The sequence below is a fragment of the Carassius auratus genome, chromosome 4 (assembly GCF_003368295.1).
Source record: "Carassius auratus strain Wakin chromosome 4, ASM336829v1, whole genome shotgun sequence".
NCBI lineage: Eukaryota > Metazoa > Chordata > Actinopteri > Cypriniformes > Cyprinidae > Carassius > Carassius auratus.
This window is the reverse complement of record NC_039246.1, coordinates 28,619,000-28,679,947: the sequence shown is the minus strand read 5'-3', so window position 1 is coordinate 28,679,947 and position 60,948 is coordinate 28,619,000. Positions and strand designations below refer to the sequence as shown.

At 36.6% G+C, this 60,948-nt stretch overlaps 2 protein-coding genes across 2 annotated transcripts; both read right to left on the bottom strand.

Annotated features, from left to right (window-relative positions):
* Positions 1-649: 649 nt before the first annotated feature.
* LOC113065466 (decorin) lies at positions 650-17,337 on the bottom strand. Its single transcript, XM_026236715.1, has 8 exons — positions 17,104-17,337; positions 11,155-11,407; positions 6,005-6,117; positions 4,846-5,059; positions 4,226-4,339; positions 4,039-4,132; positions 2,014-2,152; positions 650-1,929 (listed from the first exon to the last, which is right to left on the bottom strand). Exons 2-8 carry the CDS (start codon positions 11,390-11,392, stop codon positions 1,729-1,731), a joined length of 1,113 nt encoding a protein of 370 aa, XP_026092500.1. The 5' UTR covers positions 11,393-11,407; positions 17,104-17,337; the 3' UTR covers positions 650-1,728.
* Positions 17,338-34,851: 17,514 nt separating this feature from the next.
* On the bottom strand, positions 34,852-38,916 carry LOC113065458 (podocan-like protein 1). Its single transcript, XM_026236705.1, has 4 exons — positions 38,637-38,916; positions 38,295-38,376; positions 37,056-37,971; positions 34,852-36,515 (listed from the first exon to the last, which is right to left on the bottom strand). The coding sequence occupies exons 2-4, from the start codon at positions 38,359-38,361 to the stop codon at positions 35,414-35,416; spliced, it is 2,085 nt and encodes a 694-aa protein (XP_026092490.1). The 5' UTR covers positions 38,362-38,376; positions 38,637-38,916; the 3' UTR covers positions 34,852-35,413.
* Between the last annotated feature and the right edge of the window lie 22,032 nt (positions 38,917-60,948).

The window sequence follows — 60,948 nt, the reverse complement described above, 5'->3', positions numbered from 1 at the left end:
AATGATATAATATTTTTTCATCTCCACAAAAGCTACTATTAACGAATCCCTGTGTTTAAACAGACTCGTGACTATTTTTTAATTTTCATAAAGTCTGTATATGGTCGACTGGGAAAACCGCATTTGTCTGCAGTGGTGACCGAGATGACACAATTGCAACTATTATTTTCAAAAGCAGCTATTTCTGTACCAGAGAAACTAAATCCAGAGAAAGAATAACCGAAAACTGAGAAGAATTAAAGGAAATTAAACCACACAATTAAAATGACTGAATGTCTTATTGCGAAAAATTGTATTTTGTGTTTTTGGACACAATAAAACGGCCTCATGAAAGCCTCTGAAACCCTTTGTTCCTCAGATTGACTTTCCATGAAAGTGCTTTAACATTTTGTACTTCAACCTGAGCAATGGTTGTGTAATTCATCTAGGCCTAAGTGACACAAACACAGTTCTGTTTAGAACAGAACTAGCACCCAAACGTTACATTTTTACCGTAGCTCTTGAAGGCCTTCTGCGACTGTAGCATCCATCATAGAAATCTGTCCTGTGTGTTATTTTGAGGCATCATTCGGTTTCATTTACCTGAAAACCAACCCTGTGCCCGAACAAACCCGTTCAACCACCCAGTGAAAGTTCCCAGAAAGCAGGGTGAGAGACTTGACTGTTTATTTGGTTCGGAGCCCTCAAAATTGGCCAGAGAGATTGAAAGAGAGAGAAGAAAGGGATTACCTTTATTGCCGATATATTAAAGTCCAAACTACTGTAAGTGCTTGTGCTTCAAAGCATTGATAGGATTCTTTTATACAGCATTTATATACAGCGTCTATACAAGAGACATTCATGACTCTCATGAAAGCAGGAGGTGTCCATGTCTGCCGTGTCCCTCACGGTCCTTCCAGACTGAAACACAGACGACCAATAAACACGAAAACAGAGGAAAGAAACACATGTACAAGCTCGCATTTAACACGGCAGTCACCAGAGTAGAAAAAGCATGCGCAGCCTATAGGTTCGGGAGTTGCGTTCATGGTAAAGACAACATAGTTTATTCTACATCTCGAAGCGCTATGTTCACCTGGCTAGAGCTGACGGCATCTGAGGAAACTAATGAACACAAATGCCACCGAAGCATCTGAACTGAGACGGAGGGAATCTTGAACAGTTTTCTCCCATTTCAATTGATTACGAGAGAAACGGCATAACTCTTTTTTTTCTTTCTTTTTTTTTTACTTTTAACAGCACAATCTGAACTAGCGCTACACGGAAAGTAATAACTGAATACATTCTAGCATACAAGCTCTTGTTAATGGCACTGGCTGACGTGTGTTAACCCCTTGCTGCCCGCTCTGCAGGCCAGCGAAGAACATAGAAGAACATGGCTTAGGTCCAGGAGATCCAAAGTGACCTAGGTCATTTCATTATCTGGGTGATGTGCGCTATTGTTGGATATTCTAAGTGGTCATGGCTTGTCTTTCTTTATTTTTCAAAATCATACATTTTCTGTTCTCCTCTGCACTTAATATACAATACTGTACGTTCCATACAATACTGATATGCATTTGGTTATTTGAATATCTGTCCAGTAATCTGCATGTTGAAGATGGGATTGTAGTTTATTTGGGGGTTAACTAAGATATGAGATTTAGACTAAATTATGTGCTTGAAAGGATTAGGTCAGACAGGAAGGGGCGGGATGAAAACAGTGACTGAGCTGTCTGATTGGACGCTCTATTTCTTTCTGTAGTTGCCCAGTTGAATGGCCGAGCGGTCAAAGACGCAGCGGAAGGTGATGGGCTGGACCTCCCAATAGGGCACTGGATTACTGAACAGGCTGATGCCTGAGTACATGGCCTTCTTTGTATTATAGCCGGGTGGGCAGAAGTCCTCTGTTCCCACAGCAGCGATCTTGTTGGCGTGAAGGTAGATCACCTGGAATTGATTGAACGAGAGTGTGACCAAGTGTGACTTAAAGATGTGTGGAACTGGCGTGCCAACTTGTGTGAGATCTCTCACCTGAATATATTTGTGTTCTGGCAGGCCGGACGGGACTGAAGTCAGCATGTTATTGTCCAGGTGAAGTTCCCTCAGGTGAGGCATGTTGGCCAGAGAGCCGTTCTCCACCACGCTGATCTCATTGTGGCTCAGACCCAGCCTGAAAACGCACACCGTGGTATTAGATTTAACAAAAACAACATAAAAATGTGAAGTAAAACAAAAAACCTAAACAGAACTGTTTCTATTTTAATATGTTTTCAAATGCAATTTATTACTGATGATAAAGCTGAATTATCAGCAGTCATTACTCTAGTCTTCAGTGTCACATGAGCAGATCATTGTAATATTCTGATTTGTTGCTCAAGAAACATTTCTATTTTTATTGCATTGGTGCAATTTTAAAAAGCAATTGGTACAAGAACTCTTAGTAGTAATATACAACAGATCATCAAAAGTGCACTTTTTACAAACATTTCAGCATATTTTCAATTGTGTTAGTGCAATGCACACAATCACAAAATATCCTTTTCACTACACAAAATATGTGTTTCATGTATATAAATGTTTCATTCACAGTAACTGCCTTTCACAAAGCTTTTACTATGAAACTTTTCATTCATTCAGTTTAATACACTTGTGTATTATTTAATCTAACTCATCTTAATGGTTAATCAGTGAAACATTTGATTCATCTGTAGATATAAATATAGTAAATATTTAGTTTCTATAGAATGTGATTGCAATTTAAGGATAACTAAATGCACCAAATTATTCTTACACTAAAAGTGATTTCGGTGATAAAAGTGGTATCAATGTTGAAAACAGTTGTTCTGCTTATTATTTTTGTAAATACATTTCATTGATGAAACTGAAAAGAACGGGATTTATTTGGATCAGAAAATTTTTGTGACAATATTTGAATCATTAATTTAACTTTTGATCAATTTAATGCATCCTTGCTGAATAAAAGTATTAATTTCTTGAAATAAATAAAAGTATTTTAAGACTGCCAATGTTGTTTATTTATAAACAAATAAAAACATAGGCAGCCTTGAAATACTAAAACAAAACTGTGACAACTGACAACAAAACCTGTCATAAGGGTCAATTTAGTATGATTTATACATCAACTGTAAGCTGAATAAATAAGCTTTCTTTGATATATTTAATGACAATATTTGGCCGAGATACAACTATTTGAAAATCTGGAATCTGTAAAATATAATTTTGAGAAAATTACCTTTAAAGCTGTCCAAATGAAGTCCTTAGTAATGCATATTACTAATCAAAATTAAGTTTTGATATATTTACAGGAGGAAATTAACAAAATATCTTAATGGAACATGATTTTTTATTTAATGCCCTGATGATTTTAGGCTTAAAGAAAAAATATTTTGACCCATACAATTTATTGTTGGCTTTTGCTACAAATATACCTGTGCTATATATATATATATATATATATATATATATATATATATATATATATATATATATATATATATATATATATATATATATATATATATATATATATATATATAAAATGAACCTACATTCTCAGTGCTGTTTCACTAAATAAAGAAACATTTCTACATATATTATACATTTCCCTCATCAAATATAATCAGAATGATGAGCCCAACAGCAAAACAATCTTCCAGTGTTCTCATAAAGCAGTCTGTATTCGAGTCAATTCTCGGCTGTGATTCAGTCTCGGCATGTACACTGGAAAATCTCTGTAATATGAATGTTCTAATTTCTCTGTGCGATCCAAAGCAAACTGATCCATGCAATGATGTCATGGTGTTTGAGTCTCACATGGTCGTTCTCATGCAAATTCAAAACAAACCTAATGAAATCTGAATTATTACTTCCTTTGTAACAAACTCTTTCCCCTCTGAGTCAGATTTTGCTGAGGTTTTCAGCTATACAGAGACATATTTAGATGTTTCTGTTCAGACTCAAGTTTGGCATGAAAGAAAAAGGACTTTTTGTTTGCATAACAAATTCCAAATATATTAACAAGAAAGGTGCATTTACTTGGACAGGTTCTTGAGGCCCTTCAGACTGTCTGCAGTCACTTTGGTGATCTTGTTTCCATCCAAGTGAAGTTCAAAAAGAGAGCTGGGCAGGCCTGAACATTGTTGGAGACATTAATGAAAAAACTGATATTGTATTGATACAATTCACTGAAGTGAAATGGGCCTCAGGAGGGATGATTCTGTACCTTTGGGAATGGAAGTGATGTTGGTGTCAGCAATTCGGATGTAAGAAACCCTCTTCAGATCAGCAAAGGCACCATTATCAACTCCGGAGCTACTCAGAGGGTTAGAGCCCAGCTCTGGAATGGGACAGAGTCAAAATATGCACTGGTTCATTTTGCAATATTGTTACTCTGTTGATTTATTATTTATTATTAATGTACAATTTTCTTTGAGTGCAGAATAAAAATAAGATAAAATAAAAAATAATTGTGACTCAAACCAAAAAAAATTATCAATAACAAATACTACAGTGTTACCACAAAAACTAAAACAAATGCTAAAAACAAAAACATTTTTCATTTAACTGAAATAAAAAACAAGCAAATGTAAACTTGGAAAACCTGAAACAATATAAACAAAAACTTCAAAACTAACTAAAATAAAACAACCACATTTTTGTTTAGCTTTTTGGTACAATATATAATAAACACATGATTAATTACATTTATAAATGTTTATACATTTGAGTGCAGGTTTAAATAAATAAATAAATATTTAATAACGCAGCTAACCGAAAGTGCGCCAACCCAAAAAAGCCACTTTCACATATCGTCTTCTAATAAGCACTGACAAAAATTCCTACCCATAACGATGACATTGGCCATGCCGGCAAAGGAGGACTTCTTTATCTTGTTAATCTGGTTCTCGTGAATGCGCAGCTCCTGCAGGCTTTTCGGTATGTTAGCAGGAACATCCTTCAGGAGATTCTTGGACAGGTAGAGTCTCTCCAAATTGATCAGAGAAGAAAAGGCCTTGGCATGAATGATGGTGATCTTATTGTTGACCAGGATGAGTGTCTGAACAACAACAACAAAAAAGACATTCCTTTAGGAACTTTATGGCAGATGCAAGCTATTGGTATAATTCTTTAGTTATTAAATGCACAAATTAAATGTTTCAGTGATTGTGTTCACCTCTGACACTTGCTACAATCTATACCACATTCCAGTGCATACAAATCTTCATTTTTATGTTCTGATTGCATTTAGATCCAGGCGCTGTGTGGATGTTGGGCTTGGAAAGCGAGAAACAGCAAAGGGGCCTCGACGGGAGGCTGCATATTTATTAAAGTTCAGGAGGCTGGACAATGGATCCACTCCAAAAGTGAATCATTACACTTGTGCACCTGGGAATGACACATTTCTCACACTGAGAGCTGTTTTCTGGAGATGATGGATTGTTAACACGGAGGATTTCACATGAGTTTGCCTGAAGCTCTGTTTTGCAAAGTTTTTCTGACGATCTCAAGAGACTTTTTTGTAGTGCTTTTGAAAAAATTATAGCAGATATTTGCCTTCAAAGATCGCTGTGGTAGCAACGCATATTTCTAGCACCCAATTCCACATTTGGCAGACAAACAGCGTTGGAGTGTTTTCTCTGGAGAGTTTTGCTGTGCTGCTCAAGCATTTGTTTTTGGGAAAAGAATGACTTTTCTTTTATGTGGAATGAGGTTCGCAAATGGTTTTGATTTGGACTTTATGTTCTCTGCATTGAATTGACGCTTTCAAGGTCATAGCAAAAACAAAACGCTGTCACTTCCAGTTATCAGCAGCAAGCAGCCAATTGATCCCAAAACTTATATATCAAAGAGAAATAGGATTTGTCTCATGAGGGCTACTTGGATTTAAAGGGGGACTGAGAAATGTCATTGTTTCTATGATCCAATTTAGACAATTAAAGAAAAAGCGAGAGAGAGAAAAAAAGAGAGCAAAAGGGACAGAGTGAGTAATTGAATATCTCACTTGGAGACTCTTCAGGCCTTTGAAGTCGTTTTCTTTGATCTCTGAGATCTTGTTGTTCTGCAAATCCAGGAGAGTGGTCTGAAGTGAAATTTTTTCTGGAACGTTCTTCAAACCTGAGAGGCACAAAACCACAAGTAGTAAGAAAAATGACACAGAAGAAATGGGATATGAGCTGATCTGGGCTTTTATGGCTAGAATCTACTTTAAAATCAAATCAACACAACACACCCTGATATGAACAAAACAAACAACAAAACAAAACAAAACAAAAATCCTTGAAGAGTGTATATTGTGGTACTAAATACAGCAGCCACATTCCTAAAAAAAAAAAAAAAAGTTCAATTGCAGAGAGATTGTGAACTCTTGGTTTTTGATGAGCTCCATCCATCATTGTATAGACACATTTTTTATAGAAACATATCTATTAACTTTTATGAGCTACAATTCTACATGCGTAACTAAAAGAATCTCTTAAAAAAAAAAAGAAGGCTAAACAGGGATATAAACAGTTTTTACTGTAATTATCTTATTATAAATCATATCATCGCTTAAGAATTAATTTCTCTTCATCTTTATTCATCTTAAGTACAACTATAAGGCACTTAAAACACTGAAAACAACATCAAAATGAATAGTGAATCAACTCCTTACAAAACCAAGAGGGTTTTATAAGAACTCCATAGACTGAAAAAAAGTCTGAATGTACAGTTGGACACCGGACCAATCCATATCCAAAGTACAACACAGTGAAGAGTTATGATGATGGTTCACGAAAGTTTTAGTGTTTGGAAACAGTTCTGAAAACTAATCATAGAACACTCTTATGCCAGATATCTCACAGTTTTTCTTGGAAGGATTCTAAAAGCTGTACGATGCTGTCAATTGAAAAAGCTGACATAAGATTTCCACACAAAGGGAATTTGATTTCGCCAACATTGGATGACAGTGTGACAGAGGTTTAATTTAATGTGCTACAGACCAGGTTACATGAATGGAACATATAGTGAAATCAAAAACATATGGTAACACTTGATTTTAAGGACCAATTCTCACTATTAACTTGTTGCTTATTAGCATGCATGTTACAAGCATATTTATTAGTACTTATAAAGCAATTATTTATGCTTTATACTGAATGACCATATTTTTAGACCTCATACCTAAACTTAACAACTACCTTAACTAGAGAATTGCTCCTCCCATTTGTATGAATGTCTTTGCATATAACAAAAATATACAACCAAGTTGCACACTTTGAATAAAAACAGCACAAACACACTTTGTTTTTTCCATGCGAAACATTTCACAAAGTTTGCTTAGAAGATGTGCATCCTTAACAATGTAATTGTATATATTTTTAAGTGTCCAAAAGCTTTTTGGGGCCACTGTATATCATAGTGCTTGGTTCAAACATAAGAAAAACGTAGGAACAATGAGGTAAACACACATGCACATATATACACATAAATATATCTGCTCTAGCAACTCTAAAAGCTTTTTAGGCAGAACATTACACAGACATTGTTTGGTTTGGCTTTGCGGTGAGTTTCCTCATCACTGCATTTGTGTAAACAGTTTAAGCATATGTCCCTGTCAATTATATAACCACAGGACAGAGAACACAAAGATCACAGTTGGACGTATCACTGCTGCTGAGATATCTCTCATATGTTCCTTTGGTTTGGCTGTTTAGACTCATTTTCTAGTGGCTACACATCTCGAACAAAATCACGACAATCAATTTAGGTCAAAATTAGTTCATTATGGAATATATTATCAGCATGTAACCCAAAAAGCACTAACAACATACTCAAAACTATAGTTGTTTGAGTAAATAAGTTGGAATATCAACCCAAATGGTGATCAGATAATCATAAAGTGCAGTCCATTGACAACCAAGTGGAACGAACATTGAACTATTCAAAAAAGAAACTGTCCTCTGTGGTTAGAAATACTATTTAGCCACTGAAATCAGCAACTGAATCAAAATCAAGAGCGGAGAAAAACAAAGAAACATTATTAACAGGCTTCTTATACTGGTAAAAACATGGGACGCTGTTTAATTCAAAAGATATTCATTACAGAAATCACACTACAACTGTGGTCCATAACTCTCCAAAATGAATATTTTACACTTATCTCACTTGTAACACAAAAAATGCTAACCTCATATCAACTGGTACCTAAAAGAGGGAGTATCTCACACTTACAGCCCATTTGTTAGGAAGTAAAAACACAAGCGGGCCCTTAATCAAACTTTCTTAGACAAACCAATTCATATTTGCCATTAGTTGTTCTTGGGTTGTGGTGCTATTTCCAGACGGTTTTCCCTCCAGCTGCAGAGCTGTGTAAACTGGGTCGCATATTTCACTGAAAAGAGGTGAAGTTAGACGGAGAACAGGCCTGTCGGCACACCTATCCCCCCTCCCTCCATTCTTTCCCAGGTCTGCTTCATGCCAAAAGACCTGCGGAGCAGATGAGCACTGGAGGCCTCAAATATTCGCTCTTCTCTTATTTGTCCTCGTTCTCGCTCATTCCCTGGCCACTTTCACTGGGGATGAGTGTTAACATTGCGAAAGAATTACTGTTTTGTCATGTCAACAGTATTTCTTTCCAAACAGACATTCTGTCTATCAAACAGATCTCTAAGTAATTTCCTGTTTATAAAAAGACTAGGCTAACTGAGAAAACATGTATCAACTTTACATTACAGGATAAAGCATGCTGGGATATGCTTTAATAACCTTTGTTCACTCTATGTTCTGTAAATTTATAATGCCTGTTAATATTACATAATCATTTCCAATTTTAATATGACCCTCTGACTTAATCAAAAACCTGTAGTCAATTATAATTGAAGAATTAATCTATCTGTAAATTCCATATAATGTTTTTGGTTAGTTTCCAAATACAATATTGTACTGCATTGTTGTTGCTAATTTAAACATAATGGTCACACTTTATTTTAATGTCCAATTCTTACCATTAACAAACTATTAACTACAACTTTTTGCCTCAATAAACTCCTAATTTGCTGCTTATTAATAGTTAGTCAAGTTATTGGGTATTGGGTAGGATTAAGGGATCTAAAATATGGTCATGAAAAATATGTGCTTCATAAGTAAATATAAAAAGCCAATATGTTAATAATAGTCATGCTAATAAGCAACTAATTAATGTTGAGAATTCGTCCCTTAACTAAAGTGTTACCAACAGAACCACATTCACAGATTTGATGCTAAACATGTTTTGAAAAGATAAAAAGGGATCTTATGTAAGAGAAAGTAAACTTAGTGAAACATCAGGGTTAATGGCAGAACAATTAAGAAGGACTATGTTTTGTTTATGATGTTCTGTGTAGATCACAATGACCCAGCAGACAGGGCAGTTTTAGAGGAAAAGAAGCTGTAATCTTTTGGAAGTAACCCTATAAAAGAACAGACTTCACTTTTTCACTTATTAACAAACACGCCTGGGGATTCAATTAGGAAAATGAGGCAGCCGTCTGGAGGTTAGTGCCTCGTCTACGGAAGTAAGGGCATTCAACACCATATGAAAGCATTTAAAGTGGTTTTGAAACAGTGACATTGGTAATTCAATGATGACTCAACAATGGGCAGATCAAACAAAGAGAGAGGTTTTGTTCATGGCCGATTGGCCTTGGACAGTTTTATGTCATGAAATAATTGACATCAGGTGTAAACAATGGAAATGCAAAGGAGAACTATGAATAATATTTACCAGCATGAAAAAAACTGGTAACAACAAACTTTGATGTTGGCTTGACAAAGCCTTTTCTGAAAGTTTTACATTTATTTTACAAACTTAATGTCTGAAGGTTTTACAGTCAACAAATAGGATTATTGCAAGGGAGTTCTGGGTGGTGTACTGCAGCCACCGAAGCCAGCAAACCAACTGGGTCAGAGATTGTAGACTCTACCCGACTTAAAAAGCCTCTGCACCCATATAAAACCTTCTATAGATATGTTTCCATCACCCAGTTTTTATGCAGATTTTGAAATATCAGACAGATAGCTAACAAAATGTTGTTAGTCTGTGGTTTTTCTTTGGAAATTTGACTGGCAAATGCCATCAAGGTTGTTATTGTAATTGATCAGTGCTCACACCCAGCCAGAAACACTAGCTGCGTTTCCACTGTCGGGCCAAAAGCGGGTGTGCTAGTGCATGCCAGGGCCACACATTTCCACTGTTACTACCAGGGCTTGATAGTGCTTCGTCTAGGCTTCCTCAGAGCCAATGGCCTGGGGTTTTTAGGCCCAACAAAAACCTTGGGCCAAAGCGGGCCAGCTGGGGATAGAGGAGTGGTTATGAACAAAGGCGGAGTTTCTCTGCATCTAGAGAGTATCAGCGCCATGGATCATTTCATAAAGCTAACCGTGATAACACCAGCATTAAAGACTTTAAAAAAAAAAAAGTTGAGCTCAAAACTCACTTTCAGTCAGCAGCCAGTGTTTGAAATTACTTGATCCGATGTGGATTATAATCACTATACATGGCAGAAATATTTATAATCGATGCAAAAGACGTTAAACATTAATGTTGAAGAAATCAGACGTCAGCTTCTTATTCTCTATCTTAATTGTGTATTCTTGTCTCGTCTCAAGAGTTTAGCTCCGCGTAGCCTATGTCATCAAAATATAGCTAATAATGTTTTTTTGTTCTGGAGTGTGACGAGTGGGGTGGGGCAGAGAGCCGTGAAAACAGAGCAAGGCAGGTGGAGTGATTTGGAAAGGAGCGACACCTGCGCCACTCATCGATCACCTCCATTGGACTTGAGACCGGTGAGTGCCGCAGGTGTCACTCATTTCCAAATCACTCCACCGGCCTCGCTCCGTTCCCAAGGTTCTCGGCCCCACCCCACTCGTCACAAGGAGCTTTTATAAAAATATAGAAATGATAATTCTTTCTAAATGCATGTATATAGGTTTTTGTGACTTCAAATAAACAGACTCAACTGAATAACAGACTATATTCATAACATTTTCAATTAATTAATTATGATGCCCCGCCCGGCCCGTTTAAAGCACTGGCTTGCACTGGCCCGACAGTGATTCTTTAAAAAAAAAAGTGTTAAATAGGCCTATAGAGATTTCATCAAGCAGTCTAGTCTAGTGTCATGAAGTCGTTACCTAGATCAGAACACTGGGACACTCGCAGATGACACTGGCACCGGAACGGGCAGATATGCTCATCAGGTATCTCGGGTAGCATTGGAGGAGGCGTCTGAACAGGTGGTTTACGAACTGGAGGCATGGGAGAGCCTGAGCCCGGCTCGTCCTCCATCATGAAGTCCATGAAGCCAGACTGACGGAAGGGCAGAGCCCAGCATACGGACACCAAAAGCAGGGAGAGACAGGCCGATTTCATGTTGCTAATGGAGGCCTGGAGGGTAAAATGGAGAAGAGAAGGGGTTAAAGGTGAGAGGCGATATTCTGGGTGGCATCTCAGGACCTGTGATGTTGAAAGGTTAGAAGTCAAAAGACAGATGTTGAGCGCATGAATGTGACTGAGCAATGTGGGGGATAACTAGGCAAGGTCAAGGGTCAAATTTAGGCGTATATTAGATTTTAGACGTCTCTGGTTACTATTGTTGCAGCTTTCCTTGATCTCAGCTAAATACATTTTACTATATTTAATACAACAAGAAAACATTTTTTTAATGAGGAACAATACAGTACCTTAGTGGCTGCAATAAATTATTTAAAATGAGCTTTAAAACATAATTCTTAAAAGTGCTTCAAACATTTTCAAAAGATACAATAGATAGCAAACAATCATTAGAAATAAAAACTAAACATTAATAATATTAAATTCTATAAAATTTCTGAAATTAATCTGGAATATCCATGAGGGCCCCTTGAGGTCCCTGGACCCCAATTTGAAAACCCCTGCCATACAGCATTAAAATGATAACCTTGCACACTACATCTGTGAGAATTGATAGTTGATATTGGGTTTAAACTCCAAAACCGAACTCATTCATGTCCTCATTCAGAAAAAAAAAAAAAAAAAAAACGTCTTCTCTCAAATAGAGTGCACAAAGCTGTCCATGAGCCCATACATAAACATATCCCTGAAGAGCAGCTGGATGTCTCCGGACGACAAAGAAATTGTAAAGTAGGCACAGAAACTCCCAGAGCTCAGTTCAACTTTTCAGGGTCATCTCAGGCCCATGTAATCAACATACAGCATAATTACAGTAGTTCAAATCCTCCGGGCAGCCACGTCACTTGGACAGCGAATAACCACTGTGCCTCTGTTGTTAAAAACCCAGAGCTTGACCTTGACAAACTTCTGCAAAAGAGCTTTTCTTAATTCCTCAAGCAAAAGAAAACACTGATACATACATTCAATCTTAATGCAGATCTATATTACATCAACTTTGTGATATACTCCATTGAGGAACCGTAAAAGGTCTTCGCAATTTCCTACAGGAACAGAAAGTGTAGATACAACCATTTCTCTCAAAAGACTAAGAGGTTTTAGAAGAAAACAGAAAAATAGCAAGTGACCTTCAACATCCAATTTCTCGTCACTGTTGATTTGCATCACAGGAGAGCATGTTGAAACAATTTTCCGAGGTTCCTTTGGCTCAACCAGTATCCATGTTTCAAGAAAAACAATGAGAAATTGTAGTTTTATACAACGGCATTTCAAAACAACAACTTGCCGACCTCAATTTAGACATAGTGTTTAATTTAATACTACGTTTTCGGGCCTAGATACAACATCCATCAAATCAGACACCTTTAATTACCTTTGACCCAGTGGGAAATGAGACACTCTGAGCAAACACACTGCAGTATCACTTTGCCCTTTAACATTGAAGTATTTGGTAGATTTACAGTGCATTCAAGTTAGTTTTATGCTTGTGCGTTCCTGGGAATTGAACCCATGACCTTGCGCTCTATGGGTTGAGCCGCACAAACCGTTTTTTTTTTCTATATGTATTCCCAGCAGGAATGAAGCCACAGTAGGAGTTTAGAGCCTCAGGAGCTGGTCAGCAGTATGAAAAGCCCTCTGAGCATTACAGGCTGTCACCATGAGCGATTCTGTTTGCAGGGGGATCATGGGAAGCTGTTGCTGCATTTGAGTTGCGTCCTGTCAACAAACCACAGGCTGCTATGAGAGCCAAGCAAACAGACAAGACAGATTGACGGTGTCATGGCTTTGTTGGGAAAAAACAGGCAGGGTACAAAATATACATTCACCAATCACAAAACAGGAGTAAAAATTTGCTTTTGAATATATAAATTGATAACTTTATAAGGAATTGCAGCATAATACTTGTAGATTTTAGCTAAAACCACTCAAATGAATCACAATGTGTGAAAATGCAATATATTATAATGGGAGGTATTGGTTCTGGTCAAGTTTGGTTGTAGCACACATACATATTTTATGTGTTTGCATAGACACGGAGTTATAAATTATTAATATTTTATTATACTGACAGCCTCGAAACATTTTGCGAATGAACAACTTCAGAGACCTACAAATATTTATGAATTCTGTTAGATTCTCTGAATATTGAATTTATGCAATCAATAGTTTGATTAATTTAGCTCAGTCAATATGATACTTAATATGATACTTACAATACTTAAAAATGTTCAATGTCATCTGCATCATTATATAACTTTATTCTCTGTAATTTCTAATAATCTCTTTTATTTCAAATGATATATATATATATATATATATATATATATATATATATATATATATATATATATATATATATATATATATATATATATATATATATTACAAAATTACATAATTAACATAATTTATATGTTAAATTATATATATATATATATATATATATATATATATATATATATATATATATATATATATATATTAAAATATCATATCAAAGGGGAAAGCAGATGGAAACCAACTCAACAGGAGGGATGATGTGTTCCTCTAAGCAGGAACTAACTGACCAGTGTCATATGTCTCAATGTGACAACGATTATAGAACTGAGTTTAAATACATTTTTCACAGACACAGTTCTGTGCATAACTACTAGCTTCTTCCAGGTTGTTCCAGGCCTTCTTCTTCAATTTCTCTCTGTCTGCAGGTTGAGCACAAATCTGATCCAACTGAAGTGTTTCACAGAACCCAAAATCAGCACTAGCCTGTTTCTGGTCTTATAAATGTGGGCTTGTAATGATTAAGAGGAGACAGGAAAATTTCCACTTTTCCTCTCTTTCTCCAATAATGTCTACCTTTCTTTTCACTCTCCCTTCTTGTCTTTCAGGATCTTGAGGTCTGGGTTGTGTCACAGCAGGTCTGATTTGTCTCTGCAGTGAAAAAGGGAGGGTTGATATTTCTAGTTTTCTCTCCCTCCCTCAAACAACCAAATCTTGTCTTGTTGCAAATGTCCTTAAAACAAGATGAATTTAAAAACCAAAATACACTGGGACCTATAAAACATCTTATAAAAATATCTTCAGTAATATAGGTAGTGTAGACTATCAAAACACCTAACATAAATCTTTTATATACTCTACACATACACACACTAATTTTAAAGACTGCTCCACCACAGGTGGCTTATGTTACAGAAGTGTAACATTAGTTTGTTCTGTAATTATGGTTTTGTACTACATTATTCAGACTGCATTAACTGAGAAAGGTTGAAATATACAAAAAAAGCACTATAAGTGATTTATAGGATAATGTGACAGAAGATGAGGTCATGTGAGCAAACTTGCTGTTTATTTTACTTTTTAAGTAGTAGTAGAAAATGTACATGGATAAACATTCAAATTATCTGCTGCAGTTAATTGTATGCAATGTATGAATATCTAAAAAGTCAAAAATCAAGATATGTGTTTACTCATATTGTTATATTTTTTATATTATTGTTAAGTCTTGCTTTCTGGTAAAAAAAAAAAAAAAAGTATCAAAATTTAGTTTTTTCTTAAACCAAGAAAAGTTTACTGGCATTTGGAATTAAACATTCATTAAAATAATGTAAATACTGAAAACACAATGCAACTCTACTCATCTTACTTTCTACTCTGTTCACACACACACACACACACATTCATTGCTCCTTTCAGCAATGACTCACAGAAAGGTATTTACAGGCTACAGGACATTTAAAACGTGTGCTCCCTTCATTTTAAAACATACACATAGACCAGTCTTACCATTGCACCCCGAAACCTGCCTTTAATTTATAAAAGCCTTATTTCACTGAGCACTGAATTCCCCAAACACTGAGAGAATGTTTCAGAAATGTAATTATTTGCCCATTCCAATGTGTCGTGTATCAAAACAAAAGCACAAAAAGATATAATACCCAATGAGGACTTAATATTGAGCTTAACAAACTGCACTCCTGGACTACACGAGCACACAAGGGCTTCAATCACTCTGGCTTGTGCGGTCAGGCTGGTTCCAGACCACTAAACCAAACTCCAAAGCCACTGCCAGAGCACAATTAGACTTTCTCACAGAAACTCATCAAACATGGTTGTCTTCAAAAGGACCTACCCGAAAGCCACAAAAAGTTCTTCAGATGTTGAATAAGCAATTGATTGCTGAAGGCCGGCTGATTATTTTGGCCAAAAAATGAATGAATAAAGGTTTGAGCCCATGATCATGACTATAATGTATCTAAGACAATCCCAGTTGCTCACATTTACATTCAAGCACTCTTACACTCATCCTCTCACTTCGTTTTTCCAAGGCAACTGCCCATCTTTCCTCAGCAACTACTTTGACTTTGGTCCAAAGCTCCAGTTTCTTTTCCCCAAATGGTTAAATGGCAAAATAAAGAGAGGAAAAAGTAGGCAGTGACCAGCATGGCTACCATTTAATGACTCTCTCTTTCTAGCATCAAATAGTTGGAGCCAAATGGAGGCCTTCAGCTTCCGAAGAATACTTATTGCATGGCCCCAGGACAGTGTCTTTGAAGAGAGGAAGAGAGGGACGAGAGTTTCCTGTCATGGTACAAACTGTGTATGTGAGTTCTGTTTGCAATTATTGAACGCTGCAAATGAGACAAATAAGGAAAAAATCCCAACCCCAGATCGAACCTCTACTCCAACCCCCAGAAAAGAGAAATACATGACCCAATTAACCCAACTAAAATACCCTGATGAATGTGTCTTAACCCTCGGCTGCCTCCCCCACCCCTCCACTGAATGTTTTGAGTTAGCTGGGAATTTTGTGGTGGGATTACCAGGAAATGCCTTGTCAGACTTGCCTGCGATTGGAAGGAAGCTATATCATTAAATGATTAATGAGACATCCTTAAGAGTGCTGTCATTCTTCAGCTGATATGGCTCAAGGCACTTTGGCTTCCACGCCATGGGTACAGAGTTTAGGATGCGACTTGGAGCGAGTGGGGTCAAGCAGATGCAAAGTGTGCCCAGAGGACGAAATGTCTCTTTAGACAGGTCTATCCAAGAAGAGAAATCCTCTAGTGTTTTCAGGCCTTACATGAACTCTTTCTAAATGCCAAGTGGTGCACAAAAAAGGAAGAAAAACTGGGATTGAAAAGAATAAGCAGAGAGAATAAGGGCACTCGAAAAGTTAATGGCTTTTTCACAACAGTGAGTTTGTGTAGAAGGGTTTCAAAGAGCAAGGATACTTGTCACAATTTGGAAAAGTTCGGAAAAGGTCTTGTCCTCTCCAAATGAACAACAATGAAAATCAACTCTGCGATTTCTTTTTTTCTTTTCTGGCTTGAAATACAGAGGATAGTTTTCTCACAGAATGCAACTTTAATCCACATGCAAATCTATTAAACACAGGAGGCTTTAAAATAAATGCATTTGTATCGTCAACACACTCATGTATTCTCTCTTTTGCATTCAAGTTAATCTTTAAATTCAAGCAAATTCACTTAAACTTCCAATGCAAATTCCGCATTTCTGCTCCAAGCCTTAATGAACTGCAAAAACCACCAAACCACAGAATCCCGAAGGGTTATGGCCACATTTCATTAGTGAAAACCATCCGCCTCTCTTTGAGATGGTCAATCTGTTCTCTCAATCGAAATCCCTGCTCTTCATCACTCAGAAGAGGAAAGTGTAGGGTGAGTTGATCTTACCTGCACGTACAGGAGCTTGTAGAGCTGCAGACGAAGATCCTCAAATCCAGAGAGGGGCTGGAGCCGATGTGCAGCGCGGCAGGCCGAGGGCTAATCGCTGTGTGGACGCCTGCAGCCAAGATCAGGCAGGTGTGCTCTGTCACGGGGGAGGGGATGGAGAGAAGGACAGAGAAGGAGAGAGAGAGGACGAGTGGAGGGAGGGAGGGAGAGAAGGAGGGAGGGAGGGAAGAAAAGGAGAGAAGGAGGGGTTGATTTCTTCGTCCTTTTCAAATGAGACAATTGGAGAAGAAGAACTTCCCCCGGTCTGGAGCGGTCCAAATGCAGTTGGAACAAGAAAAACGAGGGGGGGAAAAGTTGGGAGACGAGAGGCTGCGACTATACAGGCATTGGCAAGTTCCCATACAGTGTCATCTGGTAGAGATAGGGAATTCTGGAGAGGACAAAAGCGGCTCGGCTCCCTCCCTTTTGTAATCTTTCGGCGGACTTCATGCTGCTTTTTTTGCGTGGTGGAAACATTCCCCTCCTTTCCACCCACCATGCTTTTGTTTCTTTTGAAACAAGAAACTTATTCGGTGACCCGTAACCTCAACCGCACACACACGTACAGCATTTCCAAATCCGTATTAGGCTTGTTTATTTGTACGGAGTAACAGGCATGGAAGAGTATTGAATGTGCAAATGGAGGTACCCAAAACGGGGAGGGAGGAGATGGCTTGAGTTCAGCTAGTTACTGAAATCAGAACCCAGTTTTTCTTCTCTCTCTATCCTTTTTTTTTTATTTCGGTTGTTCTACATTTGCCTGACTTTCTCTTCTTTTCTTTCTAAATTGAAAGACTGGGTTGGATTGGTACGATTCAATCCTCCTAAATCAGATTGGGCTTTTAGGATTTTCTGGCACACTTTTTGGAAATGGAAAAGATAAGCTGTCCATTTGAACAGGGGTGATTAGGATTTCTGTCTCAAGCCTCACTCACACTGATGTTATCACACCGCTGGATGTCCTGCATTACTGGTTATTTGAAAAGCTTTTGAAAATCTCATCGCAAATTAGATTTAATTCAAGTGCAAATAACATGCCATTCAACTGTGACAATGAATTAGATTTTTACTGCTACAAAAGAACATTTTGGAGAGGAATGTGTTATATGAAGCGCATCATGTTACAATAATTCATATAATGATAAATTATCTATTACTATGAATAACTATCGATGCAAAAAAATATCATTCAGAATTCAGAATGTATAAATTCAGCCTGATTCCTTTCATAACAATCCTAATTAATACTTAATTTATTTTACTTTATCTAATATATTATATATAAGTTAGTTGTCAAGTTTATGTGTGGTGTAGGATTAAGGGATAAAAAATATGGTCATGCAGAAAAAGGAATTAATATGTGCTTCATAGGTACTAATAAATGATTGAAATGCTAGTAACATGCATGCCAATAAGCAACAAGTTATTAGTGAGAATTGGTCCTTAAAATAACATAACTCAATTTACATATGAATACCTACAATCACTAATGAGATCATGCTGATAAATCATAAACATTAAAATTAGCCACATTATTGCAGTAATACAGGATATGGATCATGTGCGCTCCATTGTTTTATTGGAAGTATCTGGAAGTTTCATCTAAATCCAACTGTTTCAAGTCATTGGACATGCCAGTTGTTTCAAGTCACTGGGTAACTGTTACTCATGTAATAATTAATAACTCATTGCAAAGGATTATTTGGGCGGATACTGCTAGATACTCATCAGGACGCCTGAGTAAGGTCAAAAATCCCCTATGACTCTATCACAGTATCAGTTTTATGGTTTTAAAAAATTTCATCCTGAACTCATGGTTTCAGAATAACTTCTCACTGACTCCTGAGCCATCAGTCAGCTGTATAAGGTGACTTGGAGACTGCTTCTTTAGCATAAAGCTGGAGAGGACGAAATGGCGTCAGATCAGCGGAGGATGTAGACGATGACCTGTTCTTCATCTCCTCCCGCTATCTGCCCTGGGCTGAGGTCAGATTCAGAGAATCTGGCCAGTAAACCTGAGGCCACAGCCAAATGTCCACAATAAAACTCAAATACACTTGTGTGACCCACGCCCTCCTATTTACACTCTTCATATTCCATCTCGCCCTTTTCCTCTGGCTCAAAGCACATGAATCTACATCTAATATAGTCTGGATTTTATGTTCTTTTTTTACTTTGAGTAGTTTTGTTGAGTAGGTTTTCGAGTATAAAGATGTCACACCACCTGTTCATATTGCATTTGGTGAATTTGAGCAGCTGACACATGAATTTGCACCAAGCTTTTGGTTAGACACACTGTTTTTAATGTCGACAAGTGAAGTTCTGAGTGGCGTTTATCGTTTATGTTGCTATACTAACTATTCATTATTATACAGTTGCTAGTTGCATGTTATTTTTGTTGTTTAGCATCGTTTCTTTATTTTTTCCAATCAGAACAAACCTTTTTGATTTGGGTCACAACTCACCAGTTGAGAACCCCAGCTCTTAAACACATTCACCGATGGGAAGTTTTTGCTGGCAAAACCTGAACGAATGACTGTGAATTTCTATTCCATATGACGACTCTCACTTTATTTTCCTATGTCCCTCTTCAAACCTGATTTCTCTTCCTGATCAGTCATTTCCAAAATGGACGAATGGGATCAAAGCGGGTTCCAGCTGTTGCATGAGTTTGTCTTTGACACCACCAGTGCTCCCTAAAAGATAGTTGACACACAAGGGCCCCTGCTGGTGTCAGTGTCTGTTTAGCTGCATGTGCCTGCATACACAAGCTATAAACGCTAATGTGGAAACTATTACACTGAAAGTCAAAAGGAAGAGAGGAAGTTATTAGCTATGCTAGGAAAAAAACACATGACATAGAAGATGTAGATAATGAATGTGTCCATGTTTATGTAGTATATATGTAGTATATATATATGTTTATGTCATTTATTTATTTATTATGGAAAATGATTCAATATTACTTATCTGTGAGTGGCCAAAATTTGTGAATTTCTAAGATTAGTAGCAAATTTAAAGGCGAAACTAGAGTCCATCTGTTCAGAAGAGTTCAGAGTGATGGCTATCAGGTGTCTGTGTCTGTTTTATACAAGGAACAGGGTTTGTGGAAGTGAAAATTGTGGAAATCTTGAGTACCACAGGAAAAAAAAAAGTTGTTGCTGCTCATCGGGCTGGAAAAGGTTACAAAACCAGCTCTCTCCACAAATCCACAGTCAGACAGATTGTGTACAAATGGAGGAAATTCAAGACTACTGTTATCCTCTGCAGAAGTGCTCCACCGACAAAGATCACTCTAAAAGCAAGACATGTAATTGTCTGTGAGGTTGTGAGGTAATGTTAAAGTTCATGAGTCCACCATCAGGAGAACACTGAGAGACCATGGTGTGTAGTTGCAAGAATAAAAGCCACTGCTCTCCAAAAAGAACACTGACAAACAAATGGGTTAATGGAGAAAGGTTTAATGGACAGATGAGACCGAAATAGAACTTTTCGGTTTAAATGAGAAGCATTATGTTTGGAGAACGGAAAACACTGCATACCAGCATAAGAACTTTATCCCATCTGTCAAAACATGGTGGTGATAATATCATGGTTTGGGCCTGTTTTGGTGCATCCGGTCCAGGACGACTTGCTATCATTGAAAGAACAATGCATTTTTAATTATATCAGCAAATCTAAAGGGAATTTTTAGGACGTCTATCCAAGAACTGAATCTCAAGAAAAAAGATGGGGGTTTCACACAGTCCAAAATCACAGAGTTGACGTGGTTCTGTCCTGAGGAATGGGCTAAAACTTCCGCAAGTCGTTGTGCAGGACTGATCAGCAGTCACAAGAAACATTACCTGCAGGTACAGCTGCAAAAAAGGGTCACTCCAGATATTAAAAAAGCAAAGATTTACATACATTTGCCACTACTTCCAGGACTTATGTTTAAATCTGATGACCTGTGAAGTCATTCACTAAAGGGTTCACAAACATTCAAGCCCTACTGTCTGTGTGTTAGTATTACTGTACATATGAACAATATATATATATTTTAAACCCTTCATGAATATATGTATAGAGGTTATGCCGTGTTTTTATGAATTTGAATGTATAATCTACATTTCCATGATGTCCCAAATACAGAAAAACACCATTAATACTTTTTTTTTTTAAATAATAATATATTATATGTTATATATGGTCCTAATTAGTTTTGAAAATATAATTGGAGAAAGTATAAGTGTATATAAGGTCATTATGCTGTACAAATTTCGATGTATAGCAGTCTATAATAATATGAGGTTGTAAAAATGAAATGCATGATATAATCCTAAAATATTAACGGAACCTTTAAAAACATTTTTAGATGCCATAAAGCATGTCACACTGCAAGACATGATCTTTCCAAAAAAGTAGCCTATATAATGTCAGCTACCCATAAATTGGACATCTGAAAACCATGTACACACATTCAAAATTTCCTGTAGACATCCTGACCTGACAAAGGCTTTGAATCATTGTTATAAAAGTGATCTGTGTGAGATTCCACGCCATTCGGTGGTTAGTTGCACAATGCTAAGTGGAATCGGGAACCGATGGCTCAACTTTTGCAAGCAATCTGGATTTAATCTCAGAACTGGTTCAAAAGAGTGGCAAGAATGAAGCGGCTCTGTCTGCCTTATGCTTGGCATGGATACAGATCTGCAGATCCGCCTCCAGACGAGAGACGTGATGCATGCAGCTGAAGAGGGAGCTCAGAGTCTGTTAGAATCATTAGAACCTGCAGAAAGAGTGCAGACCGAACCACGACAGAGCAGCGCGGAGAAACCTGAACCTCTACTGCCTCTGGAACCACTGAACAGCTGGGACAAGATGAGGAGAAAAACATCTCAAAGAGACTAAAAGATATCAAACTACTATAGGCTTTGCGAGGCAAAAAATATTTTCGAGGGTGTAGACCTGCAATGAAAATGGTGCAAATGTTATTTACACGTCCCTTGAGTGAGTGTGTGTTTCTCCAGTCCTCAACAATCACACCCAGATATTTCCCAGCAGTGTTAGTCACTGACGCACCACACACCACTGACGTAAATACACCGTACAATGTCATTAGTTAAAAGCACTCAATGAAAAGTTTTGGTTTAGGGTTCAGTTGCACTAATGAGGAACACATAATTTTTTATAATATTAACTTAAAAATTCACACTGTTTCTCCTAATCATTTTGTTATATTGTATGTAAGAAAGTTTGATTGTCAGTTAACTTGATGGTTTTCTTTAGAAATATCACTACTGCATCAAGAGCTTACCATAATCTATGATCACTTGAAGAGTGTTCTATATGAATACACACACACACACACACACACACACACACACACACACACACACACACACATATATATATATATATATATATATATATATATATATATATATATATATATATATATATATATATATATATATTAGAGCTGTCAAATGATTAATCATGATTAATCGCATTCAAAATTAAAGTTTTTGTTTACATAATATATTATATTTATTATGCATAAATACACACACTTATGGTTTATATTTAGATTTTTTTTACATGTATTTACATGTATTTTTTATAATCATATAATTTATATTATAGAAAAATATATTTCATATATAAACATATTTTGTGTTTATGTTATATATAATTTATTTTTAATTGAATGATTCAATTATTGTATTCATTACAAAAGATACGTTTAAAAAGTAAAAAGTAATTCATACACAAACAATTAATTATGTTTTTAATAGTTCATTATAAAATAGAAAAAAAATGATAAAAAACAATAACAGTTTAACAGTTTAATAAAATAATACCAATTTATGTGAATTATGTATTGATCAAATTAAGTTACTTTCTTATATTTTAGCCACTATTTGTCATAATTCTTTATTTAATTAATTTATTTTTGTTTAAAAGGAGAAAATTAAAAGTAGTTCATGCACACACGTTTAATAGTTGTTTTCAATAGTTCATTATAAACAAATAATAATAATATAAAAACAATAACTTTAATAAGTTTAATTATGTATAAATATATATGTTTTGATTTTGATTTTGATTTGTAAATAACATATTAAAGTTATTGAAGTAATTGATTGGAGAAATAAAATAAATTCGTAACTGACCAGATTTTGTTCACTGATGGTATTTTAACCAGATCTTAAAGGAAACTGTAACTGTTTTAGAAGTTGGCGATTTTATGTACGAATCTTTACAAACAAAAATTTTGATCCGCCCACATAACAGTCACTGAAGTAAACAGATTGTATAAAGACATACAAATGAGTTCATAGGGATTAGTAACTAATTCACCAAAACGTCAAACGGTTACGAATTGTATTGTGTTAATTCATTTATTTTTTTAAACTGGTCTGGTTTTGTGAAACTGATGAATGCTGCCATTAAAAGCTGCTCTGATCTAATCCCTGCATCACCAACCACAATCACCAAAGAGAACACACAGAGCTCACATCTGAATCAAGGTCTTAAGAGAAAACACAGCTGTGGAAGTGTGGGCGGCAGAGGATGTCCTCTCACCTCCGGTCTACACACGTTCTTTCAGATTTAAGTTGTTATTATTTACATGATTATTACAGATTTAATATCTCCGCCTATCCTATCCATTTAACAAGCATTCAAAGCTTTACATTTATTCACAAAACTTCCCCAAGCTCTGTACAGTTGGATTTTAATTCCTAAGTAACATTGTGTGTTCCAGGATGTGTGTAATCTCTTTGGCATCTTGATTAGTGTGTGTTGTACTAAAAGGGTCAAGATGTGACAGACTGCCTTGCTATTTCAAATGCAACTAACCACTAAACTTGATCCTCAGTTATTAAACGACAATTTCATGCAATTAATTTCTTAAAATCTGGCATGTTTGGTGGTTGAGTCAAAGTCAGACTGCTTTCCTTCAAGTGGGCTGATCCAGTGTCAGTTTTTCTGGTTCAGTCTGGTTTTGATTTATAGCTTCCATCAGACACCAAGCAGCTTTTACTGCTGGCAACGCAGTCACAAGACCACCAGAGCCCAAAAGAGCCATAAAATGAGCGTCAAACGGGCCAAACCCCTAAAGAACCCAGCAGAACCCCACACAAACCTGCTAATAAAGTCAACAGTCCCCAACTAAAGGAGACGGCGTACAAGACAGAGGCAGCTACAGACCCTTTATACAGTCATTTAAAAAAGCCGGATTAAAAAGTATAACTATGTTGCTTCAGTGAATAAATGCTAAATGACCTAATTTTGTGAAATCTATATTTAGTTTCATAAATAGACTTTTGGTTTAAAAAAATATTTATTTATTTGTTTATTAATTATGGTAATATTAATACAGTACCCCTTGCTCACCTGGATTAACTAAAGTGAACTGGAAATCAATTTTACTTCGCGTTACATTACAAAAGCTGTTTGATTTGTCAGAGGTGGATTGAAGAGAAATGCTGGAGGAAATTTTCCAACAAGGGGTGAATTTGGTCTAAATGTTTTGAGAGTGTGAGAAAATCAAATGACTTAAACTAATAAGACTCAACTATGTTATCTGAGGAACACAGACTCGTAGGCGCGAGTTTGCATTCGAGTGCACTTATGAGAAAAGTTGCATGGAAAAATCTTGACAGATGGTAGAAGAAAATGTAATTTCTTTAACAGTCACGTCCAGCTTGCAAGCACAGCCTGGAATGTCTGCGGTTTGTTTGTGTGTGAGACAAGAACATTAATTGTGCAAATAAAATAAAATAAAATAAAATAAAGAAAAAATAGTTTTTGATTTAAAGGCAAAAAAGAAAACATTTCAAAATGAATTAGTGATATATTAAGTTAAAATTTGACATAGTGTTTTAAAAATGAATTGTTTCAAGGATGAACATAAGATTCGATTATTATAAAAAAAAAAAATCCAGGTAACTACATAGTGACCATTTTTGAGTGGTTTACCTTGTCAGAATTAATTAGGATAATATTTAGTAAATATCCTACTCTCTGTTGCTTCTTAATTAAACTGATCTTGTTTTAAGGACTTAATAATTTTTTTTTCAGGTATCAACATTATCACAGTTTTAAATGATCAGCATTTTTGGATCAGTAAAATACCGGAAAAACAAGCTTTTTTTCTTCTGCAGCTGAAAGGTGGAAGTTTTTAAGAAACCCCTGAGAGCCAAATGTCTGCAGTGCATCTCCGAAAAAATGTCAGTGATAACAAGATAAACAGATGCTTCCACCCCAAACGCACACAAATGAAACAAAAACACACCAATACCCCGAACAACATTCAATATACACACACTCTAGTCTACGATGCTATGCACACACACCCTGACAAGAAAATGTATTAGGCAATACCAGAGGAATGTACAAATTCAGGGGAGATTTAGAGTCTGGCTGGTCAGGAAAGGGCCAGTGGAGGGGGAAAGATTCAGCCTAGAGTCCACAAAATTGCGAAAAAAGAGAAGAAAACATGATACTCCTCCTGGCTTGACAAAAACTTTATCACGTCTTTAGAAAGCACAAGTAAATATTTCCTTCTTCTAACTACGTTTCTCCAAATACTGTGTTTTAAAGTGATGCTTGTTGTGTTTTTTCTCTTTGTGTCTGCTCTCTTCGTTCCCATTGGCTTATTGTTCCCAGACCTCTGTGATCCTGTTGATTTTATCGAGGCCTTGGCGCAGCCTTTCTGTCTAAAGTTTGAATAAACGGTCAAAACCCCCTCCTCTGTCCCAGACATCTTGAACCATTAATCTTTTTTTTTTTTTTATCCTTCCCTGGTCTTTCAAAGACATGCCTTATCACACAGCAACAAACCGCTTTGAAGCTCAGAGAAACTAAAGTAGCAGTTTTACCAAGCAAATATGTTGCACAAGTTACTCCAATATCTAACTTGCACAAAAAAAAAAAAATCCTAACAATATCATGAGAGTATTTATCCACCCACCATCCCACCGTGCTTATAAGCTCACAGTCAGCCAGCTGAATGACTGACAGAGAGTTGGGCTGAATAGAAGGACAGCCATCTTTCTTCATCCCTCTTCTGAATGGAGCAATGTGGAGCTTTCAGCTTTCCTCTGTGAATGCCTAGTAACACTGACTGCCAGACGAAACACTTCCTTTGTATATGTCAGGCCTCGGAGCCTGGCCATCACTGCTCCTGTTTTTATCTCCTTCTGTGTTTGTGCATTTGATAGGAGGAGAATATAAAGAGACATATCTGCTTTTTCTCCATCATGGGTGCCAGTTTCTTTCTAAAATCAGATTTTAGAAAAGACAAAAATATCTTTCTAATGTCTAAAAGTCTATGCTACATTGTTCCATAAATCCAAAATTACAGATTAGGTGAGGAAAAAGCTGATTATAATTATTTATAACTCATGCAACGATATAAAATGAAACTACATACAATTAATCCAGTACTAAATAAAATAATTCAATTAAAACATTAATTTACCCTAAATGTGTGTGGAAAGACTTTTTTAATGTGGCTATGCTATCACGTGGCTATCGACAAGCTTCACTCATGCATGTTGCTTAAACTATTTCTATGCATATTAGAGTCTGCTTGTTAGCTTAGCAACATGCTAACATTGAAATGAACTGCAAACTGCATTAATCTCGAAAAACTATTTACGCAAATGGATTGTACATGCATATAAATGCTGCTTTAGATACTTCTGTGCCACTTTTATAGTGTATAAACAGATTTTGTTGATACATTTGACTGGAAACACTAACAATGTACATTGTCTTATTCTAAATTAGTTTATCAGTCTTATGAATTTTGATAAATGAGCAACTGCTTACCCGTGTTATTAACATTAATTGCTTACCAGTGTTATTTATCTGAATTCAGACTGAGTTTAAGTACTCACAGAATTGATTAAAGTTGTTATTTTTGTTTTCTTTGCGCACAAAATGTATTCTCATAGCTTAATAAGATTACTGTTGAACCACTGATGTCTTTACTATCTAGTCCTTAAACATGTCAGTTGTGTTGTGCTCTATGTAGGGTCAGAAAGCTCATGGATTTCATCAAAAATATCATAATTTGTGTTCTGAAGATGAGCAAAGGTCTTACTGGTTTGAAACTAAACGAGGGTGAGCAATTAATAACAGAATTTTCATTATCGGGTGAACTGTCCCTTTAAGAATACTGGCTTTTGCACTCTCTTCATGTGTGTACATAATAAGGCTAGGGGTTTGGGAGTCTGCTAATTATTATTACCATCCATCAAGATATTTTCATGTCAATATCACACACACCAAAATTAGTCACCCATAAGTCCGCTTTCACTGTAAAAAAGTCTGTGTGAGATGAATGAAATCTTGAAATCATTGTGAATCCTCTCACGTGGCTTTCTCGCTGTGCCCAGTGGGGCTGATTTCCCATCATCCTCCAGAGAGTATAATAGCAGCCCAGTTTGTTTCTCTTGGACGTGTGTGTGTTTGCTTTACAGTTCGCATATATTCTGTGCTGAATGCTTCACATTTTCATAACTGAGATCAAGTGCCTGTGGCTTGCTTTCTGCTACCACTAAAACGTTTTATAGAGAAATGAGTTATCCACACTCACACAGAGAATGAGGAAAAACCGAGAGAGTCTGAGAAGCAGGGATCAAACCTAACTGCAATAATAACAGATTTTTACATTTTTGAAGTCGCATTTGCTATATGCAAAACTCACCACAACAATTCAAAAGTCACTGATTGCAATGTTTCTAGGGGTCTGTTCAAATCCCTGACTTAAAGTATCAGCTCAAGTAGCCTTCGTGAGTGCTAATAAAGTAATATATCTGCAACAATAATGACTTTTTTGGCATTGTATGCGTTCTTGACACTTTGGGCACCAATATATTTGGCTGTGCTGCAAAGTTGAAGTTGCTGACCTATGGATCATAGATCTGCTGTTTCTGTTCAGTCCGTGTATACGAGAGCATGTGCTCACATGTGTGTGTTTCAGCTCATTCATGCTGGCAGTGTAGCTCACAACTCGACTGATGAGTGTGTGAACTCTGCCCTGCTTAACCATCATGACTCCAGCATCGTGTCTGATGTGACGGACTGCCTGCTTACCTAAACACGCTCCTGGCTCTCCTCTCATCTCCGCTTGGCTCTGGTTCCCGAGGCTGATCTCATATCGACACACAGCACATCTGCTTCTGTTCATTTCTCCATCTGAAACGAATGACTGTTCTGTGCTGCAAAAAAAAAAGAAAGAAAGAAAGAAAAACCTTTAACTTTACAATATAAAATAACTCCTTTCTATTTGAATATATTGTAAAATTTAATTTATTCCTGTGATGGCAAAGGTAAACTTTCAGCAGCCATGAGTTCAGGGTTCAGTGTCACATGATCCTTCAGAAATCATTCTCATTAATATGCTGATTTGCTGTTTAAGAGACTTATTTATCAATGCTGAAGTGAAGTGAAGTTTTGTGGAAATGTACTAGCATTAAAAAAATTAGATATAACCAATATTTTCTCTGAAAAAAAAAAGTTTTATATTATGCAATTGCATGTAAGTTATATATTTGAGAACACAAAAATATTGATTAACAAATAAAAATGTATGTTACAGGCAAATTAAGTATTATATTAACACCCATTTAGTGTAAATAATTAACATAAGCTTCAATTCACTATACTTTAATCTAGACACTAGATCCAATGACTTGATCAACTTGAGCTTTATGAGTTTGCATGTTTATATGATCCTAATGAGTGAAAATGGTAAACAGATGTGGCTTCCTTGGAGCTCCATAATAAGCACTGTTTTCACACTGCATGCATATTTTTTATTTTTTTATATATGCATGCAGTGTGAAAACAGTGCTTATTATTGAGCTCCAATATGCAGCACTTAAGCAATATTACGGTTTTACTGTATTATGTATCAACTAAATGCATCTTTGGTGAGCAAAAAGTGATTCTTTCAAATAATGTTAATACAATTTTTCCAGTCCTAAACTTTTGAATGGTATATTGCGTTATTTTACGTTGTGCTTTACTCTGCACCTTAGGCTATAGAACTGTTCATTAGTTGAAAAAACATCAGGGTGAGTCAAAGATTCAAGACTGATCATGCTTAGAGGTTTGAAGGCTTGGTGAAAAATTATGAGTTTGCTAAAAAAAAAATCACCTTTAAATGCCAGATGGTATATCAAAGTCTCCATGCATAACCTGTGTCTACACACACACACACACACACACACACAATCATTGAAGAGCCCTCCAGGCGGCCTCGATGTGATGAAGAAAACACATTAAAACAACAATTATCTCCTTGAACACATCCTGCTATCTTCTGAGGGCCTCATACTTGCCCAAACAGACACTCATGCAGCTATTGAAACCTTCATTAGTGGCAGCAATAGACTTTGGGATGCACCATTAGAAAAGTGCTGTAAACTCATCACCGCTGATGAGTCCGTGTTTATGAAGTCTCTGATTTCTTGGCTTCATTTTTGAACGGCACATATTGAAAAGCTGAATGTTGCAAAGAGAGATATTAATACTTGTTACCACGTCAAACCTCCTCGCAAGCAAACAGCACAGTAAAGTTTACAACTGGTCTGTCACAGCTGGAGATCACATTACTGAGCGTCTCCAGGCCTAGAAAAAGCTGCGTCATGAACTGCTTACCCAGCTTCCTGGTGGCAAACCCTAAATCATAAGAGTGTTTTCACAAGCATTTCCCCCTCAGCTAATGAAGCTACCGTCCTAATTCCCGTTGACATGTACAAGAGAGTATTAGAAGGAGAAATGACAGAAAAATTGGAGGCCAAGCAACAGCTTTGGAGTGCTTAGGTAATGTCTGCTCGAGGAGGAAACACTGTGTTCTACAATAGTCTTTTTGTCTAGTCAGGGGCGAATCGAGTAGAGAAGAGGGGGAAAGGAAAAACAGGAATTACGCAAGGCTATTTTATAAGTCGATTTTTAGTGCTTGCCCTTGAAAACCCGCCACCATAATGCTAACCAATTGCTAAAATGTTCAGAGTGGTTGTTAGCACACGTTTTGGGTGATTGCTAGTTCTTTGATTGAAAGTCAAAAAATTACTCTCTGCCAAGCTAAAACTTGAAAGTAAAAACGCCCCTCAATAAGCCATATCATTGGAGGTATAGTTAATGGTCCATGACACTCATTTGTCAAAGTTTAATACTTAAAGGGATAGTTCACCCAAAAAAGAAAATGACTCACCCTCAACCCATCCTCAGCAAACTTGACTTTCCACTTTAAGATGAATAAAATCAGACTAATATAAAAAAATGCCCTGGCTCTTGGTAAATAAAGGCCTTCTGAAGTGAATCGGTACATTTTGTGGGAAAAATATATTTTTTTAAAACTTTAAAACCCGTAATCTATAGCTTCCACTTAATATAGTATGTACGTTCATGAGAGAGTGTTCCAGAGGATGGCATAGCATGTAGGCGAGCACGGTAACAAACACAGAAGCATAGAGGAGAGAACAAAACAAGACACAGGTCACAAAGTAGAAAAACCAAATGAGGAAACTGGTTTTCCTCTGCTTTAAATAAAACCTGGTTCTTGAGAAACTGACATGTTCTCCCCCGAGCTTATGCTACACAAAAATGCATTGCTTCACTTCCGAAGGCTTTTATGAAACCCCCCAGAAATGTGTGGTGTACTTTTTATGATGGATGAACGCAGTTTTTGGCCTTCAAAATGTTAAACCCCATTCACTGTCATTATAAAGCTTGGAAGAGCCAGGACATTAACCAGGACATTTTTTAATACAACTCAAATTGAATTTGTCTGGAAGAGTTTGAGTAAATCATGGGGTAATTTTCACTTTTGGGTGAGCTATCCCTTTAAGATTAAGAATGTGCTCGATTTGTCAAATGTAATGGCTTTAATGATGCTTATACCTTATCAAACACCACTAATAACCTCATGTGGTGCATGTTAAATAGTCTCTGTATGAGTTCTTTGGAAGGTGTTGACAGGGGAGAATATCTAAACAAGAAACTGGGAAACTCGAAAAATACAAAAGGGGTGAGACAAAAAAAAAAAAAAAAAAAACTCCAGCTCAGACTGATACAGAAAAGAACCTTTTCTTGGTTTTCTTGCTTTTTTCTTCTTTCAAGTGGCATTTTTAGAAAAACATCCTAATAAATACACTGCAGGACGTGGAACTCCTATAAAGACGCTAAAGAGCACACCTGAATGCTCAGGGGTCTCGTAATCCAGATAACATTTAGGGATAAAACCAGGGCTGGTGTAAAACTAGCACACTGACCTTTGACCTTTAGCTTTAACACAGGCAGTCATATGACCCAATGAGGGCATTTTGTATGGCTCTTTAACCTTGTGAATGTTCCTCAGGCTGGAAAATATCCTTTTGCTTTATCTAAGGATATATAATAAAACTTTAAGGTACGTGATTACACACTGTCAGCAGCTATTGCTTATTTTCTAAACAACAAAATCTTTAATTGCACTGTTTAAATGCTCAGAATGTCCGCGAATCTTTTCAAATTGTAGAAATAACCTGAGATGAACCAAAACAGGATTCTGTATCCTACACACACAGACACTGTGCAGAAGAAAGAAGGCGTGGCTAGACCACATTTGCTTGCATGGAGCTTTCCAGGATTTATATTCATATGTAAACATTTGTGTATGTGATAATGGAGTGAGATGAGCATGTGATTCGCTCATCTGAAAAATAGTAAACACAACAGCACTCTTGTGGAGCCTGCACGTGTGTAAATGAGACTCTGCATCTGCAGGTTTGCAGACACCTTGTGTCCACACCAAAGTGTTTGTCTTATTAAGGGTTAAAGGAAATCGAGGGAACAGAGGGAAAAAGTGATGGTGAGAGAGATCAGGGGCTGTAAATGCAAATGCATACATATGTCCATATATAGAAGTGTGGGTGTGGGTATATAGAGGTCCGTCTGGCTCCCATGGTTCGGTCTTCAACTCTTTCTTGCTCGGTTGCCACCTCCCCCTTTCTCTCTCCTCCTTCTTTTCTGTCTGTCGCTCTCCTTCTCCTCTCCACTGACTCAAGCGCCACCTCACTTCAGTTATAGTAATAGCAGAGTCTCTCAGCTTTGAACACTTGTCAACTGTCCCTTTAACCTCGAGGGTCAGGCTACAAATTTGTTCTTTTATATGAAATATGGAGATTGTGTGTAATTATGTGAGCCATTTTATATAACATGATACAGTTTTCTTTTGTTTTCGAGAGATCAGATCACTTTAAGTATGACATTGGATAAATTAACGATCTAGTTTTTTTCCAGATTAACTGTGAAAGTAGACCTTTTTTTTCTTGCTAATTAACGCAAAACATGATCTGATTCCAACATTGTCATTAAAGATATGTTTGTCCAAAGCGACTTTAAAATGAGGACAAACCCAAGCAATTTATCATCCAAAGGCCAAAGATATTAACAGTGCTGCAGTTTCGCAGAAGTGTCAGTGTGGAAAAATAGAAAAGATAATTGGAGGTTGGAAGCACATTCCACCACAAAATAACAGAAAGAGTGATCAAACCAAGTGTTTTTGCTCATTCAGGTTACCCAGAATCCCCATTTCCATGTGACCCACAGGACACAGGTCCTCCAGACAGTGTTGACTTGACTTTCTGTTTATTGACCTGGGTAGACGCTTTGTCTCTATCCATTTATTCCCTTTCCTTTTTTTTTCAGGGTGGGGTTTCATTTCCTGGCTTTGTGTTTGCAGACATTCTTCATTGGTAACTAAGTTCAGGCCTTCTGTTCATTAAAGGCCACAGGCTAGACTGAATCCTAATGGAATCACAGATGTTAGCGTTAGCCTTAGAAGAGCAGGCAGGCTTTTGCGGTTACGCTGCTGCTTACAATTTTCCGTATTGCCTTTACTTTTACTTTAATTTATCAACTATCTGCTTCAAGCAACTAAATGTTAACCTCAGGCAATGCAACAGTCAGTGACCTACTCTGCTTTATGAAATATCTGCAAGACCAGCATCCAATAATTGACTTGTTGTTTGTTCCTTCACCTAATAATTTGTTTCTATGCCTCCTAATTAAGAAATAATATGATGCCAGGAATATATATATAAATAAAGGAAGTCGTACAAGGGAGTGTACTAATATTGTAAAACTGTTAAAATTACAATATAGCCTTCCGAAAATTATGAATATTTAAATTATATGCAAATTTTGACTTTGGAATGGGACTGTGCATCACATTTTTACTTTTTAAATTATGTGGATCATTTTATTTGAAATATAAATTGCAGGTATTTTTTTTTTAAATCATTTCTATAGCACTTTCCTTATGTATCAAATGCTTCTTAATAATTTTTTATTACAGAAGAAATCATGACAAATAATGATATCTATCAGCTTTACTTCTGCCTCGTTTCTTCTTGCTTGCTGGACATTTTGTCAAACGTGTCACAGCTTACTCACCCTCTCATTTGTGCAGTGTAAAAAACTTTTACATTTCAGAAAGAGAAATGAAACACGCAAAAGAAAAACAGTTAAAAAAATTATATAAGACAGAAAGATAAATTACAGGGGTCAGGGTCCTGCTGGACTGTAGGGAGTTTCTGGAAGAGTCCTTCACCTTCCTAAAATCCTTCTTTTTTTCTGTCTTCCCCTCCTCTCTCTCTCTCTCTCTCTCTCTCTCTCTCTGCAGCTGTCTCCCAGTGCCACGTAGCTTTCCTGCATTATTAGACAGATGGAATTTACCAACCCTACACAAGAAGCTGCTATTTGCTTTCTTTCCATCTCATTTCTCTCTCACTTTATCACCCCCTTCCCCCTCTTCTGCCCTCTTTCATTGTATTCCCCGACTCACTCTCCGCTTCCACGCACTCATATGGTTTACTTAGTCTCACTTAATTGAATGTAAAGACCTCAAGACTTTGGCAGCACCCGGTCAGATTTGGTCATATCCTAGAGCAGGCACATCATTTGCATCTGCTTTCAACAGGTCAGATGAAATTAAACAAGAGCAGACATTTGAGACAAAAAGCAAAGAAGCAAATATTCAAGATTGGGGAGATTTCAAATAACTATTAATGACGTCAGAGTGCCAAAGATAAACAAATCGATTTGTGCATAATAGTTCATCAGTAGATCATGTTATCTTTGCTATTTATTTTAAAATAACCAGGAGAAATATTTAAAAAGAATGATGTAAAGTTATGTATGGCGAAGCATTTTTCAAATATACTCTTCTGCCATCTAGTGGTGAATACAACCAAGCACAAGACTCGCTCACAAGGTTGTATTTTACACAATTCTGGACTGAATAAACATGAGCAGGGAGACACTCAATAACTTGCATCCAAACATGTTTGTTTGCAGTGGAAAAAACACACATTGGAATTGCTGTAACTGGCTAAGAGTCCCATGTGTGATAGAAAAAAACAGCCAAGTTCACCTCAGCCAAATTCTGAATAATGTGCTTTTCTTCGCTTCAAATCTGGCAGGAATAACCGCAGCCAAGCAGCAAAAGCCACCAAGCATTTACCAAGAAAAATATAACAAGCAATTTTCAGAAAAACTATGAATAATGAAAAACATACTGACAGTATTTTATATACTTGTCATGATGAATTTCTTGCTGAAATCTGTTATAGCATGAAATGAGCTGAAAGGTCATGATGAACCACTTTGACAAACCAATGCTGATATAACACTGGCTCAAGAAAGAGATAGTAGACTGCCAGGTTATGAAAATGGGTGTTTTATTTCCAAAGTAATACACTTAAACGATGAAATACACTTATGAAACATTAGATAAAGACAATGTAATCTCAAAACAACTTTTGTGGATTTCGTCCAAGCAACAATCCTGTTCTCTCTGGTTTTTAGCAACTAGTCACATTTCAGAGCTATGACTTTCAGTTATAAAACATCAACACATCTTGGGGTCAATTAACCCAGGCCTCAAACAGTTAATATTTTGGCTTTTAATAAAATCAGTTAAGCATCAACCGGAAGGAAGGTATAGGGAAAGGGACATTAAGACTCAAATCTGTGTCCTCATGAGCACCACTGCTCTTTTAGTACTTCAAAATCCTATTTTGTAAAGCTTGCAAATCAGGGCCAGGACACATATTTGTCTTATTTTGCAGTCAATGAAGTTTCCTCCTCACTACCTGCAAACTTCAGACTTTCGTTCTTCTGAAAGATCACCAATTTTCTGAAAAAAAAAAAAACAAGCTGAGACCTGTAAATTCTACTTTGACCCATATATTGACCATTTACATGGTTTCCTAATTGGCTCAGTTTAGTAAAAATGCACCACTTGAAAGCCTCTGAGGCAATGGAAGGCTAACGTGTCCAGGTGGCCCCAATCTACTAAGTTATATTCCAGGTGAACCCTGACTAGGCGGCTGAGAGGAGACTCATTGCCTCGACCCCAACAGAAAGCATCACGTGGAATTACACGGATCTTGTTGTGCGAAAATGTTGCAGAGTGGAGCCATAACGGGAGCTGCCTTGGTACCTGTTGTAAGGCGTTGTGACTCATGTCTAGCTGATGCAGAAGTGGAAGAACCCGGAAAGCGCCAAGGGCCACTTTAGTGATCTTGTTTCTTGCTAGGCCCAGGTGCTCCAGCTGAGGCATTGAGATAAAAGCATCCTTGCCAATGCTAGAGATGAAGTTTCCCTCCAAGTTAAGAGTCTTTATGCTGCCGGGTAGATGGAGAGGAACCTGCTTCAGTAAATTGCCCTCTAGATTTAAACTCTCAAGGCGACTGACATTCAGTAGTGCTGCCTTACCAAGACCTTTATCGGTCAGTCTATTCGCACTTAGATCCAGGACCTGTAGCTCCGCCTCACCCCAGAACATGTCGCCTTGGAGGCGTTGAATACGGTTGCCTCTGAGATAGAGTTCTCGAAGGCTGAGGGGCAACTGCAGGGGAACAGAGGCAAGCTGATTGTAGGAAAGTGTAAGCGTCCGAAGTTTGGCCAATGGTAGCAGAACTCCTGGAGGGATAGTGGATGATTTGTTCCCCAGGCTGTTGTTGCTCAGGCTGAGGATCAGCAGGTTTGGGCAGCGTCCGAAGGCTGCATCAGACATCACATTTACCTGGTTCCCATCCAGCCGTAGCTCCTCCAGAGTAACGGGCAGGTCATTTGGGATACTTTGGAGAAGGTTCCGCTCTATGTATAGTCTCTTAAGGCTCTTGATCCCTTCAAAGGAACCCTCGATGGTCTCGTCTGATAAATGGTTGTTGCTTAACACCAAGAACTCCATGGAGTCATACTCGGAGAGCAACTTGAGTTGAATGCTATCGATGTGGTTGTTCATTAAGAGAATGTAACGGGAGTTGTAAGGAATTCCATAAGGCATTCTGTGCAGATGTTTGTCGGAACACTGCACAACCCTGGAAAAGAGGAGATCACGTTAAATTACAGCATGTAAACTGAACGTTTTCCAGTGCAATACTCAGCAGCATCAGGACAGTTCTTAAAGGGATAGTTCACCCAAAAAATTTTATTCTGTCATTATTAGTCACCCTCATGTCCTTCCAATCCCCTAAGACCTTTGTTTTCTCCTGAAACACAAATTAAGATATTTTTTATGAAAACCTGAGAGCTTTCTGTCCCTGTATGAACAGCAACGCAACTGACAACTGTTCAAGGCCCAGAAATGTGTTGTTAAAATAGTCCATGTGACATCAGTGGTCTCTGAACACAATAAAAACAAAGACAACAGCTTTATTCTATTAATGATGTCCTTGCTACCTTTCTGGCCTTTAACGTGTCAGTTGCCTTGCTGTCTATGCAGGGTCAGAAAGTTTTCAGTTTTAATAAAAAATATCTTCAATTGTGTTCTGAAGATCGAACGGGTTTGGAATGACAGCATTTTCATTTTTGGGTGAACTATAACTTTAAGCATGGTTTAAGGTTTAGTAGACGCATACCTCCCATAGCAGGAACATTCTGAGGGACAGTAGTGATCTTCAAAATAGGGAAAATATGAAGGTGTTGTCGGTTTCAATTTTCTCCCTCGTTTTAACTTTTTCACTTTCTTCGCTTTTTTCATAACTTTGGCCTTCTTTGCCTTTACTTTGAGGACCTTTGCTTTCAGTGCCATATTGTCTTTAGGTGTGTTTTTTGATTCGGCCATAAAAGTACTAAGAGGGGTTTTTGCAGTGGGTCCTGCCCTTGCTTCCATCGCTGTGACATCAGCACTCACGTCCTCCAGTGGGTGGAGTTTAGAGCTGTTCATCACATGCAGCTCCACTCTGAGATCATCATTCGTGCTGCTTTCATTTACTAGTAAGGTCGCCTCAGCAGTTGAATCCACAATATGAAGTTTCGTGGTTATGTTAGGCAAGGTTTCAGAAGTTGCTGCTGGTCCTTGTGAAGTGAAGGGGAATGAGGAAAGTACAGTAACTGATTTTGTATGCAAGTTCAGGACAGCTTGGGAGGCGGTGGCCATGGTAGGAGAAGATGCATTCTGATTATCAGTAGGAGGTAGATGTTCCTCACCCACAATTTCTCGTGAAAGGCTGGTATTCTGTGCAGTGAGGATGGGTTTGGTTAAGATTACATCTGACATGTCATGTTCACCCAGATTCTGTCCTTGCTGCTCCTCTTTTTCTACTACTACTTTGCTTTTTACATTAGTTTCTCTTGATTGTCCCACACTTTTTGTTTTCCTCATACCATGGTCTTCACCTGTGTCTGTTTCTTCTTCCGCCTCTTGCATTATGACCTCTTCCTCATTTCTTTTCTCCTCTTCAGTGTCGAGAGCCACCATCAAACGATCAAATCTCTGCTCTGCCCAAAGGTCACCTTCTGCTGAAATCTTCTGCTTGACTGTCACATTTACACCTATAAGTGGTAATAAACCTTTGTGAACTTAATGAACACAAAATCACCCTCATAACTGATGATACATTCGCTTTAGGACATTTGCCAACCTAATGCATAGGTTGCATGATTAAAAGACTGCACTGTGAGTTAGGGACATTAAAGACAAGCCACACTTGCTCCATAATACAAATGCATTTACTTATGAATCTAACAGTTTGTGTTTATTTCTTCATCTGAAACATTCTGCACTTAACGTTTAAAGACAGGCTTTAAAATATTAAGTAAAAACAATAATTTAATCAAAAGTAATTAATAATTTAAAGAATTTAAAGAACACTTACTCGGCTGAAGCACAAAAGTGTGTACAGGCACAGCGAAAATCCAAAACAGCAGCATGAGGGGCTTCATCTTTGGCTAAAATCGCTAAAGATAAGAATGCAAATTTTGAAATAATCTGAAAGCAGAATGTTAAAAGTTTATTTGTCTTCTGTAAAAGTCTGTGGCGATCAACCAAGCTCCCGGAGACTGAAATAAAACACTCATGATTTTCTAAATGGCTGACAACCACAATAAAAGGTGCCAGGAAGCATCTGAACCACTTTCCATTTACAAGCCATTAAATGCAGAGATTTTTTTTTTTTTTTTTTTTTTTTTGTGAGATCGGCCCGCCAGGCACAGCTTACCTGGAATGTGTTCAAGGTGAGGATGTGGCGTCCTTCAGATGTTTAAGTCCTTGTACTTTGCAGTTATGGAAGACACACTGGCTTCTTGTGTTGCATAGACTGTCTCTACATACGACTGAGACTGATGCACATACACAAACAAATAGATGCACATCCGGACTGATGGACCCATTTAAAGACTCTCCTTCTCCCTAATGCAAATTCCACATACACACTCTGAAGAATGATACACTCTTGAGTAATACCTCTCTTCAGAGACACTTATCATTATGGGAATTTTCTCACTCACACACTAGATCCAGAAAAATCTAACGGATCAATTCAGGGGAATGGGGATAGACATAGTGGATAGAAAGGTCAAAGGTCAGGATTCACTTCAGGATTGACACTATTTGCTTTACTTTCACAAATACTTGTGCCGACTCTGGCACCACAATGACAAGTGTTTCTCTTAAAGGGTCTGTGGCCTTTAACCTTATAAACAGGCACGTCCTGATTTTGCTGAGTTAGATGTGCTCCAGGGTCAACATATTTTGTTGACCCTGGAACAACATTTTACTCCAAAAATATATTCTTGACCATTTCCCTACACCTAAACCTAGCTCTAACCATGAGTAATCCCTTAAATCAGAGGAAATTATAGATGAATGACACTGATGTACAAGCAACAAACAGTGATTTTAAGCGTAAACTTTACAAAATCTATAAACTGGTTGTTCAAATTTGATTGGTTAATCACAATGTTGTTCCAGGGACAACAAAGATGTTGTCCCAGGAACATGTCTCACTTGGTAAAATCATGTTCTGCCTTACAACAGATCCGTATTCAAGAATCTGTCATTGTAAAATCTATTTTGTTCCATCACTAGTCACAAATTTCATTGTAACAGATGTAAAACCTTTTCTCAGAACTTTCTTCACTTTTCTGAGGCATTTTTGCAAGCCGCTGCCTAATTCTGACTCAAGATGTAACTTTAATCAGAGTGTGAGGAAATAAAAAGATGATGTTCGCTGTCACCACCAAGCAGCAGGAGAGGAATGCGTGAGCTGGCATGTCAGTACTAATCTATTCTGACTCAAATTTGTTAAATATTTAATGTTTGAATTCAATTAGGAGATTTGTTACTTTTGGGCTCCCCAGTCAGATGATATGAAGAAACGTATATTTTAAGATTTAATTTATGTAAAAAAAAAAAAGAAAAGATATTGAGATATTGTTAAGAAATGGTGTTTAAACATTTAATAACTGGCATTATTTTGCACTGTACTGACCAAAAAAAAATAAAAATAAATATATCTGAACAATATCTTTTACTTCGAATTAATGAATCTAATTTATCTGTATAATACTTCACAAAACAAATTGGCCATTTGCACAATAATATTTTTCCCTTTTAATTTTTACACTTTTTCCACCCCCCTGGAGACCAGACTGAAAACCCCAACACTAAATCACTGCCATAAAAACAAGTATTTCTAGCTGACTAAATAAATGGCCAACCATGTAGTCCCTCACAGCCTGGCAAATGTCTTTCACAATCTGTTTTCACTATGCCTGAGTCTTGAAATCTTGCATTTTTATTCAGTGGAATTGAGTTTCCCAGTTAGGCTTGTTCCTAGGCTCTCTCAAAGTATTATCAATCCAAGATATACCATAACATCATGTTGGTGATCTAACTTGGATAAATAAGCCACATTCATTAAAATCCAATCCACTAAGTGGCCCTAAATGACTTGAATAGTCAGCACAACAGTATGGGAGACTGAATAACAGCATTTGTCTTATAGATCAAAGACGGTTATTCTTAATATCGCTTTGAGTTTCAATAAAAACAGCTGCTAATAATGAGGCTTAGACTACATTACAAAACTAACTGGAAATACTTTAATATATACACATCACCTAAAACACAGTGAGTATTTCAAAAAAATATACACTATATTAAATTATATAGACATATATAAAATAATCTAATAAACTTATTTTTTAAATATTAGTATTACATTATGCATAAAAAGAAGCCATTTTCGCACCCAAGTGTAAGCATTTTCTTTTAAACAGTCAAAGTTCTAAAATAAACCACCAGGGGACATTAGAGGACCATTTAACATTTCAAATGTTTACCAAAGATGGCCCACTCCATTGTGTTATGTAAGAATTAAGGGTTAAGTGTCTATAGAAGTGCACAAACTTTTCCAGCTATCTGTTTATAAAGTGCTACTGGCATCCACGCACGTAAATACAAAATACAACACAGAGACACAGAGAAATGAGAATCTTTATCTTCGGTGTCACTACTATTATTCTGAGATCTAGACGGACAGAAAGAGGGAACGACACCAGACTTCAGAAAAGATAGGATAATGTTAGTCTTACTGTCTGCAGGGATGAGGAAAGAAGCCTGACCACCTGTCTGGAAAATGGCAACAGGATGGGAAGTAGGAAAAAAAGGTTATTATTTCATATACAACTATAAGAAGAGCATAGGGCCTAAATATGATGTAATATATCTGAAAGCTGCATTTCCAGGCCTTATACCATTATTGCTCTTTATTTAAGATGGTGTCAATGGTACACCCTTTACATTTGTTGAAAGACACCGATGACACAGCTAGACTCAACACTGAAGCTTTTGTTAACTCTCTTTTGTACATGTGCTCAAGCTGTAATGACGCACACCTGGTCAGGAGACAGCTGAACGGCCAGCTGTCCAATTACATTTGCTCAAAGGACTGTAATTTCAACACGGCTTGTTGTTTGTGAATGCAAATATCCTAAAATTAAAGCTGACAGTCTGTACTTTAACCGAACAACGATGAAGTCAAAGAGAGATAATAGAAACCTCATGGCTGATTTTCCAATTCCAATTTAGACCTGAAACAAAAGCAAATATTTTAGCCTTCAGATGGACTAATTGATTGCACTTCGTGTGAGTGTGTGCAGACATACACACATATGCATCAATCCACTCGATAACCAAACCAGCATTGCAAGGATGTTTCCACTACAGCTTGCTATGAAATGTGTACCCTGCGGGTTAACCAATCATTTAGATCCATGTAGGGGAATTCACTATAGCCTAATGTATACTTGTCACGAACACTCAGTGTATGCGTACAGCCAAATGCATAAGCCCAAAGTATACTTCAGTTCTAACACGTAGGTGTAGCATTAGCATACAGCTCACTGCATAAGCCTAATGTATGCTTCATTTTTGATAAAAACTTTGAGTGTATGCATACAGACAAACACTTAAAGGGATAGTTCACCCAAAAGAGATTTTGAAGCTAAATAATGTATATCAAACCTCTGGGGGTGAATAAAGGCCTTATGAAGTGAAATTTTGATGCATTTGTGTAAGATAAGTATCCATATTTAAAAGTTTATACACTGTAATCTCTAGCTTCCGCTAATTGTCGTCCGCACATTCATCAGAGAGTGGCATTCCAGCAGATGACGTAAGTGTGGCGTAAGCTCTGGTGATATAACTCAGTCTCCTCTTGGTTTATATCGAAATCCTCATAAACCCAAAATAAAATTCAGTTTTGAAACTTAACGTTTACACAGAGCCAAATGCACAAGCCCAAAGTCTATGTCAGTTTTGATGTGATCACTTAGCGCATACATATAGCCAATTGCACAAGCAAGAAGTTTACGTCAGTTTTTGTTATTGCTTAGCGTATGCATTCAGCCAAATGCATAGTACCAAATTATATGTTTTCATGTAGTCTATTCATGCACCCAAATGCATAGGTCCAAAGCCTATTTCATTTAAGTTTTGAGATGAACACTTAGGGTACAGTCAAATGGTTATCCCAAAGTTTACTCAAATTCTGATGCAAATCCATAAAGTATGTGTAAAGCCAACGTATATTTCAGTTCTGGTGCGAGCATTTATCATACGTGTGCAGCCAAATGCAATCCAATGTATACTTCAGTTTTGATGCAAACACTTAGCATATGCGTACAACCAAATGAAAAAACCCTAAAGTATATTTAAGTTTTGATGCAAACATTTGGCATACAGACACAGGTGTCTTTTAAAATAGGACAGCATGAATTAGGGAAAAACTAAATGACTATTTTGCTCATTCAAGGTGCACTGATTCAGTGCATCAGTGCTTTATTAAAAGGGTTTTGTGCTTATAACACCATGAACAAACATATCACAACAGTTTACTGAATATAAAGTGATGGACAAAGTCTGATGTCAGAAAGCCCATAAAGCCACCATGATTCCCATTCCAGATCCAGTCGACCTTGGGTGTATCAAAGCTTAGTGGTATTGACCTTACGCTGGGTCTCTCACAGAGTAATTTAACCACCAAGGACGTGCTTTCTGGTTTCATACACAGCTTGAATGGAATGTGGTATTATATTCAATGGAAATAGTCAAGTTACTGCTGAAACTTATGATGTTTACACTCAAAACAAAAAGGAGAACCGAAAACCGAGTACAGAGTGAGAACACAATAACATTGACTGGGAATAGGATATCTCCTCCCCTCGACCACAGACCCATCTGTCTGCTGGGGGGTCAGGGATTTGAAAGGTCAGAGGTCGTAGACAGCGATCAATTTGTGTATGTCACACTCATACAGTACAGAGCGAATGAACTTTATGCTTGTCTTATCTTTATACACATATAAAACCTTATCAATTTTCCAACCGTCTGTCGCTCTGATGCTACTAACTATGGGACAATCTGTCTGCTGCCCACGTCTCTGATAGAAAAGCCTGTGTAAATGTTTAATCACAGCTCACTGCTAATTCTGGCTCGGTCTCACATCTCATAGCCGGTTACCAAAAGATATGTAAAGTAGCAAGCTGGACGACCCGATTTTGAGACTTCAATTTCTCCTTATTCCTGGATTTTTGGAAACCGACCACACGCTACAAGTCACACATGTACAAACAGAGACTTTTTTCACTCGCACAGAACATCCAAATATTTTTATGGATCCATCCCTCTTTCATAGGATCTATGAGGCCTGAAGCGAGGCCCCTGTTCTGTTGTCTTAACCCTGCCTAGAATATCCCAGCTTATTTCTGCCCTCTCCATGTTTTCGTTGGACACGCGGATCGTGTAGAGAGGAGCTGGAAGTCTTTTGAAAAGCACTGAGAGCAATAAAAAAGAAGAGAAACATGTGCTGAAAGGAAAAATGAGATACACGCGTCATGTTGTTGACGAAAGGGAAATTTATAACTCAACCTGTAAAAATATTAAAACTGAAAGATCAGAAAACGTCTCGTTTTTAAAATACCATTCATATAGACGTTCATCTATCATTTGGGAATACGGTCCCACTTTATATTAGGTGGCCTTAACTACTATGTACTTACATAAAAAATAAGTACAATGTACTTACTGTCTTCATATTGTATTGTAAAACACTTTTGCTGCTATTGAGGTGGGATAGGGGTAAGGTTAGGGAGAGGGTTGGAGGTATGGGTAAGTTTAGGGGTGGGTTAAGGAGTAAAGTATGGGTCAACAGTGTAATTATAAATGTGATTACAGAAGTTAAATACAGATGTAATTACATGTCGTTTTTTTTATATAAGTACAATGTAAAAACATGTATGTACACAATAAGTACATTGTACTAAATTATTAATTAAAATGTAACTACATAGTAGTTAAGGCCACTTAATATAAAGTGGGTCCGGGAATACTTGTTCAACATTTAAAAACATGCCTTGTTTTATTTGGCTTAGTGAAATTTTTGTTTAAAACGAGTGTGTGTGTTTTATATACACATTTGTGTTATTTTTTTTAAATGTGTCTTTATATTGCATTATATGTTTTATTGCATGTATTTCTAAAAAACGAAACTGATCTTAGTTTAAGGATGTTCAAATGTTTTAACCCTATATATAGTATGAAAATATCTAACATCAAAAATTCTATGATTTTATGTGAATATTTATAGTAAAACAAGACTTTCTGCAGGGTGCATTTTCAGGAGCTTCACAATCTTAAGGATTCAGCTATAGGTTTATGAAATATATCTCACCTAAATGACCTCAAATCAAATCAGATGACCATTAAGGTCAGATTTGGGTAAGTTTGCGTGGATGACGGGAAGTTACGTGCTTGACTCCACTTTAAAATGTAAAAATGGGGCTGATGTGAAAGACAGACCAATCTTTGTAATGGAGCTCTTTATCTGTGAGGATTATTAAAGCACACACACAGACTCATATAGACTCATATAGGCATTGTATTGATTTGTGCACATATGTAGGACGCTGGAGACTAAAATACAGCTGGTGATCTTCTGATGATAATGCAAAATAGAAAGATAAAGAGAGGGAGACAGATTTCCAGAGCGCTGTTTAAAAGTCTGTCAAGTTATACTGTGATTTTAGGTTTGGCTGTAACCTACTGCATGAATATTCAGATGACCATATGTACTGAGTGTGTGCGTTTGTGTGTGTTTGTATCTGTGTTTGTGTCTTACTTGGACTCAGCTGACAGCAACACCATATGCTTCATGACGCTTGTATCAATGCTGCATTTCCTGATCAATCAAACACACGCACACGCGGAAAGCCAATCACACAGAGTACATTTTTTCATTTAAAAACATGAGATGCAGTAGGATGAGGTTGAATGTTTTTTTGTTTTTTTTACTTGCATTAATTTTACATGGCTTTCAAACTTGCGTCTCTTTTGTACGAGATGCGAGTGCGACAGTGATAGATGTCCCTCTATGAAATGTGCGAACAGCTTGGTTTCAGTTTTGATGTAAACAAGATCTTCTCCGCATTGATGTTTTGTTTTTCCACAATCTTTTTAATGAACAAAGCTGGATAGGTTAAAAAAAACGACACATACATCATCATCACATCTCATGCGTCACTAATAAGGCAGTCTCTTTAACGCACACCTAAAATTGTGATTTTTATTTTAAATTCGAACGAATATTCAAAATTCGATTTTTTTTTACAGCCCTTGTGTGTATACATGAACAGACACAGTCTATATCCAAGAATTGAGATATAAACTTACATTTTACACATTTACAATATGTTTTATTTAAAATATATTTTAGGCTGTTTATATTATAGCATTATATCACCATAAAAGGTTTGAAATCTCAACCAGCTATTAACATTATAAAATATAAACTTGTACTAAATCAAAACCTTTTGCACACCCCAAACTCTGAACTGTGTTTTTCTAGGGAACCGGGGTAAAGGGCCACCCATGAGCGCATTAGAGGAAAGACATGTGGCAGACTTTTAGCAACATGCTGATTTGTCTCGTGGTGGGATCTAGGCTTAAACCTAGTGTGTATCAGCAGGGGTGGAGGGGTTGGATAGTTTAGGTTGGCGAGACATGCTATTATGTCATGACAGCACTCATTGGCACACTTGTGTTTGTGTATGTGTGTTTTAAGGAGAGTGGGGGGCAGGAGGTTGGCTGTGGGGGGGCTGATAGGTGACGCCAAAGACGGAAAAGACTGCATGACAACAGACCTCTCATTGGCTGCATAGTGGCTCTTTTAACCAATCATGCAGTCCCTTGAGTAGAGAGAAAAAAAAAACAGACGCTTAACATTGTGTGAAAGTGCACTCTCTCAAACTGAGGGGAGACGCTGAGAGAGAGAGGCTTCGAGTTGTCAGAATGAGTTTCATCTTTCTTAACATGCTGTGATGTGTTTCACAAAAGTAGAGATGCAGAAGTTCAGAGATCCCATTTGCATTTTAATATTGCTTGTAATGCACATTTCCAAAAGCAAACTACCTTCACACTTCCACCCTTAAGATTTCCCTTCCTAAGGGTTCATTTTAGAAGCAAACTATGAAAACATTACGTCTGGGTATGGCTTACAGGAGCATGTCTGCCATAGACAGATGTTCATTTCATAAGCTTGTGTCTCTCTCGCTCGGATGATGATAATACGTTTTTAGGTCAGGCTGAGTAGACACTGTATAAGAGCAAATAAAACTGAATTCAGAGGGTTTGGAAAGATCAATGTTAACCCTTTCAGGATCAATGTTAACCCTTTCAGTGTCAAGTTTATGTGTAAACTACTTCCAATATGATTAGGCCAAAGGTAATATCAGTGCTGTTGTTTACTATTAATTCATGCAGAATTAATGTTGCAATGCATACAAATATATATATATTTATGTATAAACAGTTTAAACAAAATTATATGTCAGTCATGTGTCAGTTCAAACCATCTTAAAATATTAATAAGGGTTTGTACACTCACATGTTTTCAAAGAGTAAGGAAAAGTGTTTTGACTTTTTCCTCGATGGTTAAACCACAAGACATTTTGATTTCTTTATTGGAAATCATTTTATGAGGTGATGAGGTCAGTATATACAGCACAGTATTCAGCAAGTAAACAAAGGGCCTTTTCACACACAGCTTGAAATGTACACATATTCTCTCAACCCATCAGATGGCTTTCACCCTGAATACAAACTATAAATAACTGTCAGATCTGACCTGTTGAGAGAATTTCAATAATAACACTGGCAAATTGGTTCCCCCCTTTAACAAAGGCTGTTTTCTCCCCATCCTGAAGGGTGTTGAAATTAGACGGACAGATAAGTCACTGTGTTTCCATGTCAACCTGTCTCCGATCGAACCACCGGCTGACATGTTGATGATTAATGGTGTAGAGCCTTGGCTTGTTTGCTTGCAGCAACAGAAAATACAGATATGAAATATATATATATATATATATATATATATATATATATATATATATATATATATATATATATATATATATATATATATATATATATAAAGATGTAGCCAAATTATTATGTTAAGTGTTGGGCTGCAGCTGTTGCTGTTCCTGACTCGTGCACAGAGATTCAAACAGGTGAATCATTTTGATCTGGCTCATTTACATTTACATTTAGCAGATGCTTTTATTCAAAGAGACTTACAAATGAGGACAATGGAAACAATCAAATTCATCAAAAGAGCAATGATATACAAGTGCTTTAACAAGTCTCAGAGAGCTCAATGCAGTCCACGTAATACAAGTAAATTATATAATAAATTGAAAAAAACATAGAATAGAACAAGAATAGAGCAAGCTAGTGTTTTTTAGCTTTTGTTAATTGTATAATAAAGAAAAAGAAAAAAGAAAACAAATAGAATACAAAAAGATTATTGAGTTAGTTTTCTATTATTATTAATGAAAACAAGCAGTTAATAAATAAATAGAGGGATGGGGCAAGTTTTTTTATATAAAGAATAGAATTAGAATAGAGAGTGCTAGAATTAAGGTTTTTACATTTAAATGAACAATCCAAACAAGCCAGTTCATACAAACAAGTCATATGCTATGTAAAATTGCTTCTACATGTGCAGCTGCATTGTTGTTTGTGTACAGAGTCTTGACAGAAACTAAGGGGCCAGTCTGTTCTGCTCCAGGAAGCCCAGACAATCCACTTAAAATGAAGAGAGCGCAAGCTGTCCCTTCTCATCATAGTGTGGTAAAGTGAAGACCATGCCCTCAAATCTCCTGTGAGCTGTGCCAGTTTGGGGGAAATATAAATCCAGTGTAATTTTATAATGCACTGGGTATGCACATGAGTGTCTGTGTTTATGTACAGACACAGTAGTAATCCAGTCTTTTGAGTGGATTAAACTGAATTGTCTGGAAACCTTCTTCCTTCTGTCCTCTCTCTCTCTCTCTCACACACACACACACACACACACACACGTATACTGAGCTATCCAAATAGAGATGATTAGATGTTTATTGTTTTTATATTAAAAAAGAACAATATATAATTTAGATATACATCATTTATAAAGGATGTGGTGTGTATATAAATAAATACATATAGAATATTGAAAAATATAAATCTAAAAAGAACAAATAATTTAAAAACATTTTCTATAACTATACTATACTATATAATTGACAGACCAACAGTTTGGACACCCCTTCTCATTCAAAGACTTTTCTTTATTTTCATGACTATGAAAATTGTAGAGTCACACTGAAGGCACCATGGGTTATTTGACCAAGAAGGAGAGTGATGGGGTGCTGCGCCAGATGACCTGGCCTCCACAGTCACCAGACCTGAACCCAATCGAGATGGTTTAGGGGTGAGCTGGACCGCAGACAGAAGGCAAAAGGGCCAACAAGTGCTAAGCATCTCTCGGGGGGGAATTCATAGTTTTGATGCCTTCAGTGTGAATCTACAATTTTCATGAAAATAAAGAAAACTCTTTGAATGAGAAGGTGTGTCCAAACTTTTGGTCTGTACTATATAAATATATATATTCACATTTTTTTTAAATATAAAATGTTAATTGTAATATAACAATAGATTCAGTGTGCAGTGTAGAGAGCTTCATTAATGAAAATGGAAGTTTGTGAGATCGCAGACGAGTGAAGAAGACGAGTGACAGCCTTTAATGATTATAAAAGGGGGTTTGCAAATGTAAAAAATAAGTTATTCAACAATTTTATATATTTTTGATTTTATACAAAAAGTTAATATTAAGTGATTTACATTTTAGGAACACGTTTGTCTGATTTTGTCAATGTCTCCAAGCAAACACAGGGCTGTTTCATTTATGAACGAATCTGTGCTTTTGAACAAATTTAGTGAGTCAATGATTCAATAATTCATAAAGAGAGTCACTTCGTTCATTCCTAAAAGAATCAGCCCTCTGAACGAATCGATTGAATTGATGTGATGATGATTCAGTGACAGTGACTTTCTGCCAGTTACTGGCCGTTTCAGTTTCATTTTTAAAGTATAAATTGAGTCATTTGAATAGTTTAATATTTCTATATTAAAAACTTTATATTTAACAAAAATTTCATATGACATTAATATTATGAAATGCATTTCTTGAGTCTCAAAAAGTCTTTGTAAAAAGTTTACAAATCTAATTTTTTGAAGTAATATTCTGTTCCCTATCATAAATATTTTTGTTTATCCTATACCACTAAATGTAGCTCACACACAAAAACTATTTTCCTTATGTGGTCCCCACAGTGCAGGTGATATCAGGTTTTATTATATTTCTGTAGACATTTGGTCCCTTCGATTTAGGCAAGACCAGACCCACACTCAGTCTTCCTGTGAGTGCAAGAGCACGTTTTAGTGTGTAGGTGTCATCCAAAGTTTACACACAACACATCATAACACACGCGCTCAACCAGATGCAAGATTGCTCAACCAAAGAAATAAACTACACAAACAGGCTTCTGCTACCCATTAATCTCCATACTGCACATTGTAAAGAAATGAATGTAGCTCATTAGATTAAAGTGTGTGTGTGTGTGTGTGTGTGTGTGTGTGTGTGTGTGTGTGTGTGTGTGTGTGTGTGTGTGTGTGTGTGTGTGTGTGTGTCGTTGGCATCTGTTTGAAATAGTGTGCTTCCTTTATGTGGCTCCGGCCTCCCACATCCTTCATTAGCTCTTTTATCATCCAGCAACTTAAATAAAGTCCCAGCTACACACAACTTCTGACATAAGGAAAGAATCAACACAAAAAGAAGCAGTCACCATTATTGATCATCCTACAAAATACACTGGCAAGTATCATAAATACTTGCCAGAAATTTCCATGTGCTTAGTCTGTCTATCTCTCTCATCCATACTGACTTACACTTACTGGAAGAAATCTCAAGCAGTTATTCTCCTACGTTCCTGTCATAGCCACTAACTGGAAACACTCATTACAGACCAACGCAGTCTTTTCTAATTCCAAAATACCTGGTTAGTTCAATGAGCAACATGTATTATGTGTTAAGTGAACGACTATTATGTGTGTTTTTGCTTCATGTTCTGAATGGAATACTGAAAAATCTCTAAAAATAGTCATTTTGAAAAACAGTCTTAAATACATATAATCATTATAAAAAATATTATCATGTCAAAAATAAACCATAATTTTTGTTTAAAACATCATTTATTTGCATGAAATTGTCTCATTTGATCTGAAATTTTGCATTACATCACTTGCACACCCATTGATCTTCTGTAGTGAATGGGTGCCGTCAGAATAGGAGTTAAAAAAAGAGCTGATTAAAACTTTGTTTGTGAGAAATAAATCCATCAAGGTGTTTTAACTTTAAACAGGACAGATATAGCTATAATAATGCTTCCTCCTTCCAACTTGAAGAATAAAGCAAGAAAACAACATTATTAGATAGAGGTCTGTTTTAGTCTAATGCCACAGTTTGAAGCATCTTGATGCATTTGTTAATTTTGCTTCATAAGCCATTGATCGATTGAAGTTATGTTGTGGATTATTGTTATGTATTTATCCACCATTTAGAATCCGACGGCACCCATTCACTGCAGAGGATCCATTTATGAGCAAGTGATGTGATGCAGTCATTTCTCAAAATCTGTTCCAGTGAAGAAACAAACTCATGTACATCTTGGATGTCCTGAGGGTGAGTACATTTTCCACAAATTTTCAGATTTGCATGAAGTATTCTTTTAATTAACCCACCTTTTTGTGCACCACAGAACACACATCCGTATAAACAGTCAATGAAAAAACACTAATTCATTTGCATTAGCCATTAACCATTATCTGCTTTCCATTATCATTGCACTCCTGTTTGCAGCCTTTTAAGTGATTATTGTCAGAGGTAACAGGTTCAACCATTAGTTTATAGTGTTTAGCACTGGTCATCTACTGTCTTCTGTAATGAGACAAATTCAGTCACGTCAGTCATCTGCTGTGTATTGGGCAACATGCTTTTAGAGGATTTGGGGGGGACAGATTTCTGATATGTGTAGGTTGCTAAATATAGACAGAACACACACAACAAAACATCTCACGAATCAGCATCTCAACACCAGCTGGACTGAGCATTACCAACTGACCTAAATACTCATCACACAAATTTACAGAAAGTTGATAAATATGCAAAAGCATCTGATCACTGCATGAGTTACGAACAGCTGAAACGTGTCAGTGTTATATAAGGGTTTATCAAAAAAAAAAAAAAAACTGTCAAAATTACTCACCCTTGTGTCGTTCCAAACCATATATTTCTTTCATCTATGGGACGCAAAAGAAGAAATATAAAATAATGGATGCTGTGGTCACTCCATACATTGAAAGTGGTTGAGAAACCAAATTGATAATTTCCAAAACAACACAAAATGTACAATTAATGCTGTATAAAACTAGTCCATAAAACCTATTTGTTGAATTAAGAGGGTTCTGAAGTTCTACAATAGTTTTGTTTGCTGAATCGACCGACACTCTTGCTTTAATTGATTGTAACTTTTTCTCTAGCAGTCGCATCTCAGTCGCGCTTTTGCATATTTAAACTTGCCGTGTGAAGATAGGTCCATTGATTAAAAGTGAATAAACATTATTAATGGCCAATAATGAAATAGGGTACAGACAATATATATATATTTAATTAAAGGATATTGCACAAATATGTACTTTGCAAAACTAAATTAAATTTAAAGAGAAGGATACTGTGCTGGTCCTTTAATGTTCCCATTTATAAAACCAAGTATATTTAGGCTAGACCTTGATATAACTTCAAAAAAAAGTGACAGATGCCACAGAGGCAACATGTCACATGCCTCTACATGTACAAACCTTAAGAAGTGATCCGCACCTGATTTTTAACATTTTATGTCATACACTCCCTTGAACATGAAAAAGTAGGTGTACACACACACACACACAGTAACACACACACCCATACACACAAAAAGCCTTTATTAAGTTGCAGTTCTGTTGGAGTCCGATTGTGCCTTTAATTAAATGTGTTCTACTTAAGCTTTATTTTTCATTAGCGTCTAAAGTCTGGGAAACATAAGACCCTGAAGTCAATTTTTAGCCAGTGAGTAAATGAAAACCCATGGATTGTTTTACCACAGATTTTGCATATGCGAGTATATTTGCATAAGTATAAACATGTGTCCGTGCATATACATTTCAGCAGGTTTGAGTTTGCGAGTGTGTCCTTGTACATGTCAGTGTGTGTGCGTTTGGCCCCCAAAGCCCTTCATTAATGCAGAATTAACATGGACTTGTTCAGAACATCCTGTCCCTCAGCCCCGAGGTCACAGCGTTTGTCTGAATTATTCAGTTCAAGAAAAAACACAAACAGATTACTGTGTGCTGAATGCATCAAAAATGAGGGGGACCAGAAACGACACTGTCCCTGGGGCATCCATTGTGTAGTGTAGCCTTGAAACTATACAGCGGTTCACCCAAAAATGTCAATTCTGTCATATAACGGTCATATCTTTTCCAACCTGTTGGATTTTATTTATTTTAATAAGAATATAAATATTAAAAAAATAATAATAATCTAAGTGTTTTTGTACATACAAGTCAGTGGGGTAAAAATGTACTCACCCTGAGGCAATCCCATGTGTAGATGAGTTTGTTTCTTCCTCCAAACATGAAATTTAACATTACGTCACTTGCTCACCAACGGATCCTCTGCAGTGAATGGGTGCCGTCAGAATGTGATTTCAAACAGTTGATAAAAATCACAATAATCCACAAGCAATCAACTTGTGTAAGTAATCAAGCCAAGTAGCGACTCCAGCCAGTGGATTTTAATGTTAGAAGACAACAAGGGGTGGTCTTTTTCTACTGGAGGAAGTGTAAATTAGTTTTTTTAAATGTTAATGTTAATGATGTTAATTTATAAACTGGAGTCATGTAAGTTGTAGATTGTTGTAATGTCTTATCAGCTGTTTGAACTCTTATTCTGACGGCACCCATTCACTGCAGAGGATCCATTGGTAGGCAAGTGATTTTTTAAATTTTTCAAAATGTTCTGATGGAGAACTGAACTCATCTACACTTGGACGGCCTGAAGGTGAGGAAATTTTCAGCAAATTTTCAACTATTCCTTTAAGTATTTTTCATTTATCAATGAAAAAAGCAACAGTTCACATGCATTTATTTTCTGTCTCTCCATCCTATCAATCCATCGGTCATTCTTTGACTCTGTCCAGCTGTCTTTCTACACCCACACAGCCCTCCTGCGTGGTATTTAATAAACGCATTCGCCCCTGTCGCTGGTATAACCAGCTGCCCATCTGTCCTCTATTTGCCTGCCTCCCACATACTAGAATATTGATGCGGTCCTGCTTTAGCTGCGTTTGATGTCAGCGTTTGTGCCGTTCTTACATCATTTAAAACCAAAGTCTCCACTGCACTGCAAAGAAGAGATTTTGTTATTTAGTATTTTGGTCTTGTTTTCTGGTTCAAATAACATTCCTAAAGCAAAACCTATTTACCTCAAGTAAAATGTGAATCAAACTCAGGAGGCAGGAGGGTTTATTTATAACAGAACATAACAGAAATAGTAAGAATGTCAATTTAGCAGTGTGCAAAATTGGAAAAGTGCATTATGTTATGTAAGGTGTGCTAAAAACCATGATTATACAATTGGTTTAATCATACAGAAACGTTTCTTTGTTATTGACACAGACGAGTTCCCTTCTCCACCCACATATGCATGTATATTTTCCTTTCATGTCAGTTAAGGGCAACCAGTGCCAGGAATGTTACACAACTCACCCAGGATGTGTATGAGGTGAGGCAGTTACACAAACACACACACACCGAACACACACACTTTGCACAACTCCAAATTAGGTCAGTATATGACATACACAGAGCACACGGCATCAGGCTGAATATATTTTGACCTTTAAGTGGTTATGGCAGCACAGAAAACAGAAATAATGGCAAAACTGAATTCAGAATGCCTCGCTCTCTTAAATGGGTCACGTTATCCTGTGATTTAGAAAGGTGACGTAACATTCTGCAGTATAGAGACGCTCTCGCTAAATAAACCCAAGCATCTGACTCTGTCCTTGCTGATGCAATTGCTCTCCCACAGCTGCGCACACAAGCAAAACACTCACACAGGCCCAAAAAAAACGACTGATTAGATAGCATGTATCTATATGCAATTGTAAACAATGCAAGATTATGGCTTTCAAAAATGTAACTAGTCTGCTTTATTTTTTCTTGTTGAATGGTGATGTAACAACAGAAAAGGCAACCTCTAAATGGCAGCAAATTCACAACACGATATCTGCCGTCCTACGTCCCATCTCTTGCATAACTGCATTGAACCGGTTGCCACAGCAGCCGGACTGCCATCCATGTTTAATGCATCACTGGGTCAGTGAAGGCCCGATTTTTTTACAGTTGCACAATTACACATCAACGTTCTTGAGAAAGGGATGGTTTAAGCTAGATAAGGATACGTTTATATGTTTTATATGTCATAAATACTGAGATCTGTTGTCTATATTAGAGGTTAGTGAACAGATTTGTGGTAATAAAGCTTGTTTGTGCATGTGCACTTCTGTGGTAGATCCCTGCTGATTCTATTTGTGCCATGTGTTTCACAATCGAGTGTGTTGTGTTATCTGTTTTCCTGAGAAAATTGCAGTTTACAACAGTTTCGCCTTTACAGATAAATACTTAGTTACTGACTTCTCAACCTAATATGTATATATGTATAAAGTTAATCAAAGTTGTCCTAAGACAAGAACACGTCATGGTTTTAGGACAACTTTGATGAAAGGTTTTGATCGACTTCAGATGTTAAATATAAATTAAATGTATAAATATATAAACACAGTTGTGCTCATACGTTTACATACCCCTAGCAGAGTGTGCAAAAAGTTAAAATGTATTTAGTAATATTATTAACTATTTAGTACTGTCCTAACTAAGCTATTTCACACAATAGATCTTTACATATACTCCACAAGACATAATAATAACTGAATTTATAAAAATGTACACAATTAAAAGTTTGCATACCTTACATATCTTAATATAACATTTATAAAATAATTAATACAATTAGAAAATTAATCTTAATTTTCATATTCATACATATTTATTAAAACATTTCCGCTTCTGGATGTCAAAACAATGGTTAAGTTAACATTTTTTTTTAGCTCCCTACATTTTGACAAGCAAGGGCATGTTCTGATATGATAAACATTAGATTCAGTTGCCATAATCAACACAAGATAACTTTTCAGGTCACATAGAGTAAGAGATTCGCAATATTACGGCCAAGGTCACTGTGATTGTGCATAAGTATTAAACCTGGTTATTTAACCCCTACTTACTTGAAGGAAAACAGGGCTAATGTGGTTTTAGATGTTTAATTCTCCATTGTAGAAAAGTCACTTTGCACTATTGTGTAATCAAAGGCCAAGCATCCAGCTAAGAAGGATTTATCAGCTCCTCGTGACTAGAACCAGGGCTATTAAGGTCAAAACCTGAGTACTGTTTCTTAGAGAGAGCAGCAAAGCTACTTTTCCTTACACAATGTTTTTACACAATTCTGGTTATTATTTGTTTAAATTGTGTCCTGTGGTTAACCAAGGAACAATAATTGCATCAGTTGTATTCCGATTAATCTTTACATAACCCACATTAGTTTCTCGGTCTGAATCCTATTCAGATTGTGTTGACAAGATGTGCCAAAATACTGGCATTAGTACAACAACGAACTTTAAAATAGAACTGGAATAAACACAGCAACTCTGTTTCAAACCCTAGTGATCTGCATCGCCGCCTTACAGCTAACATCCCCTTCATCAAGTTTCTTCATTAGTCACTTATTTGAAACACTTTACATAGGCAGAAACTCACAACTTTCCAATGGAGGTTGAGGTTAGCATGTTGCTAAGCTAACAACATAATATAAACACAAACAGTACACACTAACTTTTGTTGAAGAAACATTTGAAACCAGGTTTGTTGATCTTACCTGGTCTCCTCATCTGGTCTATTGGCTGGTTTTAGAGGGTTTTGGGTTTGGGTTCCAGTTTGTCAGACTGGGAGACCAGCTGCACACCCAGATAAACCAGCTAAACACTGGGAGACTTTAAACCATCTATATAACCATCCATTAATAACCAACCTACACCACCTAAGAGCAAACAGCTTAAGGTGGTTTAAGTGAGATCTTTTTTAAGCAGTGACTGTGTAAAAAAAGTCTATCTATATTCATACTAAACTATTTATAGATACTTCTTAATATGAAATGTATTTATAATAAACATTCTCTTATTTTCTTCACCATCTTGGATTTGTTTTTTAACCGAGTTTGGTAAACATCAATTTGATGCTATTTTATTTGGATAAAACAAGGCACCATAATTAAGTTGCCTAAATGTGCTGTCATTGTTAACTATACTATTACCAAATATATATATTATTTTTTATATATATAAAATAAAATAATAATAAATATATATATATATATATATATATATATATATATATATGAAAATTTTAAGCTTTTTTAATTTGTAAAAATAACAAAAAGCAAATAAAAATTTACTTAAAAACTTAAACTAAAAATTTCAATTATAATATGAAAATAACACCCAATTCAAGATTTTTAATTAAATTTTAATTATACTAAAATAGCATTGTTGCCTAGGGTCTTGAACAGAAAAAAAACTACTCTCATAGTTGATGAAAAACTAAACTCTACACCCTGAAAATGATTGTCTTGTGAAATCAGGATCCTACGGCCTTGACAGATAAGATGAGGCCAACTGTCTGAAATAACCTGCTACCATGTGCTGACCTTGCTAATCAACAGCTGTGTCTGTCCCGGCTAGTCCAGACCCCCTAAGAAGAGGACAACCCATATAAGGTTTTTCATTCACATCCAATCAGTCGGACAGGCTGATAAACAGACGGCATCACCCTCTCAAAACCGCCTTAACATGTAACACAATGAAATGTCATTCAGGATCAAATCTTAATCTTAACTCAAACATCATTCTTAAAGTATACTGTGTACCATGAGCATGTGATGCATTGTTTTTTATCTAACTCAAATGACAAAAAGGGTTCAAGGGAATTAGCTTTGGTTTCTTCCTTCAGGTCAGACCTGTTTGGGACAATGATGTGGGTCCAAAACATGTTCTTTAGATCTTTAGATAAGATTCTTTGCTCTCAGGGCATGTTTGCCTTGTACATTACCTTTATGTGTGTGTGTTGAAGGAGAAGGTGGGGTAGGGTGGGGTGAAATGATACTGGATTATTTATGGTTGTCAGAAAACTTCTAATCTAATCCGTGGACACTAATTCCTTCCCCAAAGACTGTCCTATACTTAGGCCTGTGAACAAAGAGCTTATCTTGTAATTTAAGCATCTCTCTCCCTCTCTGTCTTGCTACTTCCCGTCCCAAAAAAGGAACCACAGCTCTAAAGAAAAAAAAAGGAAGGAAAAGAAACAAAATGTGACTCGTATTGCTCAATAGTCTTGATCTCAAATTACATTGATTCCCCCTTGGGGTTTCTGTGAGTTTGGATTTCTACTCCACCTCAGTATGTTTTGTATGAACAAAGTCAATGAATTTGCTACTAGACAATTCCAGAGAACAACAGCATATAAAATATAGAGGAGACAGAGAAATGCTTGAAGTTACACCAACTGAAACTACTACCGGGGCTAGTTGTCACACTTTACTATAGGTCTGTTCAACTATTTTATTTTCTGAGAAGGCACAAATCTTAAAATCTTTGCTGCAAAAATCCTATTTCAAAACCATTTGCACCATCATTACCATAAAAAACTACAGTTCATTAAATAAAATACTGGGGTAAGTTGTCATTTATGTGATATGTATTCACAACTGGTCATTAAGAAGAATATTATAGGATTTTCCGCTATATTAAAAAACAGTGGAACAATCACAAAACACAATTCTATAAGATATTACGTAAAAGATAAAGTGACAAAAAATGTTTATTAGTAAATTTATTAGTTTTATTAGCTTTATTATTCTAAATGATTAAATGCATTAGTTTGAATACACATTAAACATATAAAAAAATAATTATGAAATATATTAATTTTAATTTGAAGGATACCATTTGCAAAAAAAAATATATAATTTTATTAATAATTCATATTAAAACATAATACAGTTTTGAACTAGGTATTTCAACCCAAAACGTACTATATATATATATATATGTGTTCCCCCACCCAAACCAGTTCCTGCGTCTCCAAATAATCTCAGTACAGTTTCTTCTATTTTCATCTACTAATCCTCCATTCCCCACATTCTTGCTGTCAAACTAACCATACACTGACTGCGGATCATGCACACCAAAGGACAAGCCGAGCCAAGCCATTTTTCCATTTCAAAGAGTGTACTTTCCAAGACTGTCTTCCTTGCATCTGCTGTTCTCTAAAATGACATTTTAAAGACCTTACAAAATATAAACTGGGGTTATTTGACTTTTACTCCATCTCTGTTAGCTTTAAAGTAATGTATGGATTAGTAGCTGACAAGAGGAACTTTTAGCAGATATTTGCAATCAAAATCAAGTCTTTTTCTGATCAAACAATATTGATGACTCATCCTGAACTGCATTTAGTTTTGTCCAATCAAATGCTTATCAACACACCACCAATACCGCCTGAGACAAACTAACAACAGACAGTAACTAACAAGTACAGTAACAAATCATGTTCATGACTTTCAGAAACTCTCATTCCACTTTTCTGAGAATAAAAGTATTTGCTGTCTCTTTAATCACTTTGCTTTTTAGTTCAAATTGAGTTATTAGAGGTCTCATTTGTAATTTTTCTCTCACCTCTGCCTCTTCAACCCTCTCAAATTATCATGTCATTAAATCTAAGCCTTAATTGCTTAAATGTCATCTCATTAAAGTTGAAGAACGTGAGATTAGCATTAGCCCGCTAACTATTAGGAACTCCAGGAACGATGCGAGGCTTTGTGTAAACAAAGGGGGGAAAAGAAGACGGTTCACAATAACGCGCAATAACAAAGGGGATTTTGTTACACATAGGGTGCAAATAATGGATTTTTAAAAGTTTATCAACCCACACTATGATTAATCACAAACAGGCACATAAACACACACATAACACAACACAAATGTACCTCACTCATCCATGCGCATATAATATGCACAAACATTGTTATTTTTGCCTAGTTTCATTTTCTCAACAAAGACTCTGACTAATCAGCCCCTCCACCCAAGCATAAACAAGAGTATGTACTAAGAGCACAATGAGAATGTCACTGAATTCAAGACGAGGGTTGAAGGTTGTGTTTGTATAAGATAAGAAGATTCGGTTTGTTCCTGGGATTGTGAACTGCTGTCGCCCTGTGAGAAAACAACGTCAGTTCAAACTATAAAAAAGCTATAAATGTGATGAATTCACACTTACATTACACAAACTACAAAAGGACTCTCGAAATGTCTCAGATGCTTCTTAATTGGGTGCTGGGGCATGAAGAGGTCACCAAGATGTCCGACCCTGTTCATCACCCATAAAGAAATGGCAAAAAGCATTTCCAGTCTAACATTTCCACATCCTAGCTCAAACAGGCCCATAGTAACCTCTGCCTTCCCCCAACACACACACGGCAGAAGAAAGAGGGTGTCAGACGGGCAGAAAAGACGGAGTCTCTGCAGACAGTGACCTAGTTTTGGTCCAGACACACACAGATAAGTGCTTATAAGTTCAGTAGCTTATTAACAATCACTTACTCACTGAACACTGACAGTTATTAGTGGGGGACAACAGGGAATGAATACAATAAAAGAAAGAAATGAAAATTAAGAATGAAAAATTATGCTGGAAATGTCATGGTTTAGATTTGATTTAAATGTATCAGTGTTTAAAGACCCCAAAAAGCCTGACAAGAGCCTTTTTTATGTCTCGTATGTATTTCTTATTAAAGCAGAACGTTTTGGAGGGACAAATCAAAAAGACTGTCCCCCGTCTCTGGGCAATACTCTAAAGAGCATCTGATTGGACAAAAACAGTGTAGTGCAGGATGAGTCATCAATATTTTTTTTCTTGTTTTCCCAAGAGGACAGTTTTAAATTTTTAAACAGAATTTTAGAGAACACTAGCATATAAATGTTCTCAAAAAAAAAAAAAAAAGACCACACAATAATAATTTTTACTTCAGGGTGTTTTTTAATATTTAACTAAATATAATAGTTCATATGTTGATTTTATTGAAAAAGTACCTATAGCCCGTGCAAAAATACCACAAATATATCATAATTAAATCCATAATCCTCAAAATTCTCAAAACAAAGAGGCTGAGACTAGCAGAAGAATATTCTCATCCCATTTTCTTTTGACACCCCAAATTGCTTTTATTCTCAATGGAAACCCTAGTCTACAGGGACAGACGTCTATTTAAAACGATCGACAGACTGAATTACAGAACATCAAAGCCTCCAAATGCTGCAGCACAGAAAGACCAGAGACAGAAAATGTGCCTTCTGCTCTGTCTACACAATTTACATTTGTTT

Coding starts and splice junctions, on each gene's coding strand:
- LOC113065466 (XM_026236715.1), bottom strand. CDS start 11,392: ATGAAATCGGCCTGTCTCTCCCTGCTTTTGGTGTCCGTATGCTGGGCT. Junction 5,060..6,004: donor AAGGCCTGAAGAGTCTCCAA/GTGAGATATTCA, acceptor GTTGTTGTTCAG/ACACTCATCCTGGTCAACAA. Junction 4,340..4,845: donor GGCCAATGTCATCGTTATGG/GTAGGAATTTTT, acceptor GTCCCATTCCAG/AGCTGGGCTCTAACCCTCTG.
- LOC113065458 (XM_026236705.1), bottom strand. CDS start 38,361: ATGAAGCCCCTCATGCTGCTGTTTTGGATTTTCGCTGTGCCTGTACAC. Junction 37,972..38,294: donor CACTTTTGTGCTTCAGCCGA/GTAAGTGTTCTT, acceptor TACCACTTATAG/GTGTAAATGTGACAGTCAAG. Junction 36,516..37,055: donor GAATGTTCCTGCTATGGGAG/GTATGCGTCTAC, acceptor CCTCTTTTCCAG/GGTTGTGCAGTGTTCCGACA.